General features: G+C 42.6%; 3 protein-coding genes across 3 annotated transcripts; 1 reads left to right on the top strand and 2 right to left on the bottom strand.

Annotated features, from left to right (window-relative positions):
* Nucleotides 1-2,777: 2,777 nt before the first annotated feature.
* Nucleotides 2,778-5,963, bottom strand: LOC136153413 (kidney mitochondrial carrier protein 1-like). The gene is given in 1 exon segment (XM_065915224.1): nt 2,778-5,963. A coding segment is annotated over 1 exon segment (921 nt). The 5' UTR covers nt 5,848-5,963; the 3' UTR covers nt 2,778-4,926.
* Nucleotides 5,964-28,568: 22,605 nt separating this feature from the next.
* Nucleotides 28,569-36,638, top strand: PGRMC1 (progesterone receptor membrane component 1). The gene is made up of 3 exons (XM_065915805.1): nt 28,569-28,978; nt 32,466-32,621; nt 35,337-36,638. Exons 1-3 carry the CDS (start codon nt 28,654-28,656, stop codon nt 35,438-35,440), a joined length of 585 nt encoding a protein of 194 aa, XP_065771877.1. The 5' UTR covers nt 28,569-28,653; the 3' UTR covers nt 35,441-36,638.
* A 5,200-nt stretch (nt 36,639-41,838) lies between these two features.
* On the bottom strand, nt 41,839-49,405 carry LOC136154777 (A-kinase anchor protein 17B-like). Its single transcript, XM_065916936.1, has 4 exons — nt 48,650-49,405; nt 47,049-47,179; nt 45,046-45,277; nt 41,839-43,479 (listed from the first exon to the last, which is right to left on the bottom strand). The coding sequence occupies exons 1-4, from the start codon at nt 49,403-49,405 to the stop codon at nt 41,839-41,841; spliced, it is 2,760 nt and encodes a 919-aa protein (XP_065773008.1).
* Between the last annotated feature and the right edge of the window lie 22,684 nt (nt 49,406-72,089).

The following is a 72,089-nucleotide window of genomic DNA, read 5'->3' as shown; positions in this document are numbered from 1 at the left end:
AAACAAATGGCTAAAGCAGATGGAGGTGTCCTGGGGGTTCATGTGACTGATTTCTGGAAAGCCTTGAATGCCAGGAGGAGAAGTTTGACCACAATATTGTTGGTCCTCAGTAACCTGGTGATTAAATGTCTTTGGAGTCAGAGAAGATATAGGCTCCAGTGCCAACTCTGGTGCTTGATCATTTCTCTTAACCTCTCAGTGGCCGAGTTTCTTTCTCTGTAATATAAGGATAACCATTTGCTACCATGGACTTGTTTAGAAGATTAAATGAGATGATGAAATTGCAGCACTTGGCATTGAGTTCTCAACAGGTGAGTTGCTTGTACTTTTTTTGGTAGGAGGAACTACACGAAACTTGGACACACAAGGAGTGTGTGTGTGTGTGTGTGTGTAAGGAGTACTGACAGTTAAATTCATGAGCTCTAAGGTATATGAGTAGGGAGGAAGCAGCAGGAGAGACCAGATGGGGGGCCTTACCTCCAGGTGGAAGCTGATACTGAATCCATTGGGTTGAGCTTCCCACTTGACCACTAGGGTAAGAAATAGGGCAGGAGATCTTTAACAGCTTATGAGCATGATCATGATATGGTTAAATTAATGTTTCACAAGAGTCATTTAGGAGGAGTCTGGTGTGGAAAAAGGCAGGACTAGAGGCAGAGAGTCCAGTAAAGACTGTAATCAAGGTGACATATTCTTAGACCTGGTGCTTTGGTGGGTACAGAGGAAAGGGATGAGTTAAAGGTGATCATAGGGCTTCCGGCCAGAGGACTTGGAGCTGTGATACTGCCTTTAACAGAAGAAGGAAGGGAGCTCAGTTTGGAGGGCAAAAATAAGGATGGTACGTTCCAGCTGTGTCCTTGGGACAGGAAGACATCAAACTGAAGCAAAACCTTGTACTGAAGTAGGTTGCTTGAGACTGATTCCTGTAAATGAAAGGAATACAAGTGGAAAGGTTGCCAAGCCTTAGAGGATACTGAGATAGGGCAGATCAACACAGGGCCAGTTCCCCAGTTTTCTTATCTTCCAATGTATTCAGCAGAAGAAACCAGACTAAAAAGAGAGTGGGAGAAGTAGAATATGTGTCATTTAATGGTGACTATCTGGATTTAATTTAATTTAAGGGCTGTCTGGATTGCCATTGTGATGAAGATGAGTCATGTGATACTTTTACCATCAATTAGATTTTAGGTTTGTGTTCCTTTGTGCTGCCTGGTAACAAAGGTTCTGAGCAGTTCAGTTTGCCTCATTTTCTGAACTGGGGCTGCCCCCTGACACTTGGTGAAGGATTTGGAAGGGCTCTGCTCTACCACACTGCCTGGTGAGCACTGGCGCAGGGGCCAGCCCCATGGTTCCATCATCCCCGGTCTCCCTGGATTGGGAGAGAGAAAGAATGCTCTTCGTGATACCAACTTTTCAAGTCCTTGTTATTCTAGGTACATTCCTAACTGCCCTGTTATGATGGCCTGAGCAGCATCTTTTCTTGGGCTTTTTAGCTAGAGGATGACACAGATAAAAGCGCTCAGAGGCTAACAGAGAGAGCACATCATGAGTACGTGACATCAAGACCAGAAAGGGTACATATTGTCTAGTTCCATTTGTATCAAATGTTCAGACTAGGCCAGTCCATGAAGATGGAAAGTAGATTAGTGGTTGCCAGGGGCTGGGGGAGGAAGGAATAGAGAGCGACTGCTAATGGGTACAAGATCTCCTTTTGGAGTGATAAAATGTTCTGGAATTAGATAGTGGTGATGGTGGAAGTACTCTGAATATATTTAAAAAAAACTCTGAATTATATACTTTTTTTATTGTATTACTACAGTTTATTAAATAATGACACAGATTTATACCACATTTTCCAACAATGTTTAAATAAAGAGTTCAAAATATAAAGGCTTATGAAAACTTTTATAGTCTTTATATAATAATATTCACTATTTCTGGTGCATGAATAAATACAGAAAACAGAAGCCGTTCTTTGTATCACAATCAGCCAAACTTAGCCATCAAGGATTACACAAATCCACAAGCAAACAAAAAAAAATCCACTTTCTTCATTTGGGTTATAAAAGCTAAAAATCCCTTTGCTACATTTAACAATACCCAAGGGGGTGGAGGGAGGGAACTTATAGTCACAGCCCCGGAGACAAGGAGACCAAATCTCCCAGTCCTTCAAGTTCTTCCTTGGTTAGAAGCTTCAACAACTGCATAATTCTTTCAGGGAACAGAAAAAAAAATCAAAATAGGTTAAGACTCGGTTCTATAAGGTATTTATAATAAGTCTGCACTGAAGAAATACAGCATTTTTGTCTTAAAAATGTACTTACCTTTTACAGAGAGGTTTGGTTTTTTTTTTCATCCTGGTATGAACATGAACATATTGGAATAAACTGATATAATGAATAGTGCATGACATTCAATCTTTTCACGATCTTCAAAATGAACTCACTTCTACTGTTTTAGGAATTATATGTACACTTATAATGTTTTCTACATTAAGGGGAAAAAACAAAGAGTGGCTCATAAAAAGTCATCCTTTAAACTCAAGGAACCCAAAAGTGAAAGCCTTTCTATAGAAAGCCCTTACATCAATGGAATGTTCTGGTAAGAAGAGAAGTCTCCTCTTTAAACATATGGTTTAGTACGAGGGATGAGGCCTGAAGAGGGTCAGCTCTCTAGTATCACACTCGGAGCTGGTCAGCGAGAACTAGACTTCCATCTGAATCTTGAAGCAATCAACACCTACCTGCCCCTCTGACCTCCTCCTTTCTTGTCTTAGCTCTTACTTTTGGAACAGAAATCCTGCTTCACAAAATCCTATTTTCAAAGTCAGCATTAATATAGAAGGCAAGGTGAGAGAGACCGGGAGAAAAACTGCCCAATCCCCCCAAAAAATCTGCGTGCCTTCTATTCTGCTTCGAAGGAGGAAGCAGTCCAGGGGCTGGACGGACTGGGAACCTGCATATATCGCAAAAGTGCCTGTCCTGGAGCCCCAGCAAGTACGTATTACTGTCACTCTCACAGGGCTTCCCAGGTGGCGCAGCAGTCAAGAATCTGCCTGCCAACACAGGAGACACAAGAGAAATGGGTTCGATCCCTGGGTCGGGGGGACCCCCTGGAGAAGGAAATGGCAACCCACTCCAGCATTCCTGCCTGGAAAGTCTCATGGACAGAGGAGCCTGGCGGGATACAGTCCATGGGGTAGTTAAGAGTCAGACACAACCGAACACACTCTAAGGGTAGAATCAAAGTTACCCAAGTGAATGTTGAATATATTTTCTTTCCTAGGGATATCTTCCAGAAGTTATAAAGGGCCTGGGACTCTCTGAGAGTCACTTTTTATTTTGAAAAGAGTAAGATGAAGACAAGAAAGAATGATATCCTGTCTTTAGAAGAAAAGAAGGAAGCTATTATATACCTCTTATCAGACTCTGCTGCTGCTGCTAAGTCACGTCAGTCGTGTCCAACTCTGTGTGACCCCATAGGCGGCAACCCACCAGGCTCCCGTCCTGGGACTCTCGAGGCAAGAATACTGGAGTGGGTTGCCACTTCCTTCTCCAGTGCCTGAAAGTGAAAAGTGAAAGTGAAGTCGCTCAGTCGTGTCCAACTCTTCGCGACCCCATGGACTGCAGCCTACCAGGCTCCTCCATCCATGGGACTCTCCAGGCAAGAGTACTGGAGTGGGGTGCCATTGCCTTCTCCGTATCAGACTCTAGGTATACAAAAATATTGCTTTTCAAATTTCAAGCAAGTATTTTCCATCCAAACTGATAAGGAAGCCCAAGACAGGAAATATTTTAACAAATGTGACCAGAACTAAAGTAAAACCCGGGAAATCTAGAAAAATCAACTCTTCAATTAACTTGCCACATTTCACTACGGGAAACACAACAGCACGTTAGCCTTTCTTTCACAAGAGTTTTATCACAGGACCTCACTTGGGAGAAGTCCATGATAAAATGACACTCTTCACACATAGGAACTATTTATTCTGGAATTATGGCTATACAACACCATGATGTAAAGACACTTATCCTACAATTCTAGTAGTAGGAGCTACTGTTTTCTTCACCTGACACTCAGTATCAACAGATGTTATTATCCCTATTGTAGACTGGGAGACAGAAACTTTGCTAATATCACAGAGAAAATTATTGAGTTGGCCAAAAAGTTCGTTCGGATTTTCCCCACGCTCTTGCAACCTGAAGAAACGTTTTGGCCAACCCAGTACTACCATCACCTAGGACAGAATCCAAGTTGCTTAAACACACCTCCCACAACACCGACTTTGCTACCTTCCAAGCCAACCTCTTACACCATCAAGAGCTTAGATGGTAATACTTTGTAACAATTCCCCACAAAGGTCGAGTGGTCAAAGGTTTAAAAGTCACTTAATTATAAGTGAAAGATCCTGCCAAAATAGAAAATTACAAAGCAGTGCAATGTTCCAGGGATCTCTATCCTGCCCTGTTTATACTTGGGGTACACCAGGTCTCCATGTGTGAATTTCTTCAGCGGACACGAAGCCAAAGCCCCCCCAGAAGCTCAGGAACAGTAACACCATCTCAGACGTTCTATCCCATGGTTCCAAAGAGCTTCTTCAGAACAGTCTGGGAGTCTCCGCTATGAGCTGAGGTGCACCAGGAGTTACTCTTCACCTGAAGGAAACAGTCCACAGTTCCTGACCTTCATGCAAGTTTTCTTTAGCAAGAAACATGCATTTCCTGTTATCTTTGATGTCAAAGGGCACTTGAATGGTAAGGACTAGTGTCCGGATGTTACAGTCGAGGCCGTTAAACATTTGGTGCAGAGCGTCCGATGCGGGACACAGCGATCTGAGCTAAACCAGCCCTCACCTGTTGCTCACACCCCAATCTGTGGTGGGCCAAGCAGTGAGAAGCAGTGGGAAAGACAGGAAGCTTCGCTATTTCAGAGGTGAGCGTTTTCAGAGGATGTCTCATGCAGTCTTGACCTGTCACAAACCAGTTTCTTCAGCTGCTCATAGGTCACAAAGAAAATAATATTCCAAGGACCAAGTCTCAACCAATTTGGCCAAAACCCTTTATATAGAGCAAAAAACCCTTCATTCTTCCATGTCTATAACAAGCAGTCCAGGGTGCCTTTGTAGCCAGGGCATTCGCCATCGCAGAGGACTCTCTCGTTCATCATACGTGTCCTCACCACATCCACAGGGTTTGAGGCCAGGGCTCCCGCCAGCCCACAGGTGAAGCTTGAGAGGAAATGGGTATACACCGTGTCTCCCATCAGGCCTGAGAGAATCAGATGCTTCTTGGTGAGGTCGTAGACTGGCAGCTCCACGCCGACCATGATAGCAGCCCTCTGAGCAGTAAGGGACACACCCTTCCACAGTCCTCTTGTGCCCTCTTGCTGGTAAATGTTAATGAAGTTGCCTATCATTCCTCCTTGAAGGGTGCTGCTTTGAGCTTGCATCCGTATCTTCAAAACGTCCGTTGGATTAGCAATGTTTGAGGATATGACTCCAGAGAGAATCCCACAGACCACATTTATCAGAAGGGTTTCATCTTCTGGACGCTCGACAAATAACCGCTTCAAGCTCTGGTAGGTACCTATCTTGATGGTGCCATAGGAAGCCTGGCCTAACATTGCCGGGGCGATCCCTGAATATAGCGCTTTCAGGCCTTCTTCTCTGCCTATCCTCACTAATGCGTGCAACATTCCTCGATACCTGATTTCTTTAAAGTTTGCATCATTCTTCTGGCCTTGAATCTGGAGTCGCGTCTTGGTTAAGTCAATTGGAAAGGTACCGCACTCCACTGTGATTGAGGCCAGGCCTCCATACACGAAGGGCTTCCAGTTCAGGGCCGACATGCTCACCGCCGTCTGTCGTTCACAGAAACATAGCCTCCAACAGGGTTTTTCCCGGCGGCGGCGGCCCTGCGCCTTCTCGGTCCCGGGGTCTGCAGCAGACGGAGCCGGCGGCCGCGCGGGAGCTGGAAGAGAGTGATTTATATACTTTAATGGAATGAACGTTATGAGATGTGAATTACATCTCAATCAAGCTGTTATTTAAAAAAAAATGGTAAGATAGATATCTGTATTCATGTCATATACAAAGCATATGAAGCCCATAAACATGAGGGGTAGTTGCATTTTCACTGTCATATTGCTCTTAGGAGTTGGCATTCTTACTATTTAGCAATTGCCTTTATGTTTTTTAAATGCTCCTTTGCTAAAACTAAGAAACCCTAGGGAGGGGATAAAAATGGGTGGGTAGAGGATTGTTTTCTCTGATGATGAGACTACTGGGAAAAAAAAGCAAACAAACAAACAAAAAGGCTTAAACAAAACCTACCAAAACAAAACCAAAGCCCAAGGAACCTTATGGAAATGATTAGTATGTACATTTCAGGTAACCTCAGGTTTCATTTGCCTGGGCAATACTGCAGAGGAATCTTGCCATAAGGATGAACTGTGTTCACCCCATCTCCCTGGGAATCTAGGGACCTGTTTTCCCTTAATATCTGGCTGACATTTGGTTCCCCTCCCCATTCTGAATATGCTATCAAGGCTGTTTTTAATGCACAGTCAGTGTACATCCTCATCCACACTACAGTGAATATTTGCCCTCAGAGATGTACGAAATTCAGCTCAACAAATGTTTACTGAATGCCTGCCATGCAACATGGCACTTAGAAGAGCAAGACTGCTGGGATTTCCCTGGTGGTCCAGTGGTTAAGATTCCCCTTCCAATGCAGGGGATGCAGGTTCTATCCCTAGTTGGGGAACTAAGATCCCAGGTGCTATAGGAGACAGTGAAGACATTAAAAAAAAAGAAAGAATAAGATGGGTCATCGGGCTATCTTCTCCTCCTGGCTTTGCAATTGCCCTCCAGAGCAGTGTTTACTGGGTGCCAAGATACTCCTATGAAAAGGAAGAGGCATGGTGACAACATGGCAGGCTAGCTCTGCTCCTGGGTCAGGCTGAGAGTCCTGAAACGCCTTTGTGGGACAGCTCATAGTCGTGTTTCGCCACAGACTCAATGTGTGATCTGACTAAATCACACCCCTCCCCCTTCTCTGGTACATTTCCTTTGTAAAATGAAGGAGTGGAGTGTGAGTAATTGTTACCTAAGAGTCTTTCCAAGGTGGCCATCTTATGGTTTTCAGAACCATAGCCAATGAGGTATATAAACTTAGAAGAGCAGCCAGGAAGGGGTCAATGCTGAGACCAGACTTGGGAGTCAGTGGGATACTTCCCAGAGGCCAAGGAAAAAGAGGCAGGAGGCAAGAAACTGAAACTGGCAGAGTCAGTTTCAAGTTTATACAGGCTGATTTCCATGGAGCAAAAAGCCCATGATCTGGATTCAGAAGTAAGTCAAGGGAAATGGTCTTGTTTTGGTGACTGGTTAGAAACGTTTCTTAAGTGCATAATAGTCAGAATAACCCCAGGGTGTTGACCTTAGATGTTGTCTGTGTTTGGGAGTGACGGGAACAGAAAGACTCCTTGACCGCATCAAATACCCCTTTTCCCAGCTTACCGTTACAAAACCAAAGCAAAGCCAGATGAAAAGCCCACACACAATCAGCAAATCTCAATATGATATTAACATTCATGGGGGGAGGGGCTTACAGTGAGCCAGGCTCTTTGCTAAGAACTTTCTTTCCATCCAATATCTCATTTAATCCTCCGGTTGACTCTCTGAGGTAGGGGCTATTACTGTGCTCATCTTGTAAAGGAGGAAACTGAGGCACATAGTCTGTGTTCAGCACTATTCCAGGGACTCTGCAGGGTACCAGGTGGTAGATTCCCAAAAACCTGGGATGGTTCTGTTAACAAAACTTGTGTCGGCTATTTAGGATAAAGTCACCAAAGGGATCTGAGAACTGAAGGGCAGCATAGATTGTTTTTGACTGCTAAGATTTCATTCTCTAGCTTGAGGATAAATTTTCAATTTTTATACTGTCCAAGAACCAAGAGAATCTTAACTCATCTCTCCTATTACGTAGAAGATTGAATGCGCTTTCAGCTGTTTTATCACGCTTCCTGCATCTTTCACTCTGTGGAAAGTAGAGGGGTGGCATGTAGCCACCTGTCTCCATGCATCTTCAATGCTCAGCTCTGCCTCCCAAATGAAGAAAAGGGCATCTTCCCTGGAAAAAGAGAATGTGTATTTCCAAACATGGAAGGAAGGAGACAAGACAGCACTCCCAGCCTCCCCCTCCCCTGCCACGACCCTGGCCCCTGAGCAGGGTCAAGAGCAGACTCCCCGGGCTTCAAACATTCCGTGTTCTTTCCATCGCTGTGCCTTTGAACAGGCTGTTCTCAAGGCCTCTCCTCTTCCCCTTTTCTTTTCTTTTTTTTTTCTTTTTCTTTTTTTTAATTTCTTTTTCCAGTGGATTTTGTCATACATTGATATGAATCAGCCGTAGAGTTACACGTATTCCCCATCCCAATCCCCCCTCCCACCTCCCTCTCCACCCGATTCCTCTGGGTCTTCCCAGTGCACCAGGCCCGAGCACTTGACTCATGCAGAACACTCTCTTCCCCTTTTCTATGGACAAATTCCAAAGTCAGCCAAGATCCAGCTCAAATCCTGTCACTGCATCCTGTGATTCCGATCATCCATGCCCCTCACCACCCCCCCACTTCAGCAGACTGGATTTCCCTCCCTTCCTCCTGTGCACCAAGGATAGGACCAGGCTATGGCAAGATATGGTCAGTGCCTGCATGGCAGACTCCCGACCAAACCCATCTCTTCAACTATGCACCTTCCACAAATACACACACACACACACACACACACACACACACACACACACACACGTCTTACAGAGTACAGTATTGTGGTTATGTGGGTGAACTCAGGATTCAGACAGTCTGAGTTGGAATCCCAGCTTTGTCACTAACGAAATGAATGGCCTTAGGAAAGTAACTGACCCACTCTGTGATTCAGTCACCTCATCTGTACAATGGTAATAATAACGGTACTTCTCTCATAGAGTCATTTTAAGCTTTAAATGGGAGGGTATAGCAAGTGCAGACATGCACAGTGCCTGGCATATGGTAATTGCTCAGTCAGTGGTACTTTGTATTATTATTGCCCAGGGCCTGGCACCTAAAATGATGCCAGAGACATTTTTGAGTGAGTGGTTCACTCAGTAAGGCTTTTGGGGTTTCAATTAGGAATGGGTCAGGGTCAGCTGGGCCACTCAAGGAAGCTGCTTTCTCTGACCTCATTCGTCTCTCACTGCACCCTATTCTTTTTCTCCAGTGCACACAGTACACAAGATAATTATACATATATTTGTATATTTGCTTGAGATCAGTCTTCCCCAAGAAACTAAGCTCTGTGAGGTCAGAGCCCATGTGTGTTTTCACCACCAGTATATCTCCTGTACCTGGAACACCACCAGGATGGTGGCAGGTGCTCAAGAGAGTCTTTGAATTAATGAATAAATGAAAGAAGAATTCAAGAGGGGTGTGCGATGCAGGTGGCCCCAGATGGTGGGTAGGAGTTGAGTAGGTGGACAAGAAGGCGTCCAAATGGAAGGGAAATCCTGAGACACCTGAGTGCGTGTGAGGCACTTGGTGAGATCCAAGTAGTACATTCATTTGGCTGGAAGAGCAAGAGACTGTTCCTATTGCTCAGCTCACATATGGGGTAGTAAGAAATAGAAGACTAGTGGGAGGTGGTAGGGAATGGCCTTGAATGCCAGTTCACTCAGGGATTCATTCTGTTAGTTAAGGTTTTGGCCTTTGTCAACATGCAAATATCCCTGGAAATAGTGTGTATTATCCATCAAGTACAATTGAGTATCTTGCTCTTTGTCTTACAGAAGACTTTGCTAAAGGGGAAGGTGATGATAACAGGAGGCCACTGGAAAGAGAGAATAGTGCCCTTGAGATGATCCAAAAGCATATGGAGAGCAAACTGAAGATCAGCTTTTTCCATCGTCAGTGTTGCCTTGGTCCTGAATCTGAAACCTAATTATCTATAATTCATTTTATTGAAAAATGATTCTATATAAAAGTTACAGATAGGGAACAGGAGTGGCCTGTGTGATAAGAGGAGGTTTTTGATCACTGATTCAATCTCTTTTGGAACAGGAAATACACACTCCAGTATTCTTGCTGAAAAATCCCACAGACAGAAGAGCCTAGTCGGCTATAGTCCAAAGGATTGTGAAGAATTGGACATGACTGAGCAAGTAAGCACACGCACATGCATATTTAATCTCTTTACTTGTTATTGGTCTGTTCAACTTTTCTGTCTTTTCTTGAGTCAATTTTTCGTAATATGTGTGTTTATAAGAGTTTGTTCATGTCATCTAGATTATCTAATTTATTATTGTATATTTTTCTGTGTCATTAAAATTCCTTTAAAAATATCATTTTTTCGCCAATAAAAATGAATTTTGTATTTTTTTATTTATTTATTTTTTAAATAGTTATTCTTTTTTTTTTCACTGCAAAGTATTCTATTGTGTGACTGTCCCATGATCTATTTAACCATTCTCTTAATGGTTCTCCTCAGGTTATTCGGAGCTGAAATGAATGTCTTTGTACAAAATCTATTTGTATTACTAGTTTCTTAAGATAAAGTTCTAGATAAGGAGTTTTGGGAAAAAAAGCCTGAACTCTTCTTAAGGTTCTTAATGCACCTTGCCAAATTGCCATCCTCAAAGGCCAGAGCAATTTGTTGTTCTCATCAGTGCATGAAAGTGCTTTATAATGTTACGGGTTGTGATTTTTAAAACATCTTTGTCGATTTAATGGGAGAGAAACGCCATCTTATTTTTAGCTGTCACTTTGAAATTTCAAGTGGGATAAACACTTGTTAATATTTCACTGCTGCTGCTGCTAAGTCGCTTCCATTGTGTCTGACTCTGTGTGACCCTATGGACAGCAGCCCACCAGACTCCTCTGCCCACAGGATTCTCCAGGCGAGAATACTGGAGTGGGTTGCCATTTTCTTCTCCATAATATTTCACTACACATTTGTATTTCTTCACATGCAATTCAACTATTCAGTTCTTTGTCTGCTTATTCACTTGTCTTTGTTCTTTTAGTGTCTTTCCTATGATTTGCATTGTCTCTTTATCCACTGTCTTCAATATTTACCACAAGAATTTTCAGGGGCAGGGTTGCCTTTAGATTTGTTTATGCTGTTTCTTGGTGTCCAGAAGGCTTAATTTTTATGTAGCATACCAATCACTTTCTTACTTTAAGAGCTCTTCTATCTCATGTATGCCTAAAAGCATTTCCCCATTCAGGAATCAGATGGATAATCTTATTTTTCCCCCTTATAAAAAATGTATCTTTTATACATGCAGAATTTATTTCAGTGTATGATGTGATTACTTCTTCCCAAATTGCAAGGCATCCCAGCACTCTTTACTGACTGATTCTTCTATTTCCCATTGATCTGTGATCTTTCCTTTATCTTATAAATTCATACATATGTATGCATCCATATATACATACACACACCTACTTTTGTTGTGTTTTTTTGGGGGGCTGTCTATTCTGTTTTTTTGATTTGTCTCCTCTTGCACCATGATCAGTGAACAAAGACAAATAAACAGACAACGAACTGAATAGTTAAATCACATGTGAAGAAATACAAATGTGTAGTGAAATATTAACAAGTTTTGACCCCACTTGAAATCTCAAAGTTACAGCTAAAAATAAGAGGGTGTTTCTCTCCCATCAAATCAGCAAAGATGTTTTAAAAATCACTATCCCAACATTATAAAGCACTTTCATGCACTGATGAGAACAATAAATTGGTCTGGCCTTTGAGGATGGCAATTTTAAGCGCTGTGGGGTTCTTTTGGGTTTTTAAAAAAATATAAAATTTATTTTATTAGGATACATTTCTTTTTCGCTCAAATTTTATGATGCTTACTTATAAAAGAATTCAACGAGCACAATGAGGCTACATTGACAAACAAAATTTTATTTTATTTAATGCTGTGGTTTTATAATATATTTTGATAGCATTATTCCTCTGACTTGCACTTTTTCTTAGCTATTTATATTAGTTTTCTTCTCAGATAAGTATTACATTTTGTGAGGAGGACTGGTTCCCTCCCAGAGCACACATAAATTTTATGAATTGGGGGCTGTCTAATTTACCTACTTGGATCATTAGACAGCATCCTCATAATGAACAAAGCAAAAGTCTAAATAAGCCAGGCTCCAATTCGGCCTTTAGCTTTCATACATTCTTTACCTCGTAGAGGGAGAGATCTGAAGAGGGAAGAAGATTTTGGCCATAATTGCCTGAAGAGCTGAAATGAATAGTTTACCATGCCCACCACTTTCAAAGTCTATTTTTCCTTCTCTCCAAAATGAAATTACTCTCTTGAAGGATAAATTATTTTTTATTTAATTTACTTTAATTTTATTATCCACATCATGGAATTACATGTATAAAAGCTCTTGGATTTGTCTCTATCTGGGGAACATGAACCCGTTCCTTAGCCCCTCTGAACCTCAGTTACCTCTTATGTAAAATGGCAGTAAGGACTTCATTATGCAAAATGCCTGGCCCAAAATCTGACTCGGAGTAGGCAATCAGTGAATGAAAGCTACAGCATAGTTATGAGGGTTAGGAGAGCAAACGGGTTAAGACTACAGGCTCCAGGGCCAGATTTCTTGGGTTCAAATCTTACTTTTTGAACACTAATTAATTTTCTGATCTTGAACAAGTTACTTAACCTGAACATGCTTTGGTTTCTTCTTCTGCGAAGAATGGGTAATGAACATACCTGCTTAGTTGGCCGCAAAGAATGAGTTCATTTTAGAAAACAGAACAGTTTCTAGCACATGTTAGGCACTCAATTAGTGTTAGCTATTCCTGTTGGCAGTGCCCTTGGGCATGGTGTTACTGTCTTGTACTGTGCTTGTGTGTGTAATTGTTCAGTCGTGTCCAGCTCTTTGCAACCCCATGAACTGTAGCCTGTCAGGCTCATCTGTCCATGGGGATTCTCCAGGAAAGAATACTGGAATGTATTGCCATTTCCTTCTCCAATTCCTGTCTTAAACCTAGTTATTTGGGCACTCACCACAATCAAGACTATATCACTTCATAGCACCATCTAGTGTTTATTTGGGGAAATTCCACATCTATCCTTCAAGCAGCAGTCATTTGGTTGAGAAAATTATCTAAAAGGGGGTGAAAAGGAGAACCATTTTTAAGAATACAAAATTTTTTTTGGAAATAACTTGATTTCAGTCTTTCCCTAGTCTATTTGTGCTGTACTCATAACAATTGTTGACTGCAAACAACAGCAACTGACCGAGTGAATTAAGCCAGTGATTGGGCGTTTCACAGAATCAACAGGAAGGCAGATGAACCAGGCTGGGGAAACGGATGGGAAGCCAGGGAGGCTGGGCGATGGGGATCGCAGATAAGTTCAGACCACGGGACCAGCTTGGCTAGCACACCACTACTGGCGACAACTACCGCCACTGCTTCTAGATACCATCACCACACCTCTGCACTCTGCTGTTCCCACAGTGGCTGTCGGGGCCTCTGCTAGATGCAGTTTTTATGAATGAATTCAAAACTTCCACTTCTTGTATAAATGTCTGAGGATTCAAAGTCTTTGTTGAGAGCCTGAGTCCCTTGTCAGTGCCCTAGCTGCCCTGGGTATGTGAAGAGGCATCACATGCTTTCCTTGGTTTCCATGAAGGGAGGTAAGGCCTTGCCCTCCAGATTCACAATGAAAGATTACCTCAAAAAAGAATAGGGTTTGGATAGCCACCTCAGGGAGGGATGCCAGATAAAATGCAGGACACCCAGTTAAATTTTAGTTTCAGCAAAAAAAAGAATGCATTTTTAATATAAGTTTGCAAATATTGCATACTTAGAGCAAAACCTAGATAAGACAATCATGCCTAGTTTGGGTGGGGGGGAGACAAATACTCTTATATACTGCCAGTAGGCACATGCATTAATACACTCAAGTGTATCTGTCATGGGTCTCCAGAGAAACTGAATCAATGTGTATATAAGCAATTTATGATAGGAATTGGTTCATGTGATTATGGAGACTGAGAAGTCCCACAATCTACCTTCCACAAGCTGGAGACCCTGGAGAGCCAGTAGTGTAATTTCAGTCTGAGTCCAAAGTCCTAAGAACCAATGTTTCAGCTCAGGTAGGCAGGAAGGGGTGAGGATGGGGTGAATCCTTCCTTCCTCTGCTTTTTATTCTATTCCTCAATGAACTGGATAATGCCCACCCTGATTGGGGAAGGCAATTTGCTGTGGGGAGTCCACTGATTCAAATTCATTCTCATCCAGACACATCTTTGTGCACATATGCCCACATGTTTAATCTGGGCACCCCTTGGCCCAGTCAAGCTGACACACAAAATCAACCATCATATCAAGTGCATTAAAAAATATTCACAACCTCTGACTCAATAATTCTATTCTTAGAACTCATCATAGCCTTTGACCCAGGAGTTAAACATTAAGGAGTTTATCTTAAGGAAATGATCAGAAACAGGCAAAATAATTTATATGCATAGTTATCACTAGTTATGATAGTTATTGAGAAGTTATGGTTCATAAAGAAAAATTGGAAATAAGCCTAAACATACAAATAGGGGAATGGTAAAATAAATTATGATTGATACGTAAGATGGTATATTATGCAGTCATTATATGCTTATGAAACATTTTGTTTACATGGGAAACTCTGACAAAGGAATATTCAGAGATAAAAGCAGCACAGATAATTGCAGAGACAACTCACTAGCTATCTAATCTTTGGCAACTTACTTAATCCTTGTTTACTCCTCTGTGAAATGACAATAATATAATGATAAAACATAGAGTGGTACGTTGCACACACAAAATATTAGCTTGTGTGTGTGCTTGCATGTGAATTTGAGGAGACAGAAAGAGTAATGATGGTCAACAGACAGTTGCAACAATGGCAACCTTCAAGTTCAGGGAACCTACAAGTTCCCATGTCTCAGCAAAGTTCTTGGATGTTAGGAAGCAGTCTATGATGGTGGTGGCAATGGCTCAGCTTCCCTGGATTGCAGCTACGAGGTCGTATTCTTGAGGACAATAGTCCTGGTAGAGGCTTCCTGATGTCCCCTTCCTTCACTGGTGCAGAGGTCTCAGCACCCCTGGTGGGCATATGTAGTTATTGAGTCCTACAAGCCATTTCTGCAGCCCTGTTCCTCCACCTCTTCTTGTGATTTTGCAAGTGCTTAGTGCCCTGTGTTAAGTTTCTTCTTCAAAATAACTGAACAGTTTCTGCTTTTTACCGCTGAACTCTGACTGATACAAGGATGAAAGAGAAAGGTTTGGGACATGAAAAGATTTTGATGCCTACTGATGTCAGGTATGCCTAAGTGTATAGAAGAGTCTGGAGGCTGGGATAAGAGCAAAGTAAATAGTTTAAATATGTGAGTCATAAGTCTATGAACCACATTTTAAGTCAAAGGACTGGATGATGGATGAAATCATCTAGGGAGAGAGTGAGAACAGACGCTGGCCCTGGACATACCTGGGGCATGCTTACATTTAAAAATTGGGTAAGAGACATTAACGGTGAAAGGAAATGCAACATTTCAAATAGAAGTTGATGGAAGTAAAGATTTAAAGCTCTTTTTCACTAAAAATATCCAGTAAAAGAGGTAGAAATGGGGGGGGGGAACGTAAAAAAAAAAGAGGTAGAAATGGTAAAGAAAAATAAAAAGACTGAACCCCTATGTGATCAGCTTCACAATTACCATTTTATAGGTGAGAAAAATCACTCCTTTAGGCAGCACATTTTCCAAGATTTGGATGTATGTTTCAAAATTTTGTACTTAAAAAAAATGTCACCCATTCACGTGATAACTTAATTGACACTGTGTCCCCATAAATTTATATTTTATTGTTTCCCTTTTCCCTTTGAATTAAACAGTTATGACAGAGTCCTAAACCAGTTTCATTAAACTATTTGACATTTACTCTGATGGTGTAGAGAGGAGCAGTATATCTACTACCACTGCAAAGGCATCTTGGTACATCAGTATTTTATGACAGCAATACTGGAAAAATAAAATGCCAAGTCATTTGGAGATAACCATATGCTAAAACACAGCAGTCTTAATTTATGCCTGTATAGGCAACCAAAGTTTTTAATTACTAAGTCTGTTTGATTCACGATGCTGCTCTTTTCTCCTAAATAAAGAAATCTATACTAGAGTAGCCAATGAGAAAGGAGAAAAACCATCAGTGTGTGTGTATCCCAGAAACCAAGTAAATCAAGAAAGCATCCTGAGGAGCAGGGATCAATTCTATCAAATGCTGTTGAGAGAGTAAATCAAGATTACAAACATGTCCCTGGGATTGGGAGCGTAGACAAGAATGGTTTTGAAGGAGCATTGGGGGCCAAAGTCCAACAGAGTGGACGGAGGAGGGAACCGGAAGCAAGGGTGTAGTGTATGCATACAGAAAACACTTATACGTTTGGAGATCCAGGGAGGAGATAAATGGGCCAGTAGCTAGAAGGAACAGCTGGGGTCAAGGGAAGGGGTTTTATTGGGTTGGCCAAAAAGTCGTTTGGATTTTTCCATAACATCTTACAAACTTTTTGGCCAACCCAATATAAGAGAAGAACCATCAGAGTACGTTTATTTGCACACAGATATGATCCAGTTGAGAAGATGGTATGAATATGCAAGACAGAGGGGGTAGATAACTGTAGGAGCCAAGGTCTTGAGAACACATGTGAGGCAAGTAGAGTTCAAGGGGAAGGTCCTTGATAGGAGGAAGGACACTCTTCGCTGCACCAAGAGGGAAGAGAATGTAGATAGAGATGTGGGAAGGGGGTTCTATTTTCTTAATGAAATATGATGCAAGATTATCAGTGGAGAATCAGAATACAGAGGGATACGGGAGGCTTGAGGAGTGGAGACAGTGTGAGAGAGAGCTCCCAGAGAATAAGAGTGGGAGAAAGGATGGGCTGTGGCTGTGGAGCATAATTGTTGGACTGCGTTGTCCATTTGTGAATTACAGTCAGAAATTTTCAAGTGAGCCCCTCCCTATCCCCCAGCCCCAGGCAGCTGTTGATCTGCTTCCTGCTATTAGAGATCAGATTGCAATTTCTGGAGACTTATATTGATGGAATCATATGCATGCCTTTTTGTTCCTAAATACTTCATGTTTTGATGCTATTGTAAATGATAGCTTATTCATTTCAATTTTTGATTGTTTATTGCTATTATATAAAAATAAAATTGAGATTTATATGCCAATCTTGTATCCTTGTATCCTTACATGGACAGAAGAGTGTGGTGGGTTACAGTCCACAGGATGGCAAAGAGTCAGACACAACCTAGCGACTAAACAACAACAACAAAGGGAGAAAGGGGATGATTGAGTTTAATCAGGGTTGCGCTTTCGAAAGGGTCTAGTGTGTGACCAAGAGAGAGGGTGACTGATGTGAGGTAGAGGAAAAGGCAGTTGGATCTGAAGAACATCAGGGAAGGAGAAGGAGAGATGCAGGATGGCTCTGCACCATGTGGATGCTGAAAGTGAAAGTCGCTCAGTCGTGTTTGACTCTTTGCGGCCCCATGGACTATACAGTCCATGGAATTCTCCAGGCCAGAATATTGGAGTGGGTAGCCATTCTCCTCTCCAGGGGATCTTCCCAACCCAGGAATCAAACTCAGGTCTCCCACATGGCAGGCGGATTCTTTACCAACTGAGCCTCCAGGGAAGCCCAAGCCACCAAGAAAGATGAAGCTGCATCACCTTGGGGAGGACAGCTGAACCTGCAGGAGAAGGCTTCTGAAGGGGTGAAGGGTCCAGGGCCTAGATCCTAGACACTCTAAGACTGCATCAGGGCCCTGTGTGTGGCCAGGCTCCGGGAACCTAGCACTCTCCAGGGCTGGTCCACACTCACGTCCCCCCCGCCCCCCACCACCTCAGAGCCCTCAGACAATCCACTCTCAGACAATCCAGCTCCAAGCTCTCAATTACCTAGACTTGAAAGCAAATGCCTCTTCACTCTCCTCCTGGGGCAAGTAAAGCCCAGACCTCCATATCACAAGCCTTGGCCACCCTTTGTGGGGTAAGGGAGAGAAAAATAAATTTTACCCAGTGATGAAGCTCCAGCAGAGAAAACAGGTGACAGATTATGCTGCCACACAGAAAAAAAAAAATCAAAGAAGGGATAATTTCCACATTTAACTCTATACATTTCTGGTGGGTGGGATAGCGGGATCACGCATGCAGAGGTATGGAGTGTGTGTGTGTGTGTGTGTGTGTGTGTGTGTGTGTGTGTGTGTGTGAGTGGACACACACAAGCACAAGAAAATAAAGGAAATTTGGCTTTGACACCTTACTGTCTGCCACTTGATGATTCCTCCCAGCTTAGTGGAGTCTCTGGTCCCAGGGCTCATCCTGTCCCTCTGCATTCCCTTAGCTATAGAGGATGCCCACTGTGTTCTCTGTGAAGCAGAATTCTGTTTCTAATCCTACTCACCAGTTCTCTTTTAGGTGATAATGGATGCGAAGGGGTTAACGAGATTAAAAACAACCTGCTTTCTGACTTACTTCACTCTGTATAATGGGTATAAATGTAAGTCAGAAAGATAAAGAACATTACAGTATACTAACACATATATACGGAATTTAGATAGATGGTGGCGATAACCCTATATGCAAAACAGAAAAAGAGACACAGAAATACAGAACAGACTTTTGAACTCTGGGGGAGAACGTGAGGGTGGGATGTTTTGAAAGAACAGCATGTATATTATCTATGGTGAAACGGACCACCAGCCCAGGTGGGATACATGAGTCAGGTGCTCGGGCCTGGTGCACTGGGAGGACCCTGAGGAGTCGGGTGGGGAGGGAGGTGGGAGGGGGGATCGGGATGGGGAATACATGTAACTATATGGCTGATTCATGTCAATGTATGACAAAACCCACTGAAATGTTGTAAAGTGATTGGCCTCCAACTAATAAAATAATATTAAAAAAAAAAAAATAAATAAAAAAAAAATAAAAACAACCTGCTGTTGCTTTAGCAAACCACTGAGTTTCCTAGGCAACATAATGCCTCTATGTCTCCTGTTTCTTCCTGTTTCTAAAAGCCCCTATGGAGGGAATGGTGAAAATATTAACCTTGGCTCACATTCACATCCCTGCTCTTCACCTCCCCCCTCCCCACTTAACTCCCCATGCAGCTGACCTTGCCTCCTGCTTCATGGAAAACACTGAGGCTGTCAGGTGTGAAGTCCCTCAGCCCTGAGGTCCCCTCATCTCTCTCTAAAGGATGACGCACAGTCCTTTCCTCCCATCCCTGCCCCTGTCCCCTTGGATTTCTTCCTCTTCTGTCTCACTTCCTGCCACAACATTGATTAACATCCCCTCTCCTGTATTTTTCAACCTCTATACACCTACTACCTCCGTGACTACAGCCTGAGTCAGTCACAGCTCTCAGAAAAAAAACAAATCCAACCAAGAAATCTGACTGCCCTCTGTCCTCCACCCCCTTCCCTTTAGTCAAGCTCCTCAAGCTTATGGTTGGAGAGGTGGATCTCCTCAATCCCCACATCCCACTCACACCCTAGGTCACTGGAATGAGGCTCCAGCCCTTCCCACAACACCCACACTCACAGTACTCTGGCAGAGGTAACCTGGGACTTCCAAGTGACGTAGTCCAGTTCACTCTTTAGTCTTGCTGTCTCTCCATCCCTCTACAGCACTGTGAACCTCTCCCCTCCTGGGGAACCCTCTCCCCTCCCCTAGCTTCTGTCACACCACACTGTCCCAATCGTCTGTCCATCACTGGGAGTTTTTAATCTCAATCTTCTTGGTGGGTCCTTCTTCCCCAACCTCTCCCTACAATGGCAGTCGTCCCCCTAGATTCTATCTTGGCCTTCATTTTCTTTCTTTCGGCTGCACTGGGTCTTAGTTGCTGCACGTGGGATCGAGGTCCCTGATCAGGCTCCCAGCATTGGGAGCATGGAGTCTTAGCCACTGGACCACCAGGGAAGTTCCTTGGCCTTCATCTTCTTCCTACAACTGGTTAACAACCTATGGATGCCAGGCAAGTAATTTGAATGAGTCACTCGAGGATGGTGGATATGTGAAAATGTAGTACGTGCTGGAATTCACAAACAAGCATGCTCTCACTCTCTCTCTTTTTTTTTAGAAACGGTGACCCTCTTCCCCTCTTCTCTATCTTTCAGCTTCCACTTTCAATGGAGTCATGGGAGCAAAAAAAAAATTTGACTATCCTCTTCACTATTAAGAAAATCAGAGCAAATATGCTAAAAGACAGCTGATATCTGGTCTCAGCGATGGGGACCCAGTCCAGAGGAGTGAGCCTCCTGTAGGGGTGCCCTCTGAGGGAGGTAGCTGCCATCAACTGCCAATTGTTGTCACACATGGATCTAATGCCAGGTTGTCCAACTTTTTAAGAGAATTCAGAAATCCAGGTTTTATGTAAAAAAATCTCTTGGTTAAGTGTTTACATCTAATATTTTTTAAGGTAACATAAATGTGAGGGTCAAATATGCATGCACTGGAGCCAGTTCTAGTCACCAGGGCTGATCATTTTCGGCCTTGACTTAGCACATTGTGCGTGGAGCCCTGGCAGCACCTCTGCCCTGTTCTCCCTGGTGATCTGATTCAATACCAGTGATTTATTGCAACCACCACTCACAACCTGATTCCTCCTACCTTTATCTCTCCAGTCAAGACCTCTAGCCCCACACCCCAGTACTGCAATGGACACATTATTGGATCTCTCCACCTGAATGTTCATTCTTTCTATCTGTGGTTTTCTTCTGTACTTAAAATTTTTTTAAATTTTATATTGAAGCATAGTTGATTAACAATGTTGTGTTAGTTTCAGATGTACAGAACAGTGATTCAGGTATACCTACACAGGTATCTACTCTTTTTCAAAGCTATGGTTTTTCCAGTAGTGACTACTGTATGGATGTGAGAGACCATAAAGAAGTCTGAGTGCTGAAAAATTGATGCTTTTGTGCTGTGGTGTTGGAGAAGACTCTTGAGAGTCCCTTGGACTTCAAGGAGATCAAACCAGTCAATCCTAAAGGAAATCAATCCTGAACATTCATTGGAAGGACTGATGTTGAAGCTGAAGCTCCAATACTCTGGCCACCTGATGTGAAGAGCTGACTCATTAGAAAAGACCCTGATGCTGAGAAAGATTGAAGGCAGGAGAAGGGGATGACAGAGGACGAGATGGTTGGATGGCATCCCCAACTCCATGGACATGAGTTTGAGCAAGCTCCAGGAGATGGTGAAGGACAGGGAAGCCTGGTATGCTGCAGTCCGTGGGGTTGCAAAGAGTCGGACATGACTGAGTGAGTGAACAACAATTCTTTTTCCAAATCTTTTCCCATTTAGGTTATTATGGATTATTGAGCAGTGTTCCCTATGCTATACAATAGGCCCTTGTTGGTTATCTATTATAAATATATCTGCCTGTGCTTTTCAGACATTTATGTGCAGGTGACTCACGTAGGGCTCTTGTTAAAATGGAGATTCTGGTTCAGTGGGTCTGGCATACTGCCCAAAATCATGTGTTTCTGACGAGCTTCCAGCTGATGCCAACACCACTGGTCCACATATTAAGACACAGCCCCCATCTGAGGATAAGGCCCTTTCTTCAGATTTTCTCTCCCCTCTGCATACCTCCTCATTGTGGATGATAGAGTATCTGTCCACACACCCAAGCAAAGGTTTGGAATGTGATGTAGAGAGAACGGGAGAAGTAGAGGAGGAATCCTAAGCTTGGTGCCATGCAACCCCTTTACATTGATCCTCTTCATCCTCGCATGTGTGTCCACACCATCACAAGCTTGACTTACACCCCCGTGTCCTTCAGCCACTAGCCTCCTTACTGGTGTCCCTGCTCCAGCATTTGCCCCTCCAATGAATCCTCAAACATCTAACCAGTAGGATACTTCTAAAAAGCAAAATGATCTCATGAGTTGAACAAGGACACGTTTACAATCAGACAGAGAGGCAGGGTCCTCTGAGGCAGTTCATTAAGTATGATTATGAATAACAAAAGCAATGAAAGCAAGTCAAAGAAACAGTTTCCAACATGGAGTCAGAATTGGCTTCCTCCCCGCAACAATACTACTCAGCCATTAAAAAGGACAAAATAATGCTATTTGCAGCAACATGGATACAACTAGTTATTATCATACTAGGTGAAGAAAGTAAGACAAATACCATATGATAAAATATGGCACAAAGGGACCTATCTGCAAAACAGAAACAGACTCATGGACATATAGAACAGTCTTGTGGTTGCCAAGGGGGAGGGGGAAGGGAGAGGGATGGACTGAAAATTTGGGGTTATTTGATGCAAACTAATATATTTAGAATGGATAAACAACAAGGTCCTACTGGAAAGCACAAGGAACTATACCCAATCTCCTGGGATAAACCATAATGGGAAAGAATATTTAAAAATAACATATATATGTGTATAACTGAGTCACTTTGCTGTACAGTAGCAGAAATTAGCACAACACTGTAAATTAACTATACTTCAATTGAAAAATTAAAAAAAACAAATCAAGGTCACAAATATGTATTGAGCTCCTACCATACTCCAACCACTAGTCTAAGCACAAGGGGATACAGCAGTGAAGGAAATAAAGAAAAGCTCTGTTCTCATGTAACTCAGAGTCACATTGGAGGAGATAAACAAAAAAGTGAGTAAACAATACTTTGATGGAGAAAAATAAATCTGAGAAGAGGGAAAGTGAGTTGATGGAGGCTGTTTTGAGATTTGAAAGCAGTGAGGAAATGATTTCTATGTGGGGAAGAACACTCCAGCAAAAGGAGTCATAAGTATGGAGGAATTGGAATACACCTGATTGTTCAAGGGCCAGCAAGCTGGCCACTGTGGTTGGAGCAGAGTGACCTGGGAAGGAAGTGGCATGAGGTCCTAAAGTCCTGGAATAAAGGCAGGGTGAGGTGGAACAAACCTTGGAAGGCCTTGTAGGTGGCTGTAAGGACTTTCGGCTTTTATTGTGAGTGAGATGGAGAGCATTTTGGATACTTACATGGTTTCCAGCATCTTTTCTACCATGTATCAGGCTTTGTGATTTTTCCGTACAAATCCCTACTCATATCTCTGAGTACTTTCCTAGGAAAAATTTCTAGAAGTTAAAGTCTTTGGTCACAGGGTACAAATAACTTGAAGTGCTTATTGCATATTGCCAGGACTGCTTTCTAGAAAGTCTTGTTGTTGCTGCTGTTCTGTCATTCGGTTGTGCCCAACTCTTTGTGACCCAATGGATTGCAGCACGCCAGGTTTCCCTGTCCATCACCATCTCCCGGAGCTTGCTCAAATTCATGTCCATTGAGTTGGTGATGCCATCCAACCATCTCATCCTCTATCATCCCCTTCTCCTCCACTCTCAATCTTTCCCAGCATCAGGGTCTTTTCCAATGAGTCAGCTCTATGCATCAGGTGGCCAAAGTGTTGGAGCTTCAGCTTCAGTATCAGTCCTCCCAATCAATATTCAGGACTGATTTCCTTTATGATTGACAGGTTTGACTGCTGTCCAAGGGACTCTCAAGAGTCTTCTCCAGCACCACAGTTCAAAAGCATCAGTTCTTCAGCACTCAACCTTTTTTATTGTCCAGCTCTCACATCCATGGGCCTTCCCTGGTGATTCAGATGGTAAAGAATCTGCCTGCAATGCAGGAGACCCAGATTTGATCCCTGGGTCGGGAAAATCCCCTGGAGAAGGCAAGGGCTACCCACTCCAGTATTCTTGCCTAGAGAATTTCATGGACTGTGGAGCCTGGTAGGCTACAGTTCATGGGGTAGCAAAGAGTCGGACGCGACTGAGCAACTTTCACCTTCACCACATCCGTATATGACTACTGGAAAAACTGTAGCTTTGGCTATATGGATCTTTATAGGCAAAGTAATATCTCTGCTTTTTAATACGGTGTCTAGATTTGTCATAGCTTTTCTTCCAAAGAGTAAGCATCTTTCAATTTCATGGCTGCAGTCACTGTAGACCACTAGAAAGTCTATGTCCACTTATAATATACCTTAACTCATTGAATTGATCACCTACTACATGACAGACGTGAAATATGCTGTTGAACAAGATGAATCTTTCATCCTAGCCATTTCACTCTGGCCAGCATTGTGTCTGAGTGAGTATCTCGCTACACGCTTGCCAACACCAAGTATTACCATTCTCAAAAAGGTTCAAGTAGCCAAAGGCATAAAGAACGCTCTGATAATTTGAGTGATGAAAAATGATATGTTGTCACTGCATTCCTGTGTATGTATTTGATTACTAGTTAGGCTGAATTCCTTCCCACACATTTTCTAGCTAATCAGCCAATTGTCCTATTCTTCTTTAAACGTTCTTTAAAACCTTTGAAAATAATTTAAAGGAGGCAAGAAGCTTGGAAACATTAAAAGACTTAACATATATCTTGGGAAATAAGTAGTCCTCAGGTCAAATACATAGGCTTTAGACATTGATTTGAAGCCAAACATTATATATACTGCAACTCTCATGGGCTGGAGAGGGCTGTTTAGTCAAGAGCACCTGGCTTCTTTCCAGAGAACTTTGAGAATTGCCACTCTGAACGAGACCTTTCCACTGAGAGTTGCGACATGAACTAGAATGGTAGGAGGCTTGCTTTCAATCTCAACATCCCAGTGTTTGCCCAACAGCCCATTTTATTGAACATCAACTCTGCTTTGAAAGCATTTACATTTTCAATCTGGATCACTTCTTGAGGTTTTCAATGGCATTTTCTAAACTCTGTATGAAGCAAGACTACCTTTAATCCATTATCCCTCCAAGGGTATACCCTGCTATAGAGGTATATAGCAGGAAGGGCACTGGACTGTGACAAGTGAAAATTATAACCCCATCTGTGTGTGTGTGTGTGTGTGTGTGTGTGAGTCACTCAGTCATGTCTGACTCTTTGAGGCCCCATGGACTGTAGCCCACCAAGTTCCTCTGTCCATGGGATTTCCCCAGCCAGAATACTGGAGTGGGTTGCCATTCTCTTCTCCAAGGGATCTGCCCAACTCAGAGATCAAACCCCGCATCTCCTGCATTGGCAAGCAGATTCTTTACCAGCTGAGCCACCAGGGAAGCCCATAAACCCCCCTAGCCCTCCATAAAAACATTTCCCCAACTTTTTACTGAGATATAATTGATATATAACATCATGTAAGTTCTGGAACATATTGACCTCATACATTCATATTGTTACAGATTACCATTGTCATGTTAGCTAACACCTCTGGCACCTCACATAATTTTCATTTCTTCTAGTGGTGAGAAAAATTAAGATCCAGGCTCTTAGCAAATTTAATGCTTATAATATGATTTTGTTGTCTACAATTACTGTACTGCATTAGATCTCTAGGACTTATTTGCAAATGTGTATCCTTGAACATCTCTCCTACTGCCCTACTCCCAGCCCCTGGTAACCATCTTTCCATAATCTGTTTTTCAAGTTCAGTTTTGTTTTCTTTTATAGATTCCACATATCAGCAATATCACACAGTATTTGTCTTTCTCTGTCTGATATTTTCCCCACTTTTAATAATGGCTACCTTTGAGGAGAGAGAACCAGAGGTGAGGGGAGGGGATTGAAGTTACCTTTTGTATCCTGCTATAGTTTGAATTTTGTAAACTTAAACAAATATGCCCTTTAAAAATTTCAAACACGGTTTATCTGGGTGGGAGCTAGTGGCTTGTTGGTATTTTTTACTTTGTACCTCTCAGGAAAAAAGCCTGAAGAATTATTTATTATTAAAATATCCCTAGTTTTGTAAAACAAAATCTGTGTATGTGTGTGTGTGTGTGTGTCTCATATCTCTGCAGGAATACAGACCAAACTGCTAATGTGTGGGCTGAATTTCAAGATTGTTTGGGAAGCTGAGAGAGGGAGAAATGAGTTTCATTTGTTACTTATATATTGTTAAAGTGTGTTGTAGTGAACATGTATTACATTCTACATTTTTTTTCAGACAAGAAATAATAAACCATTTTTCCCCCTGAGGCTAAAAGGGACATGTGTTCATTCTGGAAAATATAGAATAGTATAAAAAAGAAACAATCACAACAGTTAACATTTTAGCATGCTTCCTTTCAGGCTTCCTTTTATACATTTTTTTACGTAGTTGAGTTCACGTTGTATATAGTTTTGTATCCTGTTTTTCTCTCTTAAGAATAAAACGCAAGCATTTTCCTGTGTCATGATAATATCTGTATGGGTGCATCACTACACAATTTTATGGTTTTGTCACAATCAGAGTGGAGCAATCAGCTATTTCTTAAAGCTGAACATTAAGGTTGTTTCCAGTTTTTCCACATTACAAATGATTCTTTGATGAGCATCTTAGTAACCAAATCTTCACTTGCATTTCTAAATGTTTCCTAGGGCTAGATCCCTACCGGTGGATTTAATGAACCAAAGAGTAGATTCCCAGAAGTAGGATATCAATGGATAGCAAATATTTTTTACAGATAACCAAAGGTTATACCAATTTCTACTCTCCCCAGCAGTGTACAAAAGTCTCTGACCAATATTGTATATAACCCCCGCCCCCCCTTTTTTTCTTTTATTCTTTCTGTAGGAAAGTAGTAGGTGAGAGAATTATCTTCATTTGTCATTGCTGTTGAGACTGAACATTTTTCACATGCTTATTCACCACTGGTATTCCTTCTTCTGTGAACTCTTTACTTTGATTTTTGCCCATTCACTAACTAGTCTCTTATAGTTTTCTTGTCAATCAAAATGAGCTCTCAAAAGATATGAATCTTTGTCTGTCATATTAGTTGCAAATGTAAATATTTTTCACAACTTTTTTTTTAACTGTCTTGGCCATACACAGATTTTTTTTGTTTTTTTTAAAAAGACAATCTGATTCTAACTACAGCCCAGTGCCCCCAGTTTGAGCCTGTTTTCCCTGATTAAACTGAAGAGGTTTGACAAAAGATCTGGAAAGGCCATTTCAGCTAATCCTAAATTTAGATCTGTGAATAAAAGTGTGTGGGCCCGACTTAAAGATTGTTCGGTTCATATGCACTTTTGCATGATTTATGGAGAAGGAAATGACAACCCACTCCAGGATTCTTGCCTGGAAAATTCCATGGACAGAAGAGCCTGGTGGGCTATAGTCCATACGGTCACAAAGAGTGGGACAAGACTGAGTGGCTGAGCACACACACAAATGATTTAAGAAGACGGGGTGGGGGGGGGAGGGATGGAAGCAATTTGTGCCAGAAATTTTTAGAATTCTGAGGTAAGAAGCCAATTCTCTCCAGTCTCCTGCGTGTTGGGAGGGGGAGTAAATTTTGTGCCAGAGAACAGAACTCTTGATGGAAAAGTACTGCTCTGGGTTGCAGATGTGTACATGGCTTGGCTTTAATTATTTTTTCCCCTTCTCTCTACCCTTTCTTCTGCTCCCCTCCCCCTGCCACCATAAAGAGGGCAGCCATATTAGGACTCTAAAGGGTACAGACAGTGCTTCCTCCCCGAGGCTGCTCCTGTGCAGCCGGTTAGCACATCAAAGGCCGGATGAAATACCGGGGAAACAAGGGCCCAAATCTAGGATCCTTCCAAACTCCCACCTTCATCTGGGCTCTAGCACAGGGTTACTGTGACTGCCAAGGATAGCTCGACCAACTTCAAATAGAAGAATACTGCCAAACAAAGAAACTTTGGTCATTATTCTGAGCCAAAAAACCAAAACAAACAAACAATAACAACAACCAAAAAAAGTGCAACAGAGTATTGCCCGCTGATGCCCTGGGATTGAGCAAATCAGTGATTGCAAAAAGGATTTAGTGTTCCAAAAACAAATCAAATGATCCGATCCGTTTCACCAGACATTGAGAGAGTTATCAGATGAGGCCCGGGCACTGATTTGACCTCATCCCGAGGTGTGTCTGCCCCACAGCATCTGGTGGGAGGAGGATTGGAGAAAGGCCGCCAAGGGGAGCGAGGTGAAAATGGTTAGTCTGGGTCTCTAGGGTGGGAAAGGAGTTTAAGGAGTGAGTTTCCTGTCTCCTAAGAGAGCCTCGTGATCCCGAGGGTTGGCCAGGGAAAGATGAGTCTTCTGAATGGAAGGCAGGGAGAAGCTTAAAGCAGGAGAAATGGAGTTAGTGTTGGTTCGCATCAGGTCGCTGAGGGGACCTTATACAGAGCCCGGGAAAGCCAAGCGGGTAGGTGTGTGATGAACAACTGGGGGTAAGGAGGGGGGCTGCGTGATGCGTCGCAGTTAGCTAGAGGCTGGCGTGGGGGTGGCGTGAGGCTGCGGCCAGGCCTTACAGGTATTGCTGAGGGGTGTGTTCCACAATCTCGGCAGCGGAGGAGGTAGGATTCGGCTGGGGGAGGGGAGCCACCACCAAACTGAGGCAAGGTGGGGGGCCTGAGCTGGGCGGGGCCTGACTGAGCCGAGCCAGGAGCCTCCGCGGCCGCGGGGAGGCGGGGCTCAGAGGCCCCGCCTGTCCGCCTCCGTCTCCGCCCCGCCTGGCTCCGCCTCCTCCGCTGGCTAGTCTTGGTCAGCCGGGCCCCGCGCTCCAGTAGCTCGCGGAGAGGGAGGAGAAAGCGAGTTCCGGATTCCTGCCTGTCCCGGCCCAACCTTTGCTCCAGCGATCATGGCTGCCGAGGATGTGGCGGCGACCGGCGCAGACCCGAGCGAGCTCGAGAGCGGCGGGCTGCTGCATGAGATTTTCACGTCGCCGCTCAACCTGCTGCTCCTCGGCCTCTGCATCTTTCTGCTCTACAAGATCGTGCGCGGGGACCAGCCGGCGGCCAGCGACAGCGACGACGACGAGCCGCCCCCGCTGCCCCGCCTTAAGCGGCGCGACTTCACCCCTGCCGAGCTGAGGCGCTTCGATGGCGTACAGGACCCGCGTATACTCATGGCCATCAATGGCAAGGTGTTCGACGTAACCAAAGGCCGCAAGTTCTACGGGCCTGGTACGGCGGCTGGCCGGGGGGCCGTAAAGACAAAAGAAGGGGCCCCGGCACGGGGCTGGGTCCCGGAGAGGCGAGGAGGGAGCGGGACGCCCGGGGAGGGGCTGGAATGGTGTCCAGCTTGGGAGGGCGGGGCAGGGAGGCTCCCCGGGCTGGCAGGGGGCCAGAGACGCCCTAGAAAGGCTGCGAGCCGGCGGGATCACAGATTCCCGGTCCGCACCGCCAGCCTCGGCGTGGGGTGGAGGAAGAAGACTGAAATGCTTAAGCCGGGGGTGGATGGTGGGGTGAGATCGCCAGTCTGGAAGGCGGAGGGCGGGGGGTGGCACCGCAGAGCGCAGTGTTGGGGGAGTTTCGAAGGTATGGGGTTCGAGGGTTCTTGGAAGGAGGGGATGATGTCGGACTGGGGAAAGGAAATGAGAGTGTCTCGAGGGAAACGTGATGGGAGGGAGGGCGAAAGAAGGTCGGGAGGTCCAGCCTTGGAGGGGCCGGGAAGGCCGATGACGCCAGGAGTAGCCATGAGGAATGGGGAGGTGTGGGAGAAGGAAATGGGAAACGGGATTAGCAGCAGGTTGGAGCACTGTGCGTGGCAGTGATGTGTGTGCTCTCTGTGTGATGCGTATGTGGCATGTCAGGCTTGTGTGTGTGCGTGCACACGCGTGCGCTAGCAATGTGGCATGTGTTTGGTATGTGTGTGGCAGACGGGGAAAGCGGGGAGGTGAACAGGGGAAGCTCCATAGGGGGAAGGGGACTGGATGTAGAAGGCTGAATGTAGCGGTCGATAGGAATGTGGCAAGACCAGAAGGTAATACAGTATTACACTCCATAGCAGGAGAGAAGGAACTAGAAGCCAAAAAAAAAAAAAAATGGAGGGAGGGAGAAGTGGGAGGATCCTGAGAAACAAAAGGGGTAGGGCTAGGAAGGCTGCTGGGTGTGGGGATTTCGTGGAAAAGCCAACCAGAGGGGAAATGAGGGCTGCTTGACTGAGGAGCTGTTGGAGAGGGACAGGCTTGGTAGGGCCTTAGAAATGAGGCTTTTCCAGGCTTGGTTGCAGATCAGAATCACCTGATGCACTTTAGGTACAATACAGATTCCCGGCCTAATCTCCCCCAAGAATGGGGGAAAGGAGCAATCCAGAAATCTGCATTTTAACACGCCCACCCCCAGGCAAATTTGGGACGTCTCCCGTTTCCGAAAGTTCTGCTTTGCAGCATGTTTGGATCAGAGGAGGAAGGGGTTTTAGCTCTGCCAGTATGGATGCGTCTAAAATCAGGGGGTTCAGGGAGAGGAGGAAGAGCGTAGAAGACAGCAATCTGCCTTCATCCCCACTCCTGGTTGGTTTTACTCTCCCCCTCAAACTCATCAACATCAGATGTATTAAAGCACTCTCCCACGCCACAGTTTTTCTTTGGGGAGGATTTAGAAGACCTACTTCCTAGAAACATGTAACTATCAAAATAATTTGAAAACCATACCTATAGTATTTGTCAGTTACAGTGGCGCCCCTAAAGGCTTTATCAGTAAACATAATCATGTAAATATCTGTTATGACCAAGCCGCCCCATAAAGCAGTTGAAACATGCCTGGAGCTTCGTCACATGATTGTAGTTTGCAAAGTCATTGAGAGGAATGTAGGCCTGTGTACAGAGCTTGAAACTGGGAGTCAGGCAGCCTGGGTTCTCTGCCTTGTTGGATCACTGACCACCTGTGTGACCTGGGGCAAAGCACTGTTCTTTCTAGGCCTTAGTTGTTCCTCTTTAAAGTGATAAGGATGGCCCGTTGTGAGATCTCAGTCTCTACCTGCATGAGTCTGTGAATGTGTAACATCACTATAATACTTTGTATTATAAAGGATTCCTGAAAATGATTCATTATTTTTAATGATGTTGTATGCACGGCACCTTTGTTGGTGCTGGGAATATAGTAGTGAACAAAACAGGCCTACATCTCTGCTCATGGAGCTTACATTCTAGTGACTATACATTCTGGTGGGTAATGTATATATTCTCCAAAGATTTTTAATGCTCCCCCCAGAGTGTTTTCAGTATTCCATAACCATAAGTTCTAAAATGGTGGGATCCAAATCCATCTACTTGGCCTGTTTACCTTCTCTAGTAGAAATGGTAGTATGTAATGGTGATGAAAAACAACCATTTTTCTTTGGAATCTTATGTGCCTTTAAAAGTTGATCACAAATTTCGTCTAATTTGTAAAAATAAAATTTTCCTAGTGGATTGAGGTTTCGGGTGGCCAGGCCATATTGAAATGTGGTCTGTCCTCATACTTGGTGTGGTAGTTACCTGCAAACTTCTTCATATCTGACTTGCTACTTGGTCTACCTTTGGGGAAACAACACATTGTTTAAAGTACACTGGATTCTTTTCATTTACTGGTGCAATATTTAAGTCGAAAAATTCATTTGAAGTACATACAGAATGATTCACTGTTCTCTTAGATAAAAATTTAGTATCATTATGTATAATAGCAGCCAGATATTTTATAGAATTTTCAGAGTCTTCAAACCCACCCAAAACAGCTGACAGACCTGATTCCATGCCATCATTTCCTTACTGACAGTGAAGATTATGTAACCTGTGGATAGATTTCTAAACCACTGATACTCATAAAATGATTTCTCCTGCAGAGGCCATACATTAATGTTCAACACAGTCTAGTCTCACAACCAAAGATCTCTGTGAGACTCTTGGTTCATTAAATTGTGTCAGCATAGGTGCCTCACAACTAAAGATCTCTGTGAGACACTCTTGGCTCATTAAATTGTATCAGCGTACATGTATAAAATATTTCTATTTACACTCTAGTGTTTCTTATCTTCCCAGGTGGCGCTAGTGGTAAAGAACCCACCTGCCAATGAAGGAGGCATAAGAGATGTGGGTTCAATCCCTGGGTCAGGAAGATTCCCTGGAGGAGGGCGTGGCAACCCACTCCAGTATTCTTGCTTGGAGAATTCCATGGACAGAGGAGCCTGGCAAGCTGCAGTCCATAGGGTCACACAGAGTTGGACACGACTGAGTGACTTAGCACGCACACATATTTCTTATCTTCAGAAACCATAACTTTCACTGGTGCAGCCCTAGTCCCTAGAACAGAGCCAGGTTCCAGGTTCAATGTCCAGAAGTTGAATTCTGACCCATGAACTATATCTTGGATAATTCCCTACTAACACCCTCCCCCGGGGAGATAATCATTTATGGCTTTTTTTTATTAGCTACTTGCAATCACAAGAAATGAATGCTACGGTATAGCATTTTGATTTAGTTTTAGGTATTTAAAAGTTTAATGACAACAGGTCTTTCAGTATTCACTGGTAATGATCAAAGGATCCACGTCAATCACTTATGGTTTCAAATGGAATTCGATATTCAAAAATGGGCTCTTCATGCTCACTGGTAAGGAAGCCATTTTCTGTATTTGAGCCACAGAGAAATTGACTAATAGACAATTGGTCTTTGGTTTTGTTTTGTTTTTAAAGAGGGGCCGTATGGAGTCTTTGCTGGAAGAGATGCATCCAGAGGCCTTGCCACCTTTTGCCTGGATAAGGAAGCACTGAAGGATGAGTACGATGACCTTTCTGACCTCACTCCTGCCCAGCAGGAGACCCTGAGTGACTGGGACTCTCAGTTCACTTGTAAGTGCTTTTTTTTTTTTATTTTGCCAGGGTCAGATTTCTACCAATAATGGGATTCACAGCAGTACAATAGTTATTACTAAGCAGCCTGCGACTGTGGAGCATTTTGATAGGCTCCTGAATCTTGGACAGATCAAGTTCATGGCTTGAAGTAATTGTAGCAGTGCTGAGTCACTTGCCATGACTGCATCCCAATATCTAGCTAGTTCTCTGTGCAAACCTGGGTTTTCTGTTTTTGAAATTCCTGAGGTTTGCATAGATTTTCCCACTAAGAGTTGGTGTGCAGGGGAAAGGAGAGTGGCCATCTTGGCTACAGAAGGATTTTCATAAGCCCTTACTTGTAGAACTTGCTGTTTAAAAGCAGCCCACATTGCTGTTAAAGAATGAGAGACTTGTATTGTACAAAACAGCTTCTCTTTGAATCTAACTGAGCCTAACTATAGGCCTCATCTACAAATGATACTTATCATCTGCCCAGCAACAATGGTGTCTACGTTTCTTAAAAAGAAAGCAAAAAGGAGACACTTGTTTCTTGGCTTATGCTATGGACCAAGGGCTTTGGGGGGAAATAGGGCTGGAGGTCAAGTTCAAATCTAAGAATTGGGAAATTGGCTTTTGTCCAACCTAAGTGTTTAATGATCACTTTAGCAATATTTCACTGCTAAGAATTTGAAGAATAATCCTTCCAAGTTTTGAAACAGTATGTAAAGACAGTGACCATTTCCTTGAGGGTCATTTTTCATTGTAAATGTTGTTTTCTATTTACTGTTCTGTTTTTGTTTTTGTTTTTTTGCTAAATTCAACCGTTTTCTTTGAGAGTAATGCTCACCTCAGAGAGAGTTCTGGATTAATAATTAGCCAGGTATAACTCTACCTTTAGAGTTTGGATCCCAAGCCGACTAAGTATAACTTTCAAGTCCAGAGGCAAGTCTTTGTACTCTGAAAACATAATTCAGCTATCTAACAGTCCCTCATTTTTTGTATCTTCAGGATGCCTTTGTAACAATAGATTGTTCTATATGAAACCAATGAGTTGTAATTAATAATTTACAAAGCTCTATTTTATAGGGCTTAACTTCATCAATGGGGGTAAAAAACCATGGTTCCCCCAACCCCTTAAACTAAGGCTAGTCCCAAATACTGTTGTGACACTTGAGCTACACTCAAAACTGGCATGGTTTCCCCTTAAGGCAGGTTTCTCAGGTGCCACCCAGCTTTTATTTGTCTTGCACAGTCACCAGCACCCCAGGGACCTTTATAATATGTTCAAATAGGCAAGTTCTAATTGTTCCTGATGATTATTTCACAGCAAAGTAGCTCCAGTTACCTGGTTAAACAGGTTGGTTACTCCTTTAATTCCTACCCATATTCAGAAAGAGGAGTTCTCTTGACCTCTGACACTGAGATAATTAACCCTACACTAACTTGACCCAGTAATACAGCCAATATGGTGGTCATCTGCTGACTCAATCCCTCCTCGAGTCTCTTACATTCTGGTTGCCCTCTTAAACCTGCGTTATCCAAAATCTCCAATGTTCTCCTATTTCCTTTACCACTGCCTTTAACCACGTCTATCTTTTTTCCCCCGAGTTGAGGGAAATTTCTTTCTCCTGCTCTTCCCTTTATCCTCTGAGACTATTATCATTCCTTCCTCTCACTGTCAGACAAGCATCTAATAATCATGGCTGCCCCTAACCACTGTTCCATCCCTCCTTGCTCTCTACAGTATGGTTTCTGCCCCCACCATTCCACTGAACCTTCTGTCTCAAATGTTTACAGAGACCTGCATGTTGCCAACACTAATTGCAGTTCTCCAGTCCCTGTTGTCAGTCTCCAGTCACATGCTCCAGTCACAAAGTCCCCATTTCGGTCCATGGAGTCTCCAGTGTTCACTTCCTTAACTCCTGTTTACAGTTGCCTTTAATGGGTCTCATATCCTTCTGTTTTCACCCCCATGGACACTGCCTTCCTCCTGGCTCTCGTTTCTCCCCATAGGGATCTGTCCGCTGGCCTCCTAGTCACCCTATCCCTGGACTCTCCTGACTAATCTGCCCTGCCCTCTATACACAGTGAAACCGTTGTTACCACAGCACTATTTTACCTTGTCATTCCTTTGTACACTTTCGGTTCCCTTTGCCATCTATGGGATAAGTTCAGACTCTTCAGGCTGCCTTTCCACATCTTTCGTAAGGTTTCCCCACCCTGTTTGGCTGGCACTGCTCCCAGTCTCCTCCTGCCAACTCAGTCCCTTTATTGCTCCCCAGATACGTTTGGTCTCACCTGCATGCCTTTGTGTGTGGCGTTGGCACTTTGTGGAAACCCCTCCTTCCCCAAGTCCTTTCTACACATCTTCCAAAGCATATCTTTCTCCCACGAAGTGTCCTGCAACCCTTCCAACTAACTCATACCCTTGCTCTGCTGAACATTCCCCCACACAAACAACCCACTTTGACATTACCTTGCACACACACTGTCGGGCATCACTCCCCATTCTATACTTCTGTCTGCTGAACATAACTAACTCCTTGGGACTTGGCTGGGACTATGGTATAAACTGCCTTCAAGAAGCCTAACATGTTTTTGTGTCGGCCTTTTGGCTAAGATCAAATGTGTGTGTTGCTTATAGGCTTCTCGTAAGTGCTTTCAAAGGAAATATGGTAGTGGTTTTCTCCAAAGCGTGAGAATGATCAGTTTTGGCATCTTCTTTCCTTCCAGTCAAGTACCATCACGTGGGCAAACTGCTGAAGGACGGGGAGGAGCCCACCGTGTACTCAGACGAGGAGGAGCCAAAAGATGAGAGCACTCGGAAGAATGATTAAGGCCTTCAGCGGAAGCATATCTATTTTTGTATTTTGCAGAATCATTTGTAACATTCCAGTCTGTCTTTAAAACATGGTGATTTCAATATTTAGAAAAGTTTTGAACTTGCTGTACATTTTTTTAATTAACATCACTAGTGACACTGATAAAGCTAACTCTGTCTTAGAATGCATGATATGTTTGTGTGTCACAAATCCAGAAAGTGAACCGCAGTGCTGTAAGACAAATGTTATTACTGTTTCTCTTCTATCTGTAGTCAGTGCAGGCTGAGTTGGAACTTGTGTTTCCTGAGAGACAGGTAAGACATGGGTATTCCCCCCAAACAAGTTTAAACGTTAAATGTGTGAAGTCCTTCAGGCGTCAAGGAACACAGAATGAACTTTGAGTCATGGTATTCTCTAAAGATAGAGAAAATCCTTTATTTCTCAATTGACCTAACTGCATGATTTCTATTTTCTCTACCTCTAAAGCAAATATGCAGTGTTCCAAAGACTTTGGTATTGATTAAAGAGAGCAGTCCAGTACAAAATGAAATCTCAAAGCTGGACTCAGTCACAGGTAACCTACTTTTCTGTTTGGGGACAGCATCATTGTCCTGTGCTCTTTGGAACACTCAGTTGCTCTCACTTAACAGTAATCTCCAATGAGGCTGAAAATAGGATCTCAACATTCCAAAGCAAGCTTTGACGAAAATCAGCTGGCTTGCCTAAAAAACGAAAATACATGAATAAGATTGTAGGACTATTTTCCCCATCCCTGTGTTCTTGGTTATTTCACATGATTGGACATGCGAGGGGGCCGTGTAGGACAGGAGCAGATTGCTCTCTAAGAGCCTTCACACACACCCCTGAAGAATGAGGAAATCGTACACATTACTGGCCAAGTGGTTTTTCAAGTGTATTCATAACCTAACAGTTATTCCTCTGTTGTTACAAAACTATAGCCACTGCAAGAGTTGTAGTCAAGTGTCTTGGTCTTTGATATTGGTCTTGGTTAACAATAAACTTAGCTTAAGTAGACTGTACAGTTGTATGAATTTGTAAAAGTATTATATGAATAACTAGTGAGGTTTCAAATCTTGTAATTGTAGTTGAATAGTCATTGTATTTTCTTGTGAACTGTGTTTAATGGTTTTACCTCAAATCAGAAAACAAAATGAAGTGCTTTGGTCAGTTAATAAAATGGTTTTACCCAGTATAGTGTGGTGGATTGCCTTATTACTTTTAAACCTTAATCTGAGGAAGCAGATTCAAGAGTTTCAGTTCTGAGTGACGTTTTTTGTCTTCCAAAAGAGACAAGGAAAGGGGTACAACTTCATAGAGGCTGCACACCAAAAACCAAGTACCAACTTATCCTGTTAAAATAATGAGTTGAATTTACTTTTTTAAGTCAGAATTTAATAAACTCAGAGACAGACTTCTGCCTTGAATTCTATAGCAAGTTTACTAAGGAGCAACTCGGGTGTTCATTGGAGGGACTGATGCTGAAGCTGAAACTCCAATACTTTGGCCACCTCATTCGAAGAGTTGACTCATTGGAAAAGACCCTGATGCTGGGAGGGATTGGGGGCAGGAGGAGAAGGGGACGACAGAGGACAAGATGGTTGGATGGCATTACCGACTCGATGGGCATGAGTTTGAGTGAACTCTGGGAGTTGGTGATGGACAGGGAGGCCTGGCGTGCTGCGATTCATGGGGTCGCAAAGAGTCGGACACGACTGAGCGACAACTAACTTAACTCACTCTAGTGAAGACTTACTGAGTGCCAAGGCAGGTTTTGTTTTTACTTCATCATCGGATTAGGAAAGTGTTCAGGAACCTTATGGTAGCAAAGTTGATTCACTTCATGCCAAAAGAAGGATATGAGACTTACATATGCAGTCGATTGTATAAACATACAACCTATTACTCAGAAGATTAGTGTTTTGCCATTTTCATGTGAAAATTCACAGACTCTTCTTACAAGGGAGGTACTCCCTGAACCAGAGAGGGCTCAGAGCTTTCCAGCTTTTATGTTCTCAAACCATATTGCCTGTTTTTGTTGTTTTAAAATGTGTCCTTTTCCTGCATTAGTTTTCACCCAACAAATGTTTGAGCTGCCTGTTTTGTGCCAAGCAACCTGTTAGGCCGTATGCTTTGGGGGAAGGGGAGGGAGAGAGAAACTGGGCCACCTTTGCAGCCTGAGATTAGGCTACTCCTTTTACTCAAACAGGTTTGTCTGATGCCAAGAGGAAAACATCCAGAGCCTGGTTAAAAGCTTCAACCCCAGATAGCCGGATTCCCCCCATTCAGAACTAAACATTGTATTGATTACAGGTAAAGGGATATTACTATCAGGCAGGACTTTCCTCTAGAAACTTAAATCCAGCTCACACAGTTGTAAGCCGTATTATGTAAAAGGCACCGTTTGAGAAGATGGGGGAGTGGTGGTTACAGCCATGGCACCAGCCATGCCAACCAGGGAGGGGCCCAGGTGAACAGCTCTTTCCTCCTCCCCTGCTTTCTTCCAGCCCCTGCCTAGACACCGTGTTCTCAGTCCCAACATCTGAGGGTCAGAAGCAGCATTTGCTACGTGCTTGCAGCATCTCTGTGGCTTCTCTACACAATATCATGTTCACCTTACCTCAGAGGGCCACACTTCATGCAAACCCTCAATCCAGAATGAGCAAAAGCAGCCTTTGCTGTCTCAGAAAAAGCTCTTTGAACAAAAAGAAGCTCTAAAGTGCCCAGTTGCCCTCTAAGGTACCAGTCTGCCTTTGTTACAGATATTTAGAAGAAATTTGCTGAACATTTCGTGTGAAAATACAGTTAACTCTTTCAGGATCAAAGACTGATCACTGAAGCCCCTCACATCTATGACTGGACTCCCCATCCCACACCCACATGTTTTTGGAAATGGGGTAACTTCTACACTTTCACCAAGGTCTGAAGAGTGTGTGTGTGTGTGTGTGTGTGTGTGTGTGTGTGTGTGTGTGTGTGTGTGCGTGCGCGCGCGTGCTCAGTTGTATCCAACCTTGCAACCCCATGGACTGTAGCCCGCCAGGCTCCTCTGTCCATGGAATTTTCCTGGCAAGAATCCTGGCAGGACTTTCCTCTAGAAACTTAAATCCAGCTCACACAGTTGTAAGCCGTATTATGTAAAAGGCACCGTTTGAGAAGATGGGGGAGTGGTGGTTACAGCCACGGCAGCATTTGCTACTTCTTCCTCCAGGGGATCTTCCCAACCCAGGGATCGAACCCACGTCTCCTGCATTGGCAAATGGAATCTTTAGCACTGCACCACCTGCAAAGCCCTAAGGGCTGAGGTGAAATTCTGTGGAATCTGTTTTGCTACCTATAAAGAGCTGATAAAACCTTTGCTGAAGGGAGACTAGTCTTAAGTCAAAATATCATGATTTTCATTTATCCAAAATGAAAATACAACTGCATTTTCATGAGCTCTGACAGTCAATTGCCATTAACTGGCATTATAAAAGGAGAAGTTGCCTCAAAACAGTAGTGAAACCAGACATATTTTCAAAGAAAATATTACTGCAGGTGTGTGATATTCTATCCAGCACATGTGGTCAATGAACAAAGACTCTATACTATGAAAACTTTATTTTTAATATATCTGAAAATCAAACATGTATTATTTCTCTACCAATGCAAATGACAAAAAGGAGCAGCAATGTTAGTGCAAAGCAGCATACTACAGGTAGAAATCTCACCCCCCCACAAAGTGGAATTATCAACATTTAAAAGTGAACATTTTGAACAGTCTTGCAACAAATGAAAATACATTTATTTGGTTCTTAAGTTCAAAATTATCAGGTTACAATGGCTTTCTACCTGAGGAATTCAAACAAATGTAACAAAAACACATTAACAGACTTTGAGCTAATTCTTAAAGCACTATTAGTAACGCATACAAGGAAAAACATGAAAACACCTATTTAAAAAGACACAGATTAAAGTTCCGGCCCTTCATTGGACATAGGAAAAAGATATGAGAAAACTTTTGCACCACTTAAATAACAGCACAACAAAGAATAACAGTGTTAATTAACAGAAAGTGAGTATCACATTTTCAGTTCTAAATCATTCCATCCATTTGAAATGTTCAGGAGAAATTGTTCTCATCCTTGCTTAAGGCCTACACACACCAAAAAAAGAGATTTACTCAAATCTAGAATGCATTACCTCAAGACATAAAAACCCAAGGTTGTATAGAAAGTAAACACAAAACCAGTATTTTTACTTTCTCCTGGGTCCCAGGATGGTATCTAGACCAAAGTATTACATAGAAGTGACTTAGCACCAATTCAATTATACAAAAAAAATTTTTTAATTGCACATGCTGTATTCTGCAAGGTATTTTTTATGTCTGGTTACTGAGCAGCAAATTGTTTTCATGCCTAAAATCTCTGCAAAGAAAAATTATCAAATGACAGAAGAAATTGAGTTGTTTTTTCTTTCTTTTTTCCAAAACAAGCATAGTTGCTTTCCATTACAAACGCATAATGTTCTTTGTTTCAAGGGCATGAAACATGAAAAAAATAGGGAGGTTGGGTCTCATTGGAAAAGAATAATACCTGCTTGCTGCAGGTTGTCTGACAAAATACAAGCTGTTATAACTTAAAGGCTACTCCAGACAATAGTACTCTGAACATTAATAGTCACTGCTAGTCCTTAGAGGAGAAAAGGCACTCGTCCTAGGAGTGATTTTTCAGATTGGACAAGCCAAGCCTAGTTGATGGCTTGTATGACTCTGATGGCAGAGTCACTGGCTTGCAAGTAAAATTGAATACAAGAGAGCCAACAAATAAATGAATGATTTGAAGATTTTCTAGGCATTTCAGATATCAGGTTGCTCAAGAGTCTAATTACAAGCACACATCGTGCCTTATCATTCTGGGCAGCCACACTGACTGGTGTCCTACTTTGGCTTGACCAGCTGGTCCTTTTCTATGGACTATCAAGTTAGGACTGTTTGAAATGAATCATGTAATATGAAAATGTTGCCTTCCACTACTTTGTGGATTAAAACACATTTTCCCACTGCAGGCAGCCTAATCTCATTGAGGTCTTCAATTGCCATGTCAGCTATAGTTTTGTTGGAAGGAAAAAAGTCATCTACTGCCCCACCTGAGTTCCTAAATCCAATATAAGGCAGAATGAGTCAGCCGAGCTTTCGATAGAACATGCACTGCATTAAGATGTATGTCTTTACGAATCTATAAAATATCTCAATTTAAAAACATATTCAAGGAGTCCAAAACCAGTAGGTAAAAAGATAAATTGCTTATGTTAAGAGTTTACAAATTCTGCACACATACAATTTTCCCCCTGCTAGAAAAGTACGGGCTTTACCCTTGACTCTTCCTAACTCCATGGCATTATTGAGGATTGAGGAGGCACTTGTTACTGTTTTATAAAAGTCAGTTTGGGGATATTCAGTGACTTTTTACAAACTGATGTCACCCAACCCTGAGTGAAAGGATTACATAACCTGAAATGGAATACTCTCACGTCCTCTCTTCCCAAGTGCCATTTTTGGTGCCCCAGGATCATTCAATATTTCCTTTGGCAAATCCCAAGTTGTATCACTTCAATCCTGTTGCTTTTCTATGATGGAATGACATGGGGTTCTTCCAAAAAAAACCAACTCTGCTAATGGTCCACTCTCTGTGTCAGCCTCAAAAGACAATCTGAGCCCCTTTTAGATTCTTCTTCCAAGGCTTTGTTTCTAAAAGGACAACTCTTTGAGTCCTATGAACATATTAATAAGATTAATTTCCTTCTGGTGGATGCTCAGGGAACCCTCTAATGTCATGAATAAGTCCAGTGTATGTTCTAGGTGTCATCTCTCTTCTTTTATCTATAGCTATTTCTAGATAAAAGTCAGGAAAGTTTGTTGCTGCACATGGTGTTCCAACCAAATCAAAGAACAAGTAGAAAGATCCTTATGCATTCACTGCCATCCCTTTGAAGATAAATGATGTTAAATGATAATGTTACGACAGCTGAAGAGCCATAGAGGGCTATCTTAACTCCTCTCGATGTTAATTTGCTCCTTTGGTGGCACCAAATTAAAGCTGCAATCGAGCTGTAGAAATGTCTGTCCTTAGATAAGAAAGTTTTCCAAACACATTGTTTCACCAAGGTTTCGAATTGGGATTTTGGTGTTTCCAGTTTGCCAACACATCTCACACACACACACACACACACACACACACACTTTGATCTATGCTTTATACTTTGGCAAGAGAAGCAAGGTTTTGTATTTGACCTTGCTCAAGCTCCTAAGTGTTTGCTCTCTTGCTCTGTAGTTGCTAACTACATAGCTACATTTGGTTTTAAATTTTCTTCTTGCAGATTTTTACTGTGAATAAGGGTTTCCCTGATCTAAGAAACCTTCAAAACATTTGAAAATAAAAAGAACTGGTGAAGTTGTTTCTTAAATAGCTTCTGTAGTCAATGCGCTCCAGACTGTTATGTCTAATGTAGTAACTACCAGAATTCAGCATGAAATCTCCAGAATACTCACGTCTTTTCATCTTTCCTGCATCCCAGTTATATTCTGACCTCCAAGGTATCTCTCTTTTTTTGGGAAAACCCCACAAATATGAAGCATTTGCACTTTTTGATGATGTTACTGGCACTTGAAAGAGCCTATAGTTGACTCTGTGGTCAAATGCACTGTCACTAAACTGCCTCCTCTTTCCTATGACAGTGTCTAACTGATCACTGGCACTGGACTTGTGGTGGTGGCTTTCATCAGATAAGTACTGGGGGGCCAGTATTACCTTCTCTTTGCTGTTGCTGTTCTCATTTCTAATGGAATTGTTTTTACCCTCAAGCCACGAACATCTCAGTTCATAAGTGGACCTCCTGCCTGGTTTCCTAAGCTTGTATTCAGAGTATTTTTCCTCCCCATTATGTTTCCCCTCTGCATACAAGGCCTGCTGACTTGACATAATTTCTGTATCACAAGTGATGATTTCATCAGCATCAAGACATCCCTTTTCTGGGCAGCTATCATACGTGGCCACAGACTTCTTTTTCTTCTCTTTGTTTACACTAAGATTATCACTGAGACATTCAGAATCACTGCTAATTTCCTCTAAGAAATCTCTCAACTTCAAATCAAAGTCTGCTGACCTCTTAGATGAGGAAACTTGGCTTTGACTTGTGGATATGGGATCCTGGACTTGGTAAGCATGAGTCTTTTCCAAAAGATGGCTCTTTTCATCAGCTGGGGACAGGCAATCACCAGCTTTACTGGCTGTGTCCTTAAAATGATGCTTAAATTTCTTTGTACATTCTTCAGCATAATCCATTTTTCTTTTCTTTTGTGATATATGCTCAGGATCCCAAGAAAGATTTGTCCAGAAATCATCTTCTTGTACTTGTTCTCTCCTATCTAGATGTTGTGTTTGGCTCAAACTGGTTGAGTGATGCTTATGTTTTCTCAAATTGATTTGAAAGTTATTTCCTTTCACAAGGACAGTTCTCTTCCACTGACATGTGCTTGTTATGTGACTTGGCTCTAGGCAGATGCGGGCATATTCTGGAGTTTGATAATGGTTTAAAAGATAGTCAATAAATTCATCTGTTTCATAGATCTTCTGTTTCCTGCTACGGTCTCTCTCAACGAATCTGGAAGAATAGGAGGTATTAGAACCATGCTGGTCTTCTTTCTCAAGATATTGACTTTGAGTCATTATAATTTGCAAGGAATTCTGGTCACAGCTCAAACTGTTATTATATTCGTCAGTTAATGATTTTCCAGCTCTCTCTTTTCTTGCTGAATATCTTATTTTTTTTCCCCCAAGGTGGTGGGAAGATTTACGTAAGTGAGCTCTAACCCTTTTCTTCATTTTTCGTTTACGTTTGTAATCTGACCTGGAAATGTGGTATCTTAGCATTTCCTCCTGATTTTGAAGATACTGAGTGTTTGGTTCTTCTTTCTTCAGAGTTCCTGACACAGTCTCCGGAGCATGATGAGCTTTGGAGCCTGCAACATTCGCCTTCCGTGGGTAAAATTCTTCAGACTCCTTCAAAGATAAAGGTTAAAAATCTCACATGAAAAGCTCAACAGGTTAAAAATCTCAAAGAAAACTGGGCTATATAGCACTGTTCTGAAGAGGTTTCTAACTACACCTAGGGTAGATCCAAATTAAGAATAATAGCACACTGAAGAAACGGGAGGTACAAAATTAAATGTTTCCATCTAATAGGAGCTGCTTTGACTAGGTCTGTGCCTGTCCTTATGTTAAAAGGCACCCTGGTTTACATACCTTTAAAAGCACATAATCCTTTTTTCCTTTGTTCATAAATTGATGGGTCTACTTACTGTTCCAGGTATTGTGCTCGAGGGTGGGAACATGAAGAGAAATAAGAAATGTTCTATAGTGCTCCCTGGGGCTACAGTCCTAGAACAAGAAAAGACTGGTGGGTGAAATATGTGCCTTAAAGGGTCAGTTGGCTTTGTAAAAGCCAAACTGCCTTTTTGGGTTTTATTCTGGCCTCTTCCTATGGATTACAAGTGAGCATGCCTCTGACCTGCCCACCTCGGTTGGAAACAAGATAACAAGTAGAAAATATGGCTGTGACAATGGTGCTCTCTGCCGTCCATGACTGCAGGGCAGGTGAAAGGTGTGGCCTATGGCCCCTACCCTGATGGGAGAGCTTGTACTGAGCTCCCACTGACACTCAGCACAAATCAGGGCTCAGAGCTTACCCAGGACTTGGGATTCAAATTTGGTACCACACACATTGAAAGAGAGGAATTCTTCAAAATAAGTCACTTTTGGCAGTCATTAAGCCAAACTAAAAAAGATCCAGCTCGCCTTATTGTCAAAATAAATGTGAGGTTTCTCTGATCCTGATTTCATGCAGTTTGATGGGCCATACCAATTAGAAAAAAAAAAAAACCAGGTGAGATGGCAAATATACCTAAAATCAAATCTACCGAAAATGAATGCCATTCACTCTTGGTGTTTAAGAACGCTAAATGTGGCTTTTCAAATGTGGCTTTTGGTCTTTACTCTGGGGCATCTGCTGAGTCTGATTATCTTTAGGAGGTCAGTAAGTGGGAGAACAAAAACTTCCCCAACTGAAACTCTCCAAACAACTGGTCTGTGATGTGAGGTATTCCTTAGCAAACAGTTGAAGACTAGACTAACATGTCTGTTCAAGGGCCTCCTTTCCCATCCAGTCCTGTCACTGATGAATGGCCAGCGAAAAGTAATGAAGGATTACAAAGTCCACATCCCTCTTCCTGGCGTTATCTGTTACCTCCATTAGGAGCTTAGAAGAGTAGGTGCACAAGCTGCACTGCTCTAAATTAGATCATCTCAAAGTTGAGAAAGAAAGTGTGTGTGTGTGCGTGCACGCCAGATGGTGGAGGTGACCCAACTCCTTCAGAGAATCTGAGTATCCCTTTGGTCAATGCAAAATGGTTGTTAGAGACCAGCCTATTGGAAACAAACCTCAACAAATACAGTAAGTCTTCCACAGCCACTGGTTAAACAATAGGCTGCTATTTCAAAGTAAAGGCCTGATGACTCAGAGAGGTCACTAGCTACCCAAACCAAAGAACAATGGGGCAAGAGCCTTACTACAATTTTCCTCAGGAGTGCCCGCATCAGGTAGAGGGCCTCCAGCTGCCTCTGGGTCAGTGGGATCTTCCTCTTCTCCAGGTCCTCGGAAGAGCTGGACCCTGGTTGGGCCTCCACTTTGGCGCTGTCCTTCTGTCTCCTTTGCCGGTGCCTGTCCCTTTCCTTCTGGGTGCGTCTCTTGACTCTGGCCTTTCTCCTCTTTTCCTGGATCTTCCTCTCCTCTTTTCTTTTTCTGGATAATGATTAAGAGAGTGAACCCTTCAGAAGGTGTTTATTGGGCAAACAGGTTACTCTCCTCCCTACTACCTCCTCCCTGGCAGGAGTTCCCCAAAATCTCCAGCTACAACACCCCAGGGCTCGACATTAGACCACTGATGACAAAAGACACTGTGACTATCAGTCAAGGGGAGAGATGTGTAACGAAATTGGTCAGTTAGAAACATGTACAGGAGACCTCATGCAGAGAGAGTGTATTTAAAAAATAAACGAAGAAGACTACTGAATTCAAAGGAGGGGCCTCAACACCCCCCCCCCCACTCCAACTTTCTCAAACCAAAAGCAGGGACTATGGGATCTAGCTTTCGCAGGGATGATTCCATTTCTCTTGAGATCAAAACCTTCCCTGAGCTGGTCACACAGACACAAATGAAAGTAAGTCAAGGCATTCAGAAAATCTTAAAGGTGAGAACTGGTCTTTGGTGCACACTCCTTAACACAGTGAAGTGTTAGTCACTCAGTCATGTCTGACACTCTGTGACCCCATGGACTGTAGTCTGCTAGGCTCCTCTGTCCATGGAATTCTCTAGGCAAGAATACTGGAGCAGGTAATTCCTTTCTCCAGGGGATCTTCCCAACCCAGGGGTTGCACCTGGGTCTCCCACATTGCAGGCAGATTCTTTACCATCTGAGCCACCCAGTACATTATCATAAAAATAGGCTGGTTTAGAAGAATCTGGGCTTATTTTTCTCTGTTTTCTGAATATTTAAGATGTTTTGGTTAGGCTCTCATAGAAGCATGGAAACCTGGGGGGTGGGGGAAGGGCAGGGGAGGACAATTGCCTGAGAGATGACCAAGCCCCAAACTGGAGGATGAGCTCAACTGCATGATCGATCTGGAAATTTGGGAGGAATCATTACCTTTACTGGGATCAACTTCTGGCCAAGTTTCACAGCCATGACCTTAAGTAACTCCTAGCACTCCGCCAACCAAAAAACGTTGAGAGGCACATGGAAAACTACTCTTAAACTCCTAAATTTGCATAAAAGGCTGGAAGAATAAACCTGCAAGGGGAGGAGCCAGGAAGAAGGTAAAAGTGGTTTGGGGAGCCCTGTAGTTCCGGTCCAGTTGTCCCTTCTTGGCAAACCCTTGACAATCCAATGGCCCTTTCTAGTCTCAAGCTCCTAAACTGGGAAACAATGGTAAGCTCAAAGAAGTAAATACAGAGGCTCCTTAAATTCACAGAAAGATCTTGAGCCAACAAGAAAAATGGTCTCAACAGATCTTTCTGGGTTAGTTTGATTATGGATCATCTTATGAAAGAAAATCTTTTCCAAAACAGAAAGGAATTTTCCCCAAAATTTCAATGGATGGGCAAAGTAATATTTGGTAAATTTAGGTAAACTGGTGAAACTTATAAGTTGGCAGGCTAGAATTTTCATGCTAAAAGTACCTGGCCTTTTTTTTTTTTTTTTTTAATGATTATTAACTCCTAGACGACCTAATCTGGTTGGTCCTACTATTCCTCATTACTTGTTCCTCCTGAAAAGCATACTTTTAAAGTATTTTGTTTTTCACTGCTTTCTCCTTTTGGTTTTGTAACAGTGTAACGGAAAGACAGCAATTTTCTAATGGGCACCAATTCCGGCTCCCCCCATCATGCTATCTATTAAGTGAACCCATTCACCTGAAGAGATAAATCCATAATCAAAAGTTTAAAAATAGACAAAAAAACAACAAAAACAACAACAACAACAACGCTCTTTGTTGAACTTGGTCTCCTCACCTTTCAGCCTCTTCCTCTTCTCTTTTCTTTGCTTTTTTCCTCTCTTCCTCCAACTCTTGTAATTTCAGTCTTTCTTGATTTCTCTTCTTTATAGCTCCTTCGCTGAAGTGTTTTGTTGTATCAAACATAACCTGCTCTCAAACAATTCAAAGTATCATTAGAAAACTTTGCCCGCTGGCTGGATATGTCCCAGACCAAGAGAGCTAAAACTAATCTGTAGCTGGCAATGCCAAACCAAGTGAATTAAAAATGCCTTCGATGCATCCCAGTACCCAGACAGTTACACTGACTCTCAGTCATCTCTCAAACTGTTCTTGTGGGGTTTCTAGAACTTTCTTTGGCAGAACCTTTGAGGAACTCACCTGACAGCCATATGCAGCATCATCGTGCCCTTATGGACAGAAGTTCTAAGGTATGTGAGTATATTGCTTCTGATTTGTTATACTGATTAACTGAGATATTAATAATATTTTTTAAATTAGCAGAGACAAAACCAGTCCAGAAATGGGGTGGGGGGAGCAAAGATGTAGGAAAATTGACCAAAAGAGATACAAGATCTGACTATAGTGATTATTAAACAACTTTGCAAATCTCAAAAGAAAGTAAAAGTCAGATTGAGGCACCACAAATAAATTTGCCTAAAAAACATAAGGATGCAGAAGTAGCTATTTAAATATGCATGAGAGACAACCACCAAATTCACCATCACAGTTACCTTTGAGGGGAGTGAGCAGCCTTGACTGAGGATGGTACACAAAGGGGAACATGTTCTCATTCCACTGGTAATGCTTTATTTTTTAAGCTGCAGTGGTATGTGGGTAGTCGTTATAGCATTTGCTAGATCTTCTGTCAGACTGAATAGCTCATAATTTTCAAACATATATTTTAACCCAAGTAGCCTCACACACAACACACACACACACACACACACACACACACACACACACACACACACCCCTGAAGCTACTGAAGCTGAAAGTTCAAATTCACACTAAAGACTGATTTAGAGAAAAAGGGTTTAGCTGCATTAAGGTTTCAAGAAAAAGATGACCAGGCATTCAGACAGTCATGAAGCTGTCTTCATGCTAGATAGACAGAATGACTTTGAAAGGAAAGGAGCCAGGTTTGTTGGGCTTATGTTTTAGAATTTACCTGACAGTCGTCATTAAAGTATAGTAAACTGTGACCCCAATAGCAAAGAGGGAATAAACTGCCTTTCTTGTTTCAAGCTGCATGTTGCCCTTTCCTAGCAACTTGTCAAACAGAAGAAGCATATGAGATGATTCCATAAGGACCATGAAGAATCCTTTAATGTCCTCCAAGGAGCTGGGCAGAGCCCCGAACTATAACAACCATCACTTCAAGCCACAGCTGGCAGCATGGCTGACAGTAGGAGAATGTCCCAATCAATCCTGATGATACTTGGTCCCCAGAAAACACCCATTTATTAATGGCAATATAAATCTTTACATAAGCTCTTGATCAGAGCCTCCAAGGTGGTCTAAGGAAATCTGTTCCAGAGGCTTCCTTCTAGCTTTTACTCAAGACCACTTGAACCATGGGGAAAAAAAAATTTTTATAATACCCTGGCTGCTCCTTACCTTGATGTTACATGCCAGAGCTTTCCCATCATCTCCTTTAAGCATCAGCTTCATCCCGCGGAGGGACTCCATGGCCTTTAAGAAGTCAGTTGACTCTTGGTACTGTATAAATGCCTCGAACGTCTGCAAGCCAAAGTTGAACCCCCCAAAGCTCCCACTGGTTATGACCTCTCGGTAGGGGTCGAGCATCGGGATATCTACATTCTTGATCTTCCCAAAGCTTTCAAAGACCACCCGAAGGATCTCTTCACACGGCTTCTCTCCACTGGAACCTTTGGGAGCAAACCACTTGCAGGGCAGGCCTTCAAAGTATATGGAATTGGGGCTCTTATCGTGGTCCTGCTCTTCAGACCCATCACCCATCGGGGTGGCCCCATTTTCCTTGGGAAAGTGCTCCCACTCTCCCTGGGCGTCTGTCACCATGACTTTTAAGTCTGTTTCCAAGCCGTTTAGCTTGATGATCTTCCCGTGCAACTTGGCCTTCAGGATTTGAACCAAGCTTCGCGTTTCCGCCTCCCCCTCAAATCGGATGAAGTCCCTGGTGCTTTTGGCAAGCCGCACAGTGGTGAACTGGTCGGGACAAATCAGGCTCTTCAGTTGGTCCAGAACTTCCCAGTTAGAGACGGGTCTCGAGGGTTCTGGGCTCTCAGGGAGCAACACATTGATCATCAGCTTTGCTATGGGCTTGAGGTAGAGGTGCTGAGCTGCGCACAGTTCTGTGGCCTCTGAGTTATCATACACCACCGTGACCGTCATGGTATCCACAGGAAACTTGAGATGGTGAAAAGGAACTGTTAGGGTACCAAGGGAGGGAAACACAGGTTCAGCTTTTGAATGGTGCTAGCATTTGTCGGATTTAGGTCAAACTGATAGGGAAATATACACTACCAGGAGAATTAAGGTGAGAGCTAACATTTGTTTAATGTGTTTTAGAGGTTTCAGAGAGTTTCTATAGACTGTGTCTCAGTTTCCTTAACTGTAAAATAGAAACAATAGGATTTTAGGAAAGAGTAAATGGGCGGAGTCCTTAGAAGAGTGCCCCGCACACAAGAAGTTCTCAATCACTATAAGCTGTGGTTATCGTTTATCTTACTTAACTCATTTGGTTCCTGAAGCAACCTGTGAGTAAGTATTTTCAAGCCTGTTTTGTAGATAGAGACATTCAGTGGATTCAGGAAAATTAAATGGCTTGTCCATACAGGAGGTCTTACAAATAGCTGAGAAAAGAAGAGAAGGAAAAGGCAAAGGAGAATGGGAAAGATGTGCAGAGTTCCAACTAAATCCAGAGTTCCAGAAAATAGTAAGCAGAGATAAGAAAGGCTTCTTAAGTGAATGCAAAGAAATATAGGAAAACAATAGAATGGGGAAGACTAGAGATCTCTTCAAGAAAATTAGAGATACTAAGGGAACATTTCATACAAGAGAGGCAAGATAAAGGACAGAAAGAGCAAGGATGTAACAGAAGCAGAAGAGATTAAGAAGAGGTGGCAAGAATACACAGAAGAACTGTACAAAAAAGTTCCTAATGACCCAGTTAACCACAATGGTATGGTCACTCACCTAGAGCCAGACAGTCTGGAGTGTGAAGTCAAGAGGGTCTTAGGAAGCATTACTATGAACAAAGCTAGGGGAGGTGATGGAATTCCAACTGAGTTATTTAATATCCTAAAAGATAATACTATTAAAGTGCTGCACTCAATATGCCATCAAATTTGGAAAACTCAGCAGTGACCACAGGATTGGAAAAGGTCAGTTTTCATTCCAATCCCAAAGAAAGGCAATGCCAAAGAATGTTCAAACTAGTTTACAATTGTGCTCATTTCACATGCTAGCAAGATTATGCCCCAAATCCTTCAAGTTAGGCTTTAACAATATGTGAACTAAGAACTTCCAGATATACAAGCTGGATTTAGAAAAGGCAGAGGAACCAGAGATCAAATTGCCAACATCTGTTGGATCACAGAAAAAGCAAGGTAATTCCAAAAAAAAAAAACAAAAAACAAAAAACTACTCCTGCTTCATTGACTACACTAAAGCCTTTGACTATGTGGATCACAACAAATCACAGAAAATTGTTAAAGAGATGGGAATATCAGACAACCATGCCTGTCTCCTGAGAAGACTGTATGCAGGACAGAAGCAACATTTACAACTGGACATGGATCAATGGAGTGGTTCAAAATTGGAAAAGTGTCACCCTGTTTATTTAACTTATATGCAGAGCACATCATGGGAAATGCCATGCTGGATGACTCACAAGCTGGAATCAAGAGTGCTAGGAGAAATATCAACAATCTCAGATATGCAGATGATATCATTTTAATGGCAGAAAGCAAAAAATAACTAAAAAGCCTCTTGGTGAGGGTGAAAGAGGAGAGTGAAAAAGTTTAAAACTCAACATTCAAAAAACTAAGATCATGGCATCTGATTCCATCACTTCATGGCAAATAGATGGGGAAAAAGTGGAAACAGTGGCAAATTTCATTTTCTTGGGCTCCAAAATCACTGCGGTCAGTGACTGCAACCATGAAATTAAATGGCGCTTGCTCCTTGGAAGAAAAGCGATGACCAACCTAGACAGAATATTAAAAAGCAGAGACATCACTTTGCCAACAAAGGTCCATCTTGTCAAAGCTATGATTTTTCCAGTACTCACATATGGATGTGAGAGTTGGACCATAAAGAAGGCTGAGCGCCAAAAAATTGATGCTTTCGAACTGTGGTGCTGGAGAAAACTCTTTGAGAGTCCCTCGGACTGCAAGGAGATCAAACCAGTCAATCCTACTGAAATCCTAGGAAATCAACCCTGAATATTCATTGGAAGGACTGATGCTGAAGCTCCAATACTTTGGCCACCTGATGCAAAGAGCCAACTCACTAGAAAAGACCCTGATGCTGGGAAAGATTGAGGGCAGGAGAAGGAGGCAACAGAGGATGAGATGATTGGGTGGCATCACTGACTCAATGGAAATGAGTTTGAACAAATTCTGGGAGATAGTGAAGGACAGGAAAGCCTGGCGTGCTGCAATTCATGGGGTCACAGAGAGTTGGATGTGACTTAGCGACTGAACAACAATACATTAACACTCCAAGATTTCAAATCTCTAGTCTGTTGTATAATTGAGCTGAAATATAAAGTCGCAGAAAAACCGCTGGGGATGACACAGAAACAGGGCCACGAGAAAATACATGTAGCACATTCATGGACATGCACCAGCTGACAGTTCTAACCCAGGCAACTGATGTAACATCCTTTGTCCAGGTTGGTTTCGAAGTCTTACGCAGACATAATCTATTCTCATTTCTCCAGGCTGTTGACCTTCACTAAATTGATCTTTTAGATCAAGGGAAAAGAAAACAGCCTCTTCTAGTGAATGACAAGGAGAATCTACCCTCTACTTTGGGAATAGAAAAATGTCCAAACACGAGTGCTTGCTGGCATTTCATGTGAACAAGCTCTCTTAGGCTGTCCCAACATAAGATCACTGATACTGGCAAATAGGGATTTCTGCTCCTCTTTGCTGACTCCAAATAGCACTTCTCAATAAAGGAATTTTCTTTTCTAATGTAATGCATATATTCAGAGTCTGTATCACCTGAGTTTCTCATTAATGTTAACTTCAAGGAGATTTAAATACAAACATGTACGGCCAGATGATGGAAACTCTCAGGCAAGATTTACTGCTAAATTTTGGTTAACTTTATAGGCACAGAATTCTTTTATCACTGTTCCTGAAAGACCACTCAAGTCAACTCCCTTTAGGGGACAAAGTTTGTATACACCGGTTTTTTAAAAGCCACTAAACGCAGTGTCTGAGCTTCCCAGGTGGCACTAGTGGTAAAGAACCCACCTGCCAATGCAGGAGATATAGGAGATGCAGGTTCGATCCTTGGGTCAGGAAGATCCCCTGGAGGAGGTTGCATGGCAACCCACTCCAGTATTCTTGCCTGGAGAATCTCATGGGCAGAGGAGCCTGGCAGACTACAGTCCATGGGGTTGCCAAGAATCATACACAACTGAGCGACTAACACTTTACACTTTACTAAAAGTAATATCTAAAACATTAGGTTCTACAAATCCTTATGACAGCAATACTGAACTGGGATGATATGAGAATAAACATGTGCTCCTTCTCCAAAAACATTATCTAGAGAGTGAAATGAAGACAAAATCCAGTCAGTTTGCTGCAGTTTGCAACCCAAATAAGTCAACACTAAACTCCTTTAGGAGAAAAAGTAAGTTGATATTCAATTAAAATACACTAAACCCCCAAATATATCTGTAGTCAATAGGTATATTTTTAAAGCAAGGCTTTAACAAATGTTCCAGAAAAAATATACACAAAATAGTTAATCACTTCAAGGTAACCAGTTTGTCAGGGTCTCCAGCACTCCAAGGATACTGCCGTTGTTTTAAACATTTTAGAATGCTTTGCTTGATTTCAAAGTCTGGGCTACATTCTTTTAAATAGTCTTGATGGAGGTCAATTTTGAAATTGTTTTATTGTGGATTTGATATTTCAAAATCATCAAAAATAAACTAGACTCAAGAATGATGTGTAAAATGGATGGCTAGAAAGAACAAAGTGATTTTCTTAATTGGCTTAAATTCTGAGAAAGGCTCTTTTTTTTAATAACTGGGTACATCACTGGAACAGGTATAGAGCTTTGAAAGATGGGAGTTTGAAGGACAATATTAACTACTGCAGTCTAACAACTGCAAAAATGATGCTGATTTTCCACCCCTCCCTGTATCCACACGCTTTGTAACATGACTTAGAGATGGAGGTTGGTGACACTGTACAGGAGGCAGTGATCAAGATCATCTCTAAGAAAAAGAATGCAAAAAGGAATAATGGTTGTCTGAGGAGGCCTACAAACAGCTATGAAGAGAAGAGAAGTGAAAGGCAAAGAAGAAAAGAAATGATATACGCATTTGAATGCAGAGTTCCAAAGAATAGCAAGGAGAGATAAGAAGGACTTCCTCAGTGATCAGTGCAAAGAAACAGAGGAAAATAGAATGGAAAAGGCTAGAGATCTCTTCAAGAAAATGAGAGATACCAAGGGAATTTTTCATGCAAAGATGGGAACAATAAAGAACAAAAATGGTATGGACCTAACAGAAGCAGAAGATATTAGGCAGAGGCGGCAACAATACACAGAAGAACTATACAAAAAAGATCTTCATGACCCAGGTAATCATGGTGGTGTGATCACTCACCTAGAGTCAGACATTCTGGAATGTGAAGTCAAGTGGGCCTTAGGAAGCATCACTACGAACAAAGCTAGTGAAGGTGATGGAATTCCAATTGAACTATTTCAAATCCTAAAAGATGATGCTCAGCAAATTTGGAAAACTCAGCAGTTGGCCACAGGACTGGAAAAGGTCAGTTTTCATTCCAATCCCAAAGAAAGGCAATGCCAAAGAATGCACAAACTACCACACAACTGCACTCATCTCACACACTAGCAAAGTAATGCTCAAAATTTTCCAAGCCAGCCTTCAACAGTACGTGAACTTCCAGATGTTCAAGCTGGATTTAGAAAAGGCAGGAGAACCAGAGATCAAATAGCCAACATCCGTTAGATCTAGAAAAATAAGAGAGTTCCAGAAAAACATCTACTTATCCTTTACTGACTATGCCAAAGCCTTTGACTGTGTGGATCACAACAAACTGTGGAAAATTCTTAAAGAAATGGGAATACCAGACCACTTGACCTGCCTCTTGAGAAATCTGTATGCAGGTCAAGAAGCAACAGTTGGAACTGGACATGGAACAACAGACTGGTTCCAAATTGGGAAAGGAGTACGTCAAGGCTGTATATTGTCACCCTGCTTATTTAACTTACATGCAGAGTACATCATGAGAAATGCTGGGCTGCATAAAGCACAAGCCAGAATCAAGATTGCCGGGAGAAATATCAATAATCTCAGATATGAAGATGATAACACCCTTATGGCAGAAAGTGAAGAAGAACTAAAGAGCCTCTTGATGAAAGTGAAGAAGGAGAGTGAAAAAGTTGGCTTAAAACTCAACATTCACAAAACTAAGATCAAGGCATCTGGTCCCATCACTTCATGGCAAATAGATGGAGAAAGAATGGTAACAGTGAGAAACTACTTTTTTGGGCTCCAAAATCACTGCAGATGATGACTACACCCATGAAATTAAAAGATGATTGTTCCTTGGAAGAAAAGTTATGACCAACCTAGACAGCTTATTAAAAAGCAGAGACATTACTTTATCAACAAAGGTCTGTCTAGTCAAAGCTATGGCTTTTCCAGTAGTCATGTATGGATGTGAGAGTTGGGACTATAAAGAAAGCTGAGTGCCAAAGAATTGATGTTTTTGTACTGTGGTGCTGGAGAAGACTCTTGAGAGTCGCTTGGACAGCAAGGAGATCCAACCAGTCCATCCTAAAGGAGATCAGTCCTGAGTGTTCATTGGAAGGACTGATGCTGAAGCTGAAGCTCCAATACTTTGGCCACCTAATGCGAACAGCTGACTCATTGGAAAAGACCCTGATGCTGGGAAAGACTGAAGGCAGGAGGAGAAGGGGATGACAGAGGATGAGATGGTTGGATGGCACCACTGACTCAATGGACATGAGTTTGAGTATACTCTAGGAATTGGTGATGGACAGGGAGGCCTGGTGTGCTGCAGTCCATGGGGTCTCAAAGAGTCGGACACGACTGAGCAACTTAACTGAACTGAGAGTTGTTGCTATCAATAGATAGAGTTTATTTTTCCCCAGATCTTGAACGTGAGTTTGCCTTTTTTTCCCCCTAATAGAATGTGACAGAAGTGTTCAAGTGCCAGCTCTCAGACAAGGTGTCAAGTGGCCCTCACTCTCCTGGAACACTTCCATAGCATGTGGAGAATCCTGGGCTAGCCTGCTTGAAAAAGGCCACATGGGAAAGAGCCTACTTGTGATGGCTTATCAGCCATCCTAGACCAGTCAGCTCCCAGCCAACCCACCAACTGACGGCTCACATCAGAGCAATCCCCATCAAGATCAGCTGCAGCCATCACAGATGAGCAGAACAGTCCTGAGAAACTACAGACTCGTGAGAAATAAGAAATGGTTTTTGTTTAAACCACTAAGTTTTCGGATGGCTTATTACACAAAAATAGCTAACAATACAAACATCTAAAGTTTAGTTAATTTTGAGATACACAATCGCACTGAGTACTTTTTATGCAAATAACTAAAAAATTACAAAAGCCCACTCATGGGAGAGTTTGGGGAAGAAAGAAAAACTAAGCACCTTCATATCTTGCTGTTGTGCTGTGCTCAGTCATTTAGTCGTGTCCAACTCTCTGCGACCCCATGGACTATAGCCTGCCAGGCTCCTGTGTCCATGGGGATTCTCCAGGCAAGAATACTGGAGTGGGTTGCTATGCCCTCCTCTAGGGGATCTTCCTTACCCAGGGATCAAACCCAGGTCTCCCACATTGCAGGTTGATTCTTTACCATCTGAGTCACCAGGAAAGCCCAAGAATACTGGAATGGGTAGCCTATCCCTTTTCCAGGGGATCTTCTGGACCCAAGAATCAAACTGGGGTCTCCTGCATTGAAGGCAGATTCTTCACCAGCTGAGCTACCAGAATGAAAAATTAATTACATCTTTTTTTAGAATAACTTGGCAAAATGAACCAAGAACCATAAAAATGCTCATCCCCTTTGAACCAGGAACCTGCTCTAGGAACTCAACCTAAGAAAGAATTAAAAATAAGAAGAGAACATGTTCAAAGCTGCTTATTGCAGTGTCATTTTGGCTACAATTTTGTCAAAACTATGTATACACAGGAATGAAGTTCAGAAACTGAGTGATGAGATTTTTGCAAAGTGGTTTTAATAAAATGTTTTGGTGATTTACACTGTTAACAGAGGCATTTTTTAGTCACTCATTTAAAATCATGATTGATATAAATGGATTGTATGTAAATTTTCTATTTTTCCTTCTACTTAAGATTAAACTCACAAAGACTACTAAAAATCAACTTCTTGACATTAAACGTATGCCTCATATCTTTCACAAGGGCGATTTCCACTCAGTTTCTATATTTTAGCCAGATCTTTCTGCTTTCCTGAGGTATAATAAATGCTCTCCTAAAATTTGAAGGGAAATGGATCAGATGGTATTTTATAGTGCTTGATACCTGTATTTTTTGACATTAAAAAAAAACTGGCTATCGCTTCATTCTCACACTGACTCTAAAATAAGCAGTAAATTTTACAGCAGAGGTTACAAGTCAGAACACCACAGTGGAGAGAAAGATGGCCTCAGCAACTAAAGAACGCCGAGCAAAGACTGAGGCTGGTGCCCCATCTGAAGGCCGCAGTGAGAAAAGGAGGGCCTGGGGTGGCTGCATCCTCTTAGTTATCCAGAGAGGCCAGAAACTTCTAAACAGGATACTTTCTCAACTCTAAGCTTAAACGTGCCAATCCTTGATTCTAGTTAAAACTGTACAAGGCCCTACCTTGTGCCTGAAAATAGGTTTTAAAAGGTTTGTGCCCTTTTTCCCCATACAATCCCTGTTTTAACATGTTCAAAAGTAATCTGCCACTGAGTCCATGTATACCTATGGCCGATTTATGTTGGTATATGGCAAAAACCATCACAATATTGTAAAAAAAAACTGTCCTCCAAATAAAATAAACTAATCTTTAAAAATAAAAAAGCAATCTGCTGCTCAACATTGCTAATTATTAGAGAAATGCAGATCAAAACTACAATGAGGTATCATCTCACACCAGTCAGAATGGCCATCATCAAAAAGTCTACAAATAAACGCTGGAGAGGGTGTGGAGAAAAGGGAACCCTCCTACACTCTACATGGAAATGTAAACTGCTGCAGCCACTATGGAGAACAGTATTGAGGTTTCTTTTTTTTTTATTATTTACTCAATTTTTATTTAACTATTCATGTTTTTTTTTCAATTATTTTTATTAGTTGAAGGCTTCTTAAAAAACTAAAAATAGAGTTACTATATGATCCTGCAATCCCACTTGTGGGCGTATTTCCAGAAAAAACAAAAACTCTAATTCAAAAGGATACACGCACCCCAATGTTCATAGCGGAATTATTTACAATAGCAAGGCCATGGAAACAACCATGTCCATTGGCAGCTGAATAGATAAAGAAGATTACACACACACACACACACATATGAATGATAATCTCTAGTTCCATCCATGTTGCTGCAAATGGCATTATTTCATATATGTTTTTTATGACTTAGGAACACATATATATGAAATAATGCTTTTTGCAGCAACATGGATGGAACTAGAGTTTACCATGCAAAGTGAAGTAAATCAAAGACAAATGTCATATGATATCATTTCTATGTGAAATCTAAAAAAGATGATACAAGTGAACTTATTTACAAAGCAGAAACAGACTCAGACATAGAAAACAAACTTATGGTTACCAAAGGGGAAGGGTGGGGGATGGATAAACTAGGATTTGGGGATAAACAGATGCATAGTGTTCTGTATAAAAGAGATAAACAACTAGGACCTACTGTATAGCATGTGGAACTATATCCAATATCATATAATAACCTATAATGGAAAAGAATCAGTTACATACATATATAACTGAATCACTTTGCTGCATACCTGAAACTAATACAATATTGTAAATCAAATATCCTTCAATTTAAAAAGGAAATCTACTTTAAATTACATATATTATTTAGTATAGTTACACATTTTATGCATATTTATATTTATTATTAAAAATGTATGCATGCTTAGTTGCTCAGTTGTGTCTGACTTTTTTGTGACCCCATGGACTATAGCCCACCAGGCTCCTCTGTCCATGGGATTTTCCAGACAAGAATACTAGAGTGTGTTGCCATTTCCTACTCCAGGGGATCTTTCTGACTCAGAGATTGAACCTGTGTCTTGCACTGGCAGGTGGATTCTTTACCACTGAGCCACCTGGGAAGTTCATTAATAAAAATGTATCTACTCAAATAGGCAAAATCACTGAGATCAAATTACCAGGTTATGATTTAAAACTGATTCTTTAGAACAACCTAATTTGCCCTCAAAAATCACTGCAGATGGTGACTGCACCCATGAAATTAAAAGACGCTTACACCTTGGAAGGAAAGTTATGACCAACCTAGACAGCATATTAAAAAGCAGAGACATTATTTTGCCAACAAAGGTCCATCTAGTCAAAGCTATGGTTTTTCCAGTGGTCATGTAAGGATGTGAGAGTTGGACTGTGAAGAAAGCTGAGCGCCGAAGAATTGATGCTTTTGAACTATGGTGTTGGAGTAAACTCTTGAGAGTCCCTTGGACTGCAAGGAGATCCAACCAGTCCGTTCTAAAGGAGATCAGTCCTGAATATTCATTGGAAGGATTGATGTTGAAGCTGAAACTCCAGCACTTTGGCACCTGATGCGGAGAGCTGACTCATTGGAAAAGACCCTGATGCTGGGAAAGATTGAGGTCAGGAGGATAAGGGGATGACAGAGGATGAGATGGTTGGATGGCATCACCAACTCAATGGACATGAGTTTGTGTAAACTCCGGGAGTTGGTGATGGACAGGGAGGCCTGGTGTGCTGCAGTCCATGAGGTCACAAAGAGTCGGACATGACTGAGTGACTGAACTGAACTGAACTGAATATGCTCTCTAAATACACTTTTTAAAAAATTGAAGTAAAGGGATTTATAACATTATATAAACTGCATGCAAATAAATTATATGTCCACTACTGAGTACTCTATAGTGTGCTTACCACCAGAAATTTAGTTTCCATTCAACACCATACAGTTGACCCCCTTTATAATTTCACCCTCTCCCCTACACCTTTCCCTCTGATAACCACTACTCTGTTCTCTACATCTATGTGTTTGCTTTGCTTGGTTTGTTAATTAATTTTAGGTGTTTGTTTGCTTGTGTTTTATATTCCACAGGTGAGTGAGATCTTTTGGTATCTGTCTTTCTCTGACTTGTTTTACATAGCATGATACTCTATACAAGAGATGAAATCTTGTCATCTGTGACAGCATGAAAAGATCTTGAGAGTATTATGCTAAATTCCCTTTTAATACGTCTGTGCTTCAATTGATAGTAATGGTAGAATTCATTAACAATTTCCCCATCATTTTTACTAATCCCTGTCATAGGCCTAATAGAAGCTGAGTCCTTATGAACGTCATAAGTATGGCCTTCATCAGCGATTCAAAAATTGAATTTTAATCAAGATTTTAAACTATTCCCATGCTCTAGTACATTCTACCATGGCCTCCTAGCTCCCTCACACATACCCATATCTCTTTTCTAGCCTTGTTATGAAAAGCAACACCACTGAGATCACTCATTCTTCAACGCCTTAGCAGAGGCAAATGAGAACTCCTCTAACCTTCAAAAATTAGAGTTATTCAATAATGTTTACACAGTGCACATTCCAGCAGTATCTTGTGTACACAGCTCTACCAAAGCATTTCACTCAACCAGTTCTCAACACCAGAACATTTCTAGCAGCTTCTCAGAGAACTGTGGCTGCTTTCTCTAGTCATGGGTCCACCCCATTTTCCTGCCTCTATAGCTAGTAGCAAAGCTGACTAAATAGCAGCAGAATAAGAGACTAGAGAAAAGTAATCAGTTTTGAGATATTCCCTAAAACGGTTGTTTGAACCTGCAGTGGAAAATCAATACATTCTATGGGGTCTGCAAGCAAAGTTCCTCCAATACCTTCTCTCATTTCAGAAGATACTAGAGGGAGGCCTCTGCTACACCTCAGGTGTTTTAGATCAGAACCATGATATTAAAAGAAACTGAGTCATGAGCAAAGTATGCCTCTTTCATTTTCTCTCCCTTTTTCTCACTCTCATAAATACTTGCTGTCAGAGTGCTAGCAAGGATATTTGAATGAGGCACACTTTTTAAAAAGTGAAAAAAAATAAGGCCATCTGCACAACTCAATATCCTTTTTCAAAGTAGTCCTTTGCTGGCTTTTTTCTTTAGGCTTTTGAACCTTAAAGTTAAGTCATTTTGAAAACATTTAAGATGTATAAAGTTATATTGACACATTCATTGTCAGCAGGGCAGCCAAAATGTATTTGGATCAAATCAACCTAGTCAATTTCCAATTTCTCAACTAGTACAGAATTCCAGTAAGTCTTGACCAAATAGAGGAGTTCCATGGTTTTTCAGTCAAGAGGTCATGGATGAATGTTCAGGTGTTTTGATACATCATTAACCCGAACTATAATTTTTTAAAATATTTGTCTTTTGGGGCTGTGCCAGGTCTTAGCTGCGACACACGACCTCACTTGTGGCAGGTGGGATCTAGTTCCCTGACCAGGGATCAAGCCCAGGCCTCCTACATTGGGAATGCATTCTGTCACTGGACCACCAGGGAAGTCCCCTGAGCAACAATTTAAAAACGGAGGCTGACCATATGCTCTGATCTTAAAAACCTTTAAATCGCGTCATTAAGATGAGCAGCACACAGAGTTGCAATAAGAGGAAGATAACCAATCTAGGATCCACCAAATGACTAAATTCTTAAATTAAGATTGTCCTAAAGGGCTTATTGTGGCTCTGGGGGCTTTCAGGGCATAAAAGAAGTGACTTTTTGGAGACCTACAGCAATGACCAATTTGTGACCATGATATACCGCAGTCTTACTGAGAGAGAATCTCTTCTACCAGCACAAAGAAAATCTGCTCTAAAGTACGGTTTAGTACAGGAAATTTTGATCTTTAAAGGAAGAAAACTGGATTCATGTTAACTCACCTCTTTGGGCAACTTAATTTCCTGTTTGTGTTTCCCTCTTTTAAAAGATCATAATGAATGTTTCCTTTATGTGATAACGTTGGGGAAAGCAAAGTGTTTCTGAGAGTAATAAAAATAAATTAACCCAACTACTCAGCCATAAAAAGAATGAAATATTGACATTTGCAGCAATGTAGACAGACCTAGAGAATACTATGTTTAGTGAAAGAAGTCAGACAAATACTAATACTGTATAATATCATTTATATGTGGAATCTAAAAAATAATACAAATAAGTATATATACAAAACAGACTCAGACATAGAAAATAAATTTATGGTTTGCCAAAGTGGGGAGGGAGGTGAGGAGGGACAAATTTGAGGCATGGGATCAACAAACTACATGAAATAGATATGTAACAAGGATTTGCTGTATAGCACAGGGAGTTATACCCGATATCTTGGAATAACCTATAATGGAAGAGAATCTGCAAAAATACTGAATCACTATGTTATACACCTGAAACTAACACAATATAGTAAATCAACAATACTTCCATTAAACAAATGTATGTGTGTGCTCAGTCACTAAATTAACCTAAAGAAAGGTTTGTGTTAGGCCTCTCAGTGCAAATACATTTATGCAACTCTGTTAGTATGAGTCAGTCCATGGTTGCAAGGGAGGGAACTATTATTTAAAATATGCACAGGGCAGTTGGAAGACCCGTCTGACCAATCTTTTGATCTTTTGCCCCCTTTTCCAACACCAAGAACATTTTTGTTAGAAAATATCTCTCTCTAGACACTTCCGGCTAGGGATACCGCCTTAAACCTTGTATTAACTTACTATGATGCTACTGAAGTAGACACATTGCTTTCTCTTCTTCACATTAGGAAAAAAAAAGCTATCAGAGATTTAATGGAATGTGGTTGGAGTATCTTCTGTACTTCTGCCTCACTCATTGAAGAGTCAGAGTATTATTTGTGAGAAACAATATTCGCATATCGTCAAGTCACCAGTGTTTTGCTTCTAGGGTTTTATCTTCACAACCTGAAAATTACCAGCAAGATTCCTGCCCACGAGTCGCCACCTACAGGGAAAAAGCGACCTTTACATGGGACCATGCTTTGCACTCCTAAGCAGTCTGTGAGAGCCACAGTATTTCACAACCTTTTTAAAATCCCAAGGGAAACTTATTTGAATACACATCCTGCAGGAGAAGATACTTTCCAATACCTTCTGGCAAAAATGTGATAAAGGGAGGAAAGACTGGAGAAGTCACAATTCATGTGAATTCTTCATGGTGCACCCTGATCACCAAACACTGCCAGGGAGAAAGGAGGACAAAGTCAAAAGCAGATGCAGTGGCTTGAAAAAAACAGGACAACTGTATATTTATGATTTTCAGCATGAATAGCATGTGAGGTTTACACAGTTGTACTTATGGGCCTTCACAATCTGGGTTTGCACCTGTTGAACCACAATTCCAGAATTGACATAGTCAACACATTTCTCACTTTTTGTGCCTATAGCAAATTCTATATAGAGAGAAATTCTATATAAAGAGAAAGTCTATAGAAACTCTTGAAAGTTACTATATATTTGGTTAGATAGTCCCCCTCTCTTGGGATCTGTGCTTTCTTTGTTCTTTTCCACAAGAGCATCACTACCGCTCTGTACTACTAGTATGAAAACAAGCACCACTAATGGAAATCTTTGTACAAATCTTTTAAAAAACTGTTTCCTCAAAATATGTTCCCATGTCAAAGGCTAGGAAAACATTTGCATGGCTCATTACATATTGTCAAGTTGTTCTCCTGAAATATAAAATCAATTTATCGTGCCAGCAGCAGTGTTAACATGCCTGATCTTCTAGCAGCCCTGCTCATGCTGGATCCTTATTGGGTTTCTTTTTCACTTTTTATTTTATATTGGAGTTTAGTTGAATAACAATGTTGTGCTAGCTTCAGGAGCACAGCAAAGGGACCCAGTCACAAATATACATGTATTGGGTTGGTCAAAAAGTTTGTTCAGGTTTTTAGAAAAATCCAAATAAACTTTTTTGGCCAACCCAATATTTATCCTTTCTCAAGTTCTTTTCCCACTTAGATTGCTATGTAACATTGAGTAGACTCCCCCATGCTATACAGTAGGTCCTTGTTGGTTACCCACTCTAAATATAGCACTGTGTACATGACAATCTCAAACTCCCTGACTATTCATTAGCAGCAACATGGACGGACTAGAGATTGTCATACTGAGTGAAGTAAGTCAGACAAATATCATATAATATCACTTATATGCTGAAGCTAGAAGGGATGTACAAATGAACTTATTTACAAAGTGGAAACAGACTCGCAGACTGAGAATAAACTTGAGGTTGCTAGAGGCAAAAGGTGGAGGGGAGGGATGGTTGAATCCTCACAGTCCTGATTTTCACTACCTTTGTTAGTTAGTTGTCAATATATAATAGCAACTTAAAGTAGCTGTAACTTGCATTTAATTTTTCTATAGGCTGGAGCTCCAGCCAACCCTAACACTGATATTCAACCACCCATTCAATGTCTCCAAGCTAAATGTCCCATTTGCACCTCAACCTTAATTTTCCTCCCCCCAAACCTGCTCCCTACCTCAGACTACTCCCACCCCCACAAGCCAGTAACTCTTATCTCCCTAAATAGAACTGCCCTTCACTCAGGTGCTCAGGCTCAGAACCAGGCGTTCTTCCTCCTCTCCTTTCAGATTCAACACTGCAGCAAGATCGTTTCCACTCCATTCCTTGATCGCATTCCAAATCCATCTCCATCTTCACAGCTACTCCCCCAGGTTCACGCCACCATCATCTCTAACCTGGATGACTCCAACAGCCCCCTGCTGCTCTCTCTCTTTCCATCCTTGCCCCCATAGAGTTTAAGCTACACAACAGTCAAGATGATTTTTTTAAAATCCTAACTCAGATGGCATTTCTCCTCTGTTTAAAACCCTCCAGTGGCTCCCCAGTATGCTTTGTACCAAATCTAAACTGCTTCCCTTTAAATCCAACCCCTACCCACCTCTTTCACCCCATTACCCTTTTCCCCTGATGCCCTGTCCTCTCTGTTTCAGCCACACTGGCCTTGCTGACTGTTCCTTGAACACGTCAGGTTCACCCCTCACAGAGCCTTTGCCCCCATGCTGGGTTCTGGCTGCAGCACTCTCCTCCAAGCTCTTCTCATGGCTGGCTCCTTCCCACTTTTCAGATTCAACTCAGGGAACACTGTCTTAAACAGAGCTGCTCCCACCCCCATCAGGTTGTATTGCAGCAACCCATCTTATCCTGAAATGATCACGTGGACTAGTTAAACTGTTTTTTTATCTGCCCCACCCCACCCCCACCCCCAGTTTGGAAGTTCCATGAGAGTAGGGAGGGACTGCATGTGTCTTGTTCATCATTTTCTCTTCAGAGCCTTGAACAGAGCCTGACACGTGGTAGGGATTTAACAATACTAAGTCTTTCCTGAAGCAAAGAATTTGCTCATCAACTACATTCAAAACAGACTCACGGATGTTGTAAACAAACTTACGGTTAACAAAGGGGAAAGCCAGGGGGAGGGACAAATTAGGAGCTCGGGATTAACAGATACACACCACTATATAAATAAACAACACGGATTTACTGTACAACACAGGGAACTACATTCAACATCTTCTAATGACCTATAATGGAAAAGAATCTGAAAAATATTACATATGCACATATATATTTGTAAAACTGAATCAATTTGCTGTACACCAGAAACTAACACAACATTATAAATCAACTATACTTCAATTTTTTAAAAGAAAAAGTGTTACTCCCATATTGAAAATACAAATAATAGCACCTGGAGATGAATAGTGAAATGCTAAAACAGACTTGCTTGTTCTTTCAAGGCCCCCAGAGCTACTAATATTAATCAGTGAATGAGGAGATCAGTTAAGTGCACCTATAAGCAGCTACTCCAGTTAAGTGTTTAAGACACTTTGGAAGCTACAGTGATGAGTTACCCTCAAAGAATTGTGTCTAGAAAGAGAAAGAAATTAAGACCACTGCAATCTGAAGAAGCAAATGGTGAGCACCGTGGGAAGCACAGGATATACTCTGGGCCACAGAGAAGTGATAATGGGTTTAACACTCTTCCTCGGGAAATGGATGTTAGAATTCCTGGGAACAGACCTCAGTGGTTTTCAAATGTGTTAGCACTATGCCCTTCAGGAGTGGTGGGACAGGCGTAGTTACTGTTGACTGTAGTTGTCACAACAACTGGTGCAGGGACAGATACTGGTGTCACTGGGTGAGCAGAGGGCCAGAGTTGCTAAGTGTCTTGCAGGGCCTGTACAGACCTGCACCAAGAAGACCTCTCACCCCAAACACCAGCACAGAAATGGCTCGTACCTGTCCCCTTAGAACATATATAGGGTCTTCAGTGACTTCCAGATTCACCTCTTTAACATGTTGCTTTTTAGATCACCATCTCTGAGTTGGTTCTTCCCTCTGAACTCTTTTCATCATTTTGACCCAGATTCTCAGGAACAAAACCTGAGTCCAAGCAAGGCCTGCCAGAATGTCTCTTTGGGATCGCATCGGAGCAGGCTTCGAAATCCCAGCCCAGAGGAAAGGTGCCACGTCAGGATGCCACTCAGTTCCTGGTCAGTAACCCTTCCCCAGACAGGGCCACAGCACTTCTGCATGTTAAGAATATTCACATTTCAGAGTCGGTTCTTCTGCAGGTCTGACAATTCCCTAATTACACAATAAGACAAGAAGCTAATCCTAAATTAGCATCTTCCTCCATGAGGGATTGCTGCCCTCGAGTAGGGGTCTGGGGCCCACCAGGTCAGGTGTGTCCCAGGACGTGGGGGATGTGACCCCAGCCAAGGAGTCAGCACTGCATGGTTCTGTCTTCAGCGGGCAAAACCCAGGCCAAGTCTTCTGGCATGTTAAGAGAAGCTCTCTGTTCACCTGAAACTATCACAACATTGCTAATTGGCCATATCCCAATAGAAAATGGTGTTAAAAAATTAAATTAAAAAATTTTTTAAATTTTAAAAGAAGAGAGAAGTGGAAATTCAGATTGTTATTGGACTCTTTGGTTTTTCAATGTTGGCCCCTAATTCAATTGCTTTAAAAAAAATATTGTACAGGCTGAAGCACACCCATCTAGGGCTGAACTTGACCCCAGACTCCCAGCTTGCTCCTTCTGCTTGGTTGCATGTACCCAGTGCTCTCCAAAGTTTCAGGAAATTTTAAAACAAAAGTTAAATCAGGAACAAGACAAGGATGCCCACTCTCACCACTACTATTCAACATGTCTTGGAAGTTTTGGCCACAGCAATCAGAGCAGAAAAAGACATAAAAGGAATCCAGATAGGAAAAGAAGAAGTGAAACTCTCGCTGTTTGCAGATGACATGATCCTCTACATAGAAAACCCTAAAGATTCTTCCAGAAAATTACTAGAGCTAATTAATGAATATAGTAAAGTTGCAGGATATAAAATTAACACACAGAAATCCCTTGCATTCCTATACACTAACAATGAAAAAACAGAAAGAGAAATTAAGGAAACAATACCATTCACCATTGCAGCAAAAAGAATAAAATACTTAGGAGTATATCTACCTAAAGAAACAAAAGACCTATACATAGAAAACTATAAAACACTGATGAAAGAAATCAAAGAGGACACAAACAGATGGAGAAACATACCATGTTCATGGATTGGAAGAATCAATATTGTCAAAATGGCTATTCTACCCAAAGCAATCTATAGATTCAATGCAATCCCTATCAAGCTACCAACGGTATTTTTCACAGAACTAGAACAAATAATTTCACAATTTGTATGGAAATACAAAAAACCTCGAATAGCCAAAGTAATCTTGAGAAAGAAGAATGGAACTGGAGGAATCAACCTGCCTGACTTCAGACTCTACTACAAAGCCACAGTCATCAAGACAGCATGGTACTGGCACAAAGACAGAAATATAGATCAATGGAACAGAATAGAAAGCCCAGAGATAAATCCACGAACCTATGGACACCTCATCTTTGACAAAGGAGGCAAGGATATACAATGGAAAAAAGACAATCTTTTTAACAAGTGGTGCTGGGAAAACTGGTCAACCACTTGTAAAAGAATGAAACTAGAACACTTCCTAACACCATACACAAAAATAAACTCAAAATGGATTAAAGATCTAAATGTAAGACCAGAAACTATAAAACTCCTAGAGGAGAACATAGGCAAAACACTCTCCGACATAAATCACAGCAAGATCTTCTATGACCCACCTCCCAGAATATTGGAAATAAAAGCAAAAATAAACAAATGGGACCTAATGAAAATTAAAAGCTTTTGCACAACAAAGGAAACTATAAGTAAGGTGAAAAGACAGCCCTCAGATTGGGAGAAAATAATAACAAATGAGGAAACAGACAAAGGATTAATCTCAAAAATATACAAGCAACTCCTGAAGCTCAATTCCAGAAAAATAAACGACCCAATCAAAAAATGGGCCAAAGAACTAAACAGACATTTCTCCAAAGAAGACATACAGATGGCTAACAAACACATGAAAAGATGCTCAACATCACTCATCATCAGAGAAATGCAAATCAAAACCACAATGAGGTACCATTACACGCCAGTCAGGATGGCTGCTATCCAAAAGTCTACAAGCAATAAATGCTGGAGAGGGTGTGGAGAAAAGGGAACCCTCTTACACTGTTGGTGGGAATGCAAACTAGTACAGCCACTATGGAAAACAGTGTGGAGATTTCTTAAAAAACTGGAAATAGAACTGCCATATGACCCAGCAATACCACTTCTGGGCATACACACTGAGGAATCCAGATCTGAAAGAGACACGTGCACCCCAATGTTCATCACAGCACTGTTTATAATAGCCAGGACATGGAAGCAACCCAGATGCCCATCAGCAGATGAATGGATAAGGAAGCTGTGGTACATATACACCATGGAATATAATTCAGTCGTTAAAAAGAATTCATTTGAATCAGTTCTAATGAGATGGATGAAACTGGAGCCCATTATACAGAGTGAAGTAAGCCAGAAAGATAAAGAACATTACAGTATACTAACACATATATATGGAATTTAGATAGATGGTAGCGATAACCCTATATGCAAAACAGAAAAAGAGACACAGAAGTACAGAACAGATTTTTGAACTCTGGGGGAGAACGTGAGGGTGGGATGTTTTGAAAGAACAGCATGTATATTGTCTGTGGTGAAACAGACCACCAGCCCAGGTGGGATGCATGAGTCAAGTGCTCGGGCCTGGTGCACTGGGAGGACCCTGAGGAGTCGGGTGGAGAGGGAGGTGGGAGGGGGGATCGGGATGGGGAATACGTGTAACTATATGGCTGATTCATGTCAATGTATGACAAAACCCACTGAAATGTTGTGAAGTGATTGGCCTCCAACTAATAAAATAATATTTAAAATAAAATAAAATAAAATAAAAGTTAAATATACTGACAGCTGGGCAAGGTTCTCAAGAAAGAGTGAGGCAGGGACAGGTCTGGCGACCCAGGTAGGGCACACCAAGGAATGAGGACTGGCTTTGACCTGCTTGTCTTTGCTCAAAAATTCTCAACCTTGCCCTCATTCTTACTGCATCAAGTCCCAAGTTCCTTTCAACACTCTTCAGAACACAACCCCACCCCCACCAGCTCTGTATTTAATCATGCCCTGTGTCCATCCCACATTCTAGCCAGGCCAGTCTCCCTCGAGTTCCTTCAAACCCCTCTCTCTAAATGTCCTCTCTCCCTACATAAACCCCACCCTTTCAAGCCTTGCTCACATCCCACCTGGTTTCTGAAACCTCCTCTGTGACATGAAATGGTTAAATGTTTCCAAGCTCAAGGGCTAGTGTCAACCAGACCCGGGTTCAAATCCCACCTCTGCCACTGACCAGCAGGGTGATTTACCTAACCTCTCTGAGCTTCAAAAGATAATAATGCCTACCTTACAGAATTATCAAGTTTATGAAAAATGATGCAAGTATTTAATGCTCATAAACGCTCAATTAAGGTGAATGCATATTATTATTATGACTGGCCTTCTTCTGCTGTTAAGTGGTCCAGCCTTATGGTGTCTCTTCTGAGCAAAGCACCACTGGATTCCATGCGGTCCACATCTGCTCAGACTGTGCCTCAGGCATTGGTCTACCTCAGCCTCTGACTTGCTATTAATACATAGCATCTTACAGCTTCAGGAGCATGCTGGCTATAACATAGAACTGATACAGGCCCAACAGAGCCACTAAGAGAATTACACAAGTAACACTACCCTGGCTCTGAAACAGCTCAGCCAAAATCCCTCTCTCTAGCAAAAGTAGGAATGCAGGCTAGGAAGACAAACCCATAGCCAGGCTCGGTGGCAGAGCCACTTTAGCATTTGAAACAAGTTTCTCTCCCTCACACACGCATGCACACACAGATACACACCACCACCACCACAACTGTCACCACTATGAGTTAGCTTCACATTCTCAAATCTCTGCACCTCACTTTTCTTTCTGATGCTGAAGATGACACATGAAGCCATGCTCTTCACATGAGTGTATGGCAGGGAACCCAGAAAAAAGAGCCACACTGCAGGTGTGCTCTTTGGCTAGGACTACACGGAAAGCCCTGGAGGAGGGCATGGCAACCCACTCCAGTATTCTTGCCTGGAGAATCCCATGGACAGAGGAGCCTGGCGCACTACAGTCCATGGGGTCGCAAAGAGTTGGACAGGCTGAAGAGGCTTGGCGCGGGCGCCCACACATGGAAAGCCCAGGCGCCGTCACAGGAGCCAAGATGGTCTTCGCTGGTTCCGGACCTCGGCCCTGTTACTCCACCTGCAGTCGTGCTCTGATCTACACCATAGCTGGGATCCCCTGACACCCGTGCCAGCAGGCCTATTCAACTTGCTACTTTTCTCTGGGCTTAGCAAAAGCCAAGGTAAAAATAATTTCATGCACGTTATTCCACACTTCAAGCTACTCAATGCTTTGAGTGACTCCTCCTACCCAAACAGAGAAACGGGGCACAGAAAAATGTGACTATTGGAATGCCACATTCTTTCAAAAGCAAACAAAAAAACCAGAACTGGAGAGACCCCAACTATACCATCCCAAAGAGTAGTTTTCTCAGCATGAAGACAGAGCCCTGTCTGAGCATAAGTTTGCTCTCTCAACAGAATGACGCTCCAAAGTTAGATCGAGGCAGGTAGCAGAGAACACAGCAAAATAGGCCTGATCTTTGAGACCTTAGTCCCAATCTAGACAAGATGCAGGAGAAAATGGAAAAGTCAAAAGGGTGATTAGTCCTCATGCTGGAATCCAGTGTTCCAATAAAACTCACTCCTCGGAGTTAGCAACATTCAAAAGTTCTCCAGTAACGGTTGGCTTTAAAGAAAATCTCCAAGTGCAGGAGACCACGTGTAAAGAAGAGGCGAGTCCCACGCACCAAGACTACCTGACTTCTCCGCGTTCGAGGACAGCGGTTTCTCTTATGACCTGGGCCTCTCCAAGCTGCTCTGCCCTGGCCCCGCAGCCCCCAACCCAAATTCAGAACCCCGTGCCATGGGTGGGCCCTGTTGTACCAGATTGGTGACAGTTTTATTCCACCCGCGCTGGAAACCTCAAGCGAGACTCTTGACAAATCCCTGAAGCCCAGGACCGGGTCACAGGGGGGCGGGGGCGGCGGTGCCGGGCTGCTGGTTAATTGGAGGAGTGCACCGGAGCCGGGGCGGGCACGGCGGGGGGGAAGCTGAGCACCCGGCCTTTGGCCTGTGGACGGTACCGGAGAGGGCACCTTTAGTTCCCATTAGCGAGACGCCACTGTCAGCGTACCCCAGGGGAATGCCTCGAGTGACCTCGGCGGCCGAAGAGAGCTCTGGCGTGGTGTCAGAGCCGACCCTAGTGCGGCGCCAGGGCCGGGGGAGGTGCGGCAAGGTCTAGGGTGAAAGGAGAGGACCAGGGGAAGAACCCCGGCGCATCTCTGGAAACCCTGACTCTGCAGGGGCAGGCGGAGCGACCCAGGCCTCCTGAGCATCCCCTCCCCAATCCCCGCCGTGGGTCCCGCGTGGCCCTGTCTACAGGCACCCAGCTCCCGTAGGCCAGGCCGGCCGGCCCGCCGATACGCAGCGGGACGTGGCTGCCGCTCTGCAAGCAGAGCAGAGGGCATTTACCGGGATCCTGGGGTGCTGCTGCGTCTCCACCCGAGTCTCTGCTGGCGTATCCCAGCTGCCGCTACTGCCACCGCGTCTTTCCAATCGCCGCAGTCTCGACCGGCAAAGCTCCCAGTTGCTCCCTACGATTGTAACCCGCGAGGCCAGCTGTTGAATGGCTCGCGTCGAGCGCACGGGGCGCAGAAGCGTCCCCGCCGCATCCAAGTCGGCGACGCAAGCGCGCGTCCCGGTGCCAACGCCCCGTGCGCCCCTCGGCCCGCCGAGGCCCCGGCTAGCTCGCGCAGCCGCCTCCCGGCTACTGGCTGCGGACTCCGGGCTTCAGGCTCGCCCGCCTGCCAGCCCGCTCCCCTTGGTGGGCTTTAGCCTAGCCAATTGCCTTCCCTCGTGGACTCCGCCCCCCTCGCTGCCATCCCTCAACTTGCCCTCAGGACCAATGGCAACAATAGACTAGTCCCGCCCCTTGGATTC

This window comes from Muntiacus reevesi, chromosome X (assembly GCF_963930625.1).
Source record: "Muntiacus reevesi chromosome X, mMunRee1.1, whole genome shotgun sequence".
NCBI lineage: Eukaryota > Metazoa > Chordata > Mammalia > Artiodactyla > Cervidae > Muntiacus > Muntiacus reevesi.
The sequence above is the reverse complement of the archived record's forward strand: the minus strand, read 5'-3'. Positions and strand labels throughout refer to the sequence as shown.

Excerpts from the sequence above, each read along its gene's own strand:
- PGRMC1 (XM_065915805.1), top strand. The coding sequence starts at position 28,654 with ATGGCTGCCGAGGATGTGGCGGCGACCGGCGCAGACCCGAGCGAGCTC. Across the intron at positions 28,979-32,465 it reads CCGCAAGTTCTACGGGCCTG|AGGGGCCGTATGGAGTCTTT; the intron begins GTACGGCGGCTG and ends TTGTTTTTAAAG. Across the intron at positions 32,622-35,336 it reads CTGGGACTCTCAGTTCACTT|TCAAGTACCATCACGTGGGC; the intron begins GTAAGTGCTTTT and ends CTTTCCTTCCAG.
- LOC136154777 (XM_065916936.1), bottom strand. The coding sequence starts at position 49,405 with ATGACGGTCACGGTGGTGTATGATAACTCAGAGGCCACAGAACTGTGC. Across the intron at positions 47,180-48,649 it reads CTCTGGCATGTAACATCAAG|GTTATGTTTGATACAACAAA; the intron begins GTAAGGAGCAGC and ends GTTTGAGAGCAG. Across the intron at positions 43,480-45,045 it reads CACTCCTGAGGAAAATTGTA|GAGTCTGAAGAATTTTACCC; the intron begins GTAAGGCTCTTG and ends TTATCTTTGAAG.